Below are 72,089 nucleotides of genomic sequence, written 5' to 3'. Positions count from 1 at the left end.
AAGGGTTCCAAAAGGGTTCTTCTACAAGGGCTAAGGTTCTACCTGGAACCATTTGCTTCTGAAAAGCCCTTTCCTGAATAAAGGATTTTAAAAGGGTTCTTGGTGGAACCCTCCAAAAGGGTTCCGGGTGGAGTGTAGTTTCTGGTTTACCTATTCAAAATAATATTGTAATTAGCTGTAATTGTTCTACAACTTGTAGAAATTGTGTTCAAATTAGTCTAATTTGGTTCATATAGTTGGCCTTTTATAATTTTACTATTTTATAATAGTAAACACTTAGGAGATTAGGAGATAGTTTGACGTTGAGCTACACTCTTAGAAATAAGGGTTCCAAAAGTGTCTTTCTATAAGAAAAAAGGTTTTTTCAAGGGTTCTTGGTAACACTAATGGTTCCAATAAGAACCATTTTGATCCAGAGAACCCTTTAAAGCCCCTTCCTGAATAAAGGTTGTTAAAATGGTTCCAGGTGGAAGTGAAAAAGGGTTATTTTATGAGGACAAACTGAAGAACATTATATGGTTCTACTTAGCACTTTTCTTTCTAAGAGTGTGGATCAGATTCATGTTTCACACACGCTAAAATCTCACACTGTATTTCAGTAAGTTTTAAACGCAGTTTAATCAAGCTAAGGTCATAGTCCGACTAAGGCAATCGGACAACTTGCCAAGTCCAACGGAGGAGAAAATCAATTTATTGGCCGTGAACGTCTGACTCCACCTGGTGGAGCTGCAGTTTCGGGGTCAAAGACTGTGGAGGAAATGTTGGTGCATGCGCTGAACGCAGAGTCCAACTCCAGTTAACACTTTTATTTCTAAGAGTGTAGATCAGATTCCTGAATTTCACACATGCTTAAAATCTCACCTGCTGTATTTCAGTAAACGTTTTAAATGCGAAAGTAGAGGAAAATGAGCGGAACAACATAAAAAATAACGTGAAATGATAATGGTGTAATGTAAAAAGTATATTCATTATTTTCATTGTTCACTGACTATTTGCTGTAGCAGCGCATGGCGTCAAAGTGCTGCATGTTGATGAAGCGATGCTGCAGCAGCTCCTGCGGCGTCGTCCGCTTGGCGTCGTCCAGCTGAAGCGTTCCCTTCAACATGTCCACAAACGCCTCCTTGTCGGTCGTCTCTACAAACGCGTCTACGTAGTGATGCGAGCGCACGCACCACATCTAAAACAGGACGACAGAGCAGACAAACGTCAGGGCGGCGTCTTCATTTATCACCATCTGTCATGAAGAAATAAGCTAAAGTGAAGAATGAAAAAAAAAAAAAGTCTACATTCTCAATGTCATCCAGAGATTGTAACTTTAGCCTCCTGGTTTCCACCGGCTGAATTCCCCAATCACGGGAGACCTGTTTTGGTGACTGATCAGATACGTACTTGTTAGCAGTGACATTAAGATCTTACTAAATAACCAAACATGAATCAACAAAAATCACATGGATTAGCAGCTATGTGAGAAACAGGTGGTTTTTGGTTTACCTTGAGTTTCCAGACACTTTGAGTTGAGTCGAAATCTCTCTGGAAAAATTTGTAAGTGTTCCATCCAGCAGAGAGCATGGTGTCAGGAGGCTGACCCTGAGTCTGCACAATCAGCCTCATCTGGAAACACAACACACTTTAAAACTGCAATGTCTTACTTTTAAATATAAACATATAATGTCCGTTACATTCAAACCATTGTCAAACGAGTTCATGTTGTTCAGTCTATCAGCTCTACACGCCGTACGTCTACATGCACAGTTTAATCCAGCTAAGGTCATAGTCTGGCTAAGGCAATCGGACAACTTGCCAAGTCCGATTATACATGCGGAGGACGTGTATGTCTGACTCCGCCTCCGTCGTCTCCTTCTATGTCCGGGTCAAAGACCTGTGCAGACCGCCGAGTCCAACTCCAGTCCGACTAAGCTTATACATGCAGGAGTAATCAGACTATGAATCACATTATCCAGGTATTTTAGTCTGACTAAGACTAGCTCAATTTTAGTCAGGTGTTTACATGATGATGATGAAGAAAACCAAATTATTGTCATAGTCCGACTAAAATCTGAATTCCAACATGTCAGAGTCAACAGCACTATTGTGCTAGTAAAGTGAGACGTCTGCAAACAGGTTGGAGTGTGACTGAAAACACTCAGCAGTTTGATGAGATAAAACCCCCTCGTCCACACCTTCCCCCCCGTGCTGCTGCTGTATACACACAAATGCTCCCCACTGTCACCAAATGTTACACACACCAGCTTTAAAGTCCCGTCACCTCCATATTTACATATTACTTCAGTGAAACATGAAACCAGATTCTTTGAGTCAAACTTGTATCAGTGCGTACCATATCATACTCATTCTTGCCAGGGTAGAGATGATTGCCAAGGAACATTGTAGCCGCCAAGCAGCCCAGAGACCACATATCTATGGCCTCTGTGAACGGAAGACCCAAAATAATCTCTGGAGACCTGAGAGACGACAATGACATGAACATATAACTGTGACTGGAGTAAAGCTCCTCACAAAGACATTGAGTGAATGGATGAAGACGCAGGTTTGTTAACTCCACAAATGAGGTCATGTTTTCTGTCGGATCTGATCACAAATTCAGATCAGAATATACAGATTATGGATTTGGAGGCTAATTTAAATTTAACATGGGAAGTTCAGGTGTGACAGATTAACAGATCCAGATGAATTTTGTCATATTTATGTAAGATGGTAATAGCTATAAGCAGGTAAAGTATATACACTACTGTTCAAAAGTTTGGGGTCACTTAGAAATGTTCTTATTTATGAAGGAAACGCACTTGTTTTCAATGAATATAACATTAAATGAATCAGAAATACACTCTATACATTGTTAATGTGGTAAACGACTATTGTAGCTGCAAACGTCTGCAAATGTAATATGTACATAGGTGTATAGAGGCACATTTCAGTGTTCTAATGGTACATTGTGTTTGCTAATCATGTTAGAAGACTATTGATGATTAGAAAACCCTTGAAAACCCTTGTGCAATGATGTTAGCACAGCTGAAAACAGTTTTGCTGGTTCTTTGACGAAAGGGCAAAATTATTATTTTGAATAAAAATCATTATTTCTAATCTTGTCAATGTCTTGACTATATTTTCTATTCATTCTGTTACTCTTTTGATGAATAAAAGTCTGACTTTTAATGGAAAACACAACAAAAATTGTATAGATGACCCCAAACTTTTGAACGATAGTGTATAACGCAAAGTGACACCATTGGCAGAGATCTGCTCTTGTATATTTTTATACTCACCGGTATGGACGGGTCTGGAGTTTTGTGCCCACTTTGGTGGTGGACACTTCACAGGCAATGCCAAAGTCAATAACTTTGACCCTGTACGGCTCCCGTAGATGGTCGACCAACATCACATTTTCCAACTTGATGTCTCCGTGAATGATCCCAGCGTCCTTCAAGTGACTGAGTGCGTTAGCGAGCTGAAAGTTATGCAAATGATTGTTAAATCGATATGAAGAGGCTGCATGAAATTGATTCAGGGGTCACATGTGGCCCGTGAGCCCTAGTTTGAAACCTCTGATTTAAGAGTATGTATTTTCCCTGTTATTTATAACTTTCGGATCCGACCTCTGAACCTTTTTCCTCCATTGAAAGTGAATGGAGAGCAACAGCACAGCAGCAGGACGTACCTGCAGGACGATGGGTCGGATTTCTTTCAGCAGAAGAGGATTGAAACGTCTCTCCTTCATGAATTCATACAGAGTTTTGTCCAAGTGCTCGAACTCCAGGAAAATGTGTCTTCCGTCGGTGAAGGCCCTGTACCAGTGGATGAGGTTGCATTTGTCCGACTCGAGTGATTTGAGTTTCCTCATCATGGCCACCTCTTCGTTGGCGGGCTCCACGTCCAGGCCCTGTATCTTCATCATTTTGATGGCCACCGTCTTCATGTCGTTTATTCTCGTGCATTTCACCACTTTTCCGAACGTGCCTGAGCCCAGGAAAGACTCTATCAGGAAGACGGTGTACTCCGAGGTCAGAGGGCCTCCGTGGTCAGGTCGAGCGACGTCCCTCTCAGAACCCATCACGGATTTGTGTCCTCAAAATCTGCTTCTCAATAACGCTGACCCAGTGTGGTGTGATGTCAATTCATCTTCACTGTGAACGTAAACCACAAAGGGCTCAGAAGAACCTGCCGACAATCGCAGACAAAGTGTGTTGTGTTGGTGTTTCCATTGATGGCCACATCTTTCCAAGAGAAACTACCAAGTTGAAAGGTTATGTTCAAAGATTTAAATGTCCGTGTTGAATCATGCGCATCCTTTGATTTGAACACAGGCTGGAATGACATTAACTTTGATCTGTGCTCTACATGAGTTTCCTATGGGAGGGTTTTTTGGATTTATTTTTTCCAATTTTCTTTGCCATATTTACTCAAAACAAAAAAAAGAGACTTTGATCTGTGAGTTCATCGTGTACTTGTAGACTGGAAAAGAAGGACGGGTGTGGTTTTACATTTATAACAGGGAAGTCTCTTATTTTTATAGTAAAAGCTTAACATTAACAGTATGAACATATAGTTATTACCAAGACAGAAATTGTATAGAAATAGGTTGTAACCATAATATGACCTCCACAATAGACGTATAACCAATAAGTGAGTAATAATAAGAAAAGACTAACTTTAAATAATTCATGTTATATCCTCAGTATTGTTATTGTAATCTCTGCAGCCTTGTGTTAACCAGTGATGTTTTTAAAGATCTATTGCAACCCAATTTAAAATAGAAATCATGACGAGGGCAAAAGAATGTGTGCATTTCTGCTTATTTTAACCTGAAGTTCGTCCTTTAATTGAATGATTAGGTGTTTGCGATTATTGCTCTGCCAAATATTTACTCTTGATTTATATTAGTCAGGTTTCCTACTCTGACAAACTACTGTTTAAAATACCTATATATTCATATATGTATGTATATATATATATGTATATATAATACACACATATATATATACAGACAGGAAGCAAAATAATGTGTGTATATATAGACATATATACATATATTATGTGTATATATACATACAGTTATATACATACATTTATATATATATATATACACAAGAAAAGTTGTTTAACCAGTTTGTAAACATCAGTCTTTAAGTCATTTAAATAGTCTTGATAGAAAGTGCTTTACCAACAGGTTAATGAGTGAAACGTGAAACATGATTATACAAAAACATCAACAGCGGCTGCTTTATTTGCTTTATTTGATTATTTACATGTGCTTTTCTTGCCTGAACCTTTCAAAATATCCTGGGCCTTTTCCACACAGCAGACAGTCGAACACATCATAACAATGTCTCTGTTAAATAAAGACGAACAGTGTGATGGAACTCTGTTGTCGTTCCTTTGATTATTTAACACCTGTGCTTTTCCTGCCATGACAAAGAGAAAGTGGTGAATAATGGACTGTGAAGCACAAGAGAGTGATTATCAACTGTTTATTTAGTTTTATTTTATAAATACAGTTTGATATATACATTGTACGTCTCCCCACGTGGAAGACAACAAAAGGCATCGAGGCATTTTTTCCTAGATTTCTAAAACTCAATCACCACCAGTAAATGTCACCAACATCCACGTTCAATAAAGTTGCCTCAGGACGAGCGAGAGGCAAAACCAGGGGCAATTTAAAGTGCGTCAGTGAGACTTTTTTTTTTTTGTTTTGTTTTTTTTACTCATGTCACTGACGAGACTTACAGTAAAATCAATCAGGGAGAAGATAAGGCCATTTAATAAAAACAAAATCCAAGGTTTGCTTCAAGAGAGCATGTCAAAACATACCCACAACAACTGCCTGACCCTCTTACTAACTAACACGTTGATTTGATTTCCACAATATTGTTTCCAGTGGGAACAGATTTAATGAACCACAACCGACCACGGTCACTAAATACCCTTCAGAACCACAAATGAAAGCCCAGGGAAAAGAAAACACACACAGCTTCATCACAAACTCTACCTCCAAAAACCTCGCTGATGCACAATGTTTATGGCAGAACCCATTTTTGCATTTTAGCTATTTTAGTCCAAGTAATGTGACAGAAATAAAAGCCTTAACTTCAGTAATAAGAGTGCTTTTTTCTTCTTCTTAATGTTTCTTTACAAATGTAATGACACTATAACCACAATCCTGAGATCATCTGGAGAATAAAAGTGAAAGATAAGTGATCTCCATATTCACTCCTGATTCACTAACGACCGCCAAGCAAATATTTATTACTGAATACTTTCAAAGTGAAATAGTCCCTCAAGTTCATCTCGATGCCCTCACGTTAGCTTCAAAACCACCAAACTAAAGCACATGACGCAGAGCAGAAAGTTCAGCTGTAGGTGCACCGACAATGTTTTAGCCTTAAACTAATAATAAAAAAAATAATTATAAGTAGAATTTGTACACAGGTCTTAAGTTAGCGCACACAGAACTGTCTCTCTGCTAAATCAGAGGGATTTAAAAGACGACATAAGCTATAGCATCATTTTGGTTTCAAAGTCAACTTTACTATAATGAAGTTATTTCTACTTGGAGTAAATCCGTGTTTCATTCGTTCTTTAAATATTCAACTGAGAATCATATGAAAAAAATAACAGTTCATTATTTGTTTTCCAATCTTGAACAAAAAAATAAAACAATTGTAAGAGATAAACTCTCAAATAAGCTCAAAAAACAGCTCACATTCCTAAACAACTCAAGAACAGCTGCAACTCTCTAATCACAAAGGCCTCGGTGAAGCACAGTCATTCGTCTACAGAAGGAGCTTCTTTATATTTTGCTTGAGCTTAACCTCACTGAGACACTGATAAGTCAACTATGCTCTATCCTCACTAAAGGCCTCCAAAAAACTCACAGACGAACAGACAGAGGACTCAACTGTTAACATCTCCTTGTGTTTATATTCACCATTGTCTCAGTTCTGCTTCCAATAAAGCTTTTCAGTGTCTGACTCCAGAAACTCCATCTGGCTTTAATCTGCATGAATTCTGAGGAAAAAATTAAGTTAATCTTAGAATTCTGATTTTGACTTTAATCTCACAATTCTCACAATAAGACTTTTTTTCCCTCGGAATTCTGCCTTTCTGACTTTAATCTCAGAATTCCGACTTTGGCTTTCATTTCCAAATTCTGACTTTAATCTCAAAATTCTGATTTTGACTATAATCTCAGAATTAGATTTTAGACTTTTCTGACTTTAACCTGCACAAAGAAGCAAGTTAATCTGAATTCCGACTTTGACTTTTTTCTTTGAATTCCGACTTCAATATCGGAATTCGATTTTAGACTTTTTCTCTCAGAATTCTGACTTTAATCCTTACGGATTTGGAGGAAGAAAAAAACAAGCTAATCTCAGAATTCTGACTTTTTTCCCTCAGAAATCTTACTTTCTCACTTTAATCAGCATGAATTCTGAGAAAAAAGTAAATTAATCTTAGAATTTGTACTTTTTTCCTCTGAATTCCAACTTTCTGATTTTAATCTCAGAATTAGATTTTAGACTTTTTTTTCTCAGAATTCTGAGGAAGTAAATGCAAGTTAATATCAGAATTCTGACTTAAATCTCTAACTCATCACTGACTCCTTGTTCGGCTCACGTGATAATCAAATTTCCACAACTGTAAAATATAGCAAATAAAAAAAACAAATTTGGGCTGAGCGTGATGGGAATATTTTAAGTTAATGACTTTATATGTTTCTAATGTAAATCTTCTGTGGGAGAAATTAAATATCCAACATCAGGTTTGCCCAAATTCTTTTTTTTTTGCTACATTTGATATATGAATATGAAAAACAAAAATTTTCGTAAACAAATAATGAACTGTATTTTGCTCCTCAATTGAATATTGAAAGAACGAATGATAAACACCAGGGAAGCTAAGCTAACCTCAACAGAGAGGTTAAGCTGAAATACCTCTGCGGTGAGATTTCCTTGGAATGAAGATAACATTTTGGTTCAAACCTGGGACAATTTGGTCAAAAAGTTTTGGGGGTTTAACTAAAAGAGGTAAAAATGAAGTTGATTTGGAGCAAAGCACAATTGTCATTGGTCAGAAGACAGAAACAGGACAGCTGATATATCACTGGCACAGGCTCACATGCTCTGTGCACACATGCATTCTTTACGCCTACTGTGAGGAAGTGACATCTTCATTCGTCTAAATCGTTGAGTCATGCAGTTCAGATACGTTGGTACATGTTTGAGCTCCAGGTTTATGTGTGTGTAAACTATTCAAAATAGAAAAGGCAGTGAAACCCAATCACGTTGAAGGAATTAAGACATATCCTCTTCTTACACTGCATAGTCACTCTCTGTACAATACATTTACATATGACCATTTAAAGCACTTAAAAAACGACGCAGTTCAATGACATTATCTCATCTGAATAAATGACCGACAGACTTCACCAAAGCCCTTTGTCAACGTCAACGTCACTCACTGGGAATGTTACGCTCTGAAAATGACGCTTTCCTTATATATGTTTATAAAAAAGAGCTGAGAGATGAGAGGAATGAAAACAAATGCTCTCTTTACACCTGGCATTAAAACACAGATTTTAAGATGCTTCTAAGATCAACAACAAAAGGATGGTTTTGTCTCCACAAGTGTTTTTGACAATGTGACGACATTGAGAAGGAAAAGTACTTCCTTCAGCGACAATTCAGGTTTTGCGAGTAGTTTTATGAGGTATTGACACAATAAGTACACCAGTGTTTCCGTGAACACTCCACTCCCTCTTTATGGATAACATGTTTGCGTTTAAGCCACAACACAAAAGCCTTGTCTACTAATACATCTATGATACTATATCTACGGAAGAATATTAGGTCCACATGACTTTTTCCCCCTCATAATTCTCACTTTAATCTCAGAATTCGTGCAGATTAAGGTCAGAAAAACACAAGTTACTATCAGAGTTCGGACTTTTTTCCCCTCATAATTCTGACTTTAATAAGCATGAATTCTGAGAATAAAAGTAAGTTAATCTCAGAAGCATGACTAATCTCAGAATTCATGCTAATTTAAGTCAGAATTCTGAGGGGGAAAAAACAAGTTTATCTCAAAATTCTGACTTTAATCTCAGAATCAATTTTAGACTTAAATCAGCATGAATTCTGAGAGAAAAAAGGAAGTTAAATTGACTTTAATCTCAGAATTCAATTTTAGACTAATTTTAGATTAATCAGCATGAATTCTGAGAAGAAAACAAGTTAATCTCAGAATTCTGACTATAATCAGCATGAATTCTGAGGAAAAAAAGCAAGTTAATCTCAGAATCCTAACTTTCTGACTTTAGACTCTCAGAAATCTGACTTTAATCTTAAGGATTGTATTGTTTACATGTGGTCCTCATAGTGCATTGGCTGCTTTATTTTGACGTTAGACACCATTTCCTGCTGCAAACTGAAATGTGTCAGTAGCTCATACAAGTAGCTGGTGTTAGGATTATTAGAGTTTGTACATTTTCCTGTGCATTTCTGTGGTCAAGCATCATCTGATCGTACTTCAATCCCCTGTTTTACTGCCTGGTGTAAAGTAAGAGTAAATGTTACATACATACAGATGGCACATAACTTTGGAGTATCTGTGTCTGACTCACTGATACACAAATCCCAGAATGATGCACAAGAGGTGCTGCAAAATAAAAGAAAGCAAAAACAAAAACAAAAGTAAGACACAAGGGCTGCATTTCCAGTGTGTAAGGCAACCAGACGACAACAAACGCAAATGTCTCTTTTCCTCAAAACTTTCCCTCTCTGGGCCTCATCTGTGAAGTGAACAGAATAACCCAGAATGATTCAGCACAACAATGTGACATGTTGTTGTTGTTGTTTTTTCCAGTTTCTAACGCTGACAACAGTTACAGTCATCACTGTGTAACCCGCTGACTTGTTTAAAGAGCAGAAATAGCCAAATTACATCAAACAAATTCAACTGAAAACACTTGCTCGGAATCATCCGACAGCAACATTAGCATTTATTTATTTATTAATAAATTTAAAAAGTGGTGTTTGTTTGCTTGTTCTTTCATATGCTGGTGACTGATTTGGCTTGTAAATAACTGTAGTCATTGTCCTCGCTGTGACTCTGCATTTCTGCTCGTCACTGGAGTCAACAGTGGGTGCTGGTTAATACTGAAGAAAACAAAACAACCCCCCAAAAAAAACAGTCAACAACTGTAACAATAATCTACCACTTTGTTCATGAGCTATCAACATTGGTAAAGCATCCTATTCTGTATCGACCCTGACCTACGACGCAATATGGCCTCAATCCAAGTTTTATTTATTACTCCACAATAAATAGATGAAAAAATATATGATCCCGAGAATATAAAGCAGTTCTAAATACGTGCTTCATCATCCACGTTTCCAATGAACAGTTCGTGAATCTAAAAGAGAGAAGAATTCAAGTATTCTTTCGTGGGTACGTTTCAATTTCCTGGCAAGAAGGGGAAATATTTGACCTCACCTTAGACTGTGATCTCTAATGATGTTTCCAACCAAGCCTTTGTAAATCACCTTAAGGAAAAGTGATGAGTGGTGTTAAACACACTGGGGAGATGAAGATATATATTGCAGTTTTTTAAAGAATGATCTCCATGAGTGAGTGATGAATGTTTCATTCAACAAAGCCCTCCTCTTAAGAAGCAGATGTGCAAGACTTAAAGCTATGGCGTCAGAAACTGTTAGTTTTCCTTCAAATGGACGAGGCCGTTTAAGTTAGGCAAAAAAATAAGGAGGGGGGGGGGGGTGTGAGAAGCCTGGACAGAGCCATTATCTTCTGAGGTAGGGTCCAATCAGAACACAGCGTTACTTGACTTTTTGAGTCCACTTCAGGTCGTCCGCTCTGGGCTTCTCTCCCGTCACACTCTGGATGAGATCCTCCAGGTTCCTCCAGAAGCCAAGCTTCTCCAGCGGATAGTTCAACCAACCTGCAGAGACAAATGTCATTGAGATAAAAGCCTCGCCAAAAAATCTCATCTTTGCCTGCAGTTACAATCTGTGACTTGAGGTTGTTCCAGACAAAAGATGCCAAACATCAAACTAATATCAGGATTTATTTGATCCTGACATATTTGGTTCTGACATCATATTGAGAGAGAGATAGTTCAAAGACAGTGACGCTGCCCTGGCCTTGTGACTAAAGATGATAAAGATTTGTGACACTCTTTACATGTACAGTTTAACAGAGCTAAGGACATAATCAGACTAAGACAGGCAAGAGTAGATGCAGGGGAGAAAATCGATTTATTGGCCGTTTATATCCGACTCCACCTCCGTAGGTAGCACTGTATAAGCTAGTGCGTCATTAATCAGCTTCCTGTGGTTCCGAAGACTCCAGTCCGACTAAGCGCATACATGCAGGACTAATCGGACTATGAATCTCATGATCCAGGCATGTTAGTCCGACTACGACTAGCTCAACTCCAGTCCGACTCCAGTCCGACTAAGCGCATACATGCAGGACTAATCAGACTATGAATCTCATTATCCAAGCATGTTAGTCCGACTAAGACTAGCTCAATTTACTAGCGTGTTTACATTAAGACATTAAGAAAACCAAATGATTGTATTTAGTATGATTAAAAAAGTACTTTTAATATGCTTGAAAAGTGTCAGAAACTTAAAATGACCACAGTTTGACTGTGTGTCAGCAGAATAAGCCAAAGACTTGTGTCGTAACCTATGACTCATAAGCGTCAGCATCATTCAGTCTGTTTGCGTCAGGCTTGTACGATTATGTGTATGAAGAGTGTTGAAATCTCAAAAAGACGAACCTGTAGTGATGCAGAAGTACGTCTCATGTGGGGAGACGTGGTGGATGCGATGGTGCTTACGAGGAAGGATGACGTGACAGTCCTGCAGCAGCACAACCCAAGCGGGAAGGCCGAAATACGTGTGCGACCACTTGTGGATCTGGTTGGTGAGCGTCACAAAGATGGCGAGTGCAAACAAAAAGCAGTACCAGGGGTAGACGTGGTAAATCTCCACTGCAGTTTAAAAAGGAAGAAAGATACAAAGTGGAAGGGAAACGTAGATCAGAGGACAGAGTTTTCACGTAGCAGAAAATGTCACTTTGTTGTGATATAAAAACACACCAGGACTGAGGGTGAGGAAGTTGAAGGCCATGTTTGCTAGAGGGACGATGGTCAGCATGCAGTTGTCCCCGTTGGTCTCGATGAAGTCGTGGCGGGTAATGGCCGTGGGGTCGATGTGGTGCTCTCTGAACGGTCGTATGAAAGCCTGCAGGTCAGGTCACATCAGGTCAGAACAAAAATGGATTCTAGCTTTATAAAAACAAACAAAAAAAGGACTAACTGAATGCATGCTTCACCTTTCCAAAGATGGGTAGATCCACTGATCCCCACGTATCAGCGGCCCAGTGAACGAGTCCTGATGCAAAGTCTGCTGTGAGTATTCCTGCGACTAAAAAAAAGGAGTCAGAGGAGGAGTTAATATATGTCATGTGTGTGGATATTTCAGATTTATTTTTTTGTCAAACTTACCAGTGCCCAATGGGATGTGCCACAAATGGCCCACGTTGAAATTGGCAAGGAGGTGAATGAAATTGAAGGCCATGAGAGAGAAGCACAAGACGACACTAATCCATTCCTGGCATCGTTTACCTTCAAGAAAAAAACAACAGGAGAAACACATCCAAGTCCTTAGTCCACAGCATGTTATGTAAATGAAAATAAAATGTCTAAGGGTTAGTGAACCACTGATTAATAATCAGATGCACCTTTATGACAGTGACACAGCATTATTACACATTTCCCTGGACTTTGCTAGTTGTAAAACGCCGTCGAGGAGCTGGGTCAAAGACGCCCGTGTGCATCTTTACAGAGTCTGATCAGTGCAGAGTCTGTATGATACACAACTTATGCAGTTATTTATGCAGCAGTGTACACACCGTGTGACATCATACCACATATATAACTTTCCACAAAAGAAGACATATTGCAACAGAGTAAACAAACAGCATCAATGGAGGACGTCCAACATTTCATGTTTCTTTCTTTTTTGCATTACATAAGCGAAGACTCTTTGTGGGAAACGTTTACTGGGTTCCATTGTGGTACAATTCTGTTTGGATTCTGTAAAGCCCCGGGTCAGACCTGGTCCAGACCTGGTCCAGCTCCACACATACCATACTGTACCATTACTGTGGAATCACAAAGGGGAAGGGTACTGAGAAGTTTGGACCGGTTATTTTGGTACTGATCCTAATGGAAACGCAAAAAAAACCCATATATCATTAACAAGAACTCTGAATGTTTTCCCTTTTGTTTTACATTTAATTAAGTATCTTTTTGACAAAATACGAGAAAAATAACTGCAATTTCAATAATATTATCCCTAAATTTACCATTTACACATCGCACAGGTAGTTTAGTATAGTATTTCAACAACAAACTAATCCTGCGGGCCGGATCAGACCCTCTGGCGGGCCGGTTCTGGCCCACGGGCCGTATGTTTGACACCCCTGGTTTAATGGAAATCAAAAAAGGAGAATGTGGTCGTGATTTGTACCCGAGCGCACGTAAACACAAATACCTACCAGCAAACAACTGTTCGTGCAAGTCAGAGTACTGGACTGGACTGACAGTTACAGTACTGGACTGAACAGAACTTTATCACTTGGTGAAAAACAAGGATAAATAGATGAGACACGTCATGCAGACCCATGCCTCTGTTCAAGGGGGGGCTTTTATTTGTCTGTGCCCAAAAGGCCAAATATCTCATGCTACGCCCATGCTCATAAAGTTCTGCAGAGTTGGTGAATCCAGTATTTGTGTAATGGGCGGAAAGGCCTGTCACCCTTCAATGGTCATCTCTAAAGGACAGTATTGTGGAGGGTTCTGTGAGACAACCACGGTATAAAAGCATTTTTATTTATAGGTGACAGAGTTATGGATTCAACAAGGGTCATAAAAGGTCACAGTGCACTAACACGAGAGCGTGGACAAAACGGACAAAAAAAAACAACCAAACAATTCCACATAATTCATGTTGTGTAACAACAACAATAACACTGAGCAGACCAGAGCTGTCGCTGTCTGTTCCGGGTCACATGATTCTGCCATTTCACCATAAACCGGCGATTTTTATTTGTATGTTGTGGTTTAACAAGTGCTTTTGTTTCGGTCTTGTTACTTGGTAACTACATATAGACTGTGGTTATATGATATCACTCACGTCCACTTGAGAGACCAGCGCATTGGACGCAGCTGCTGATAGATCCACTCACCTGGCGAGTACAGAGTGGCCAGTTCCCGGGCCCCGGCGTGTTGTGGACCCCATCTCGCCGTCCCTCGACCCGGTCCCTGCGGCTCCGGGCTCTGGTTTTCCTCTACGCAGCCGTTGTCGTTAACCGTTCTCGCCATTTCTCCCCGTCAGAGCCTCCACTCTCAGGCAGGAACCATCGGAGTCATCGACTTCCTCAGCCCACGGTCAACGTAGAGACGTGAGCCAATCACGAGCAACTCGGTGAGCGCCACAGCCAATCGGCGGAAGGAAGACTGTTTTGGACAACGCGGACGCGACCAATAGCGGCTCGCAGCGGAAAGACCGCATTTCCCGGCCCCACCCATCGTGTCAGCTCTATCTACCTTCACCAGCAGAGGGCGGTGTCGGATCATTGATAAACACCGGAACAGGTGTCACAGTGATATATCTCCCCCGTTTGAATGTGCTTCAACTAGCTTCAACTATGGAGAAAAAGAGGCAAAAACTGACATCATATATTGAGGTGAGTTGTTAATATGTATTAGAAGCTGTTGCTGGACAGTTAAGGAGTGTATGGAACTGAAAACTATTCAAATATGTCACGCATTTTGAGACTATTTTCTTCAATTAGTTAATTGGGCCAACAAAAATGTGCGAAATCCGTTTTAATTGCATTGTTTTGTCCTCACACACCAACTATTTTCTGTTCCTCGACGTCTTCTTTTGTTACAGGTAATAGTAACATTATATGTAATGTTTTAGCAATGCTAAAGTGACTCTATCACGTTATTGGAACACACCCACAACACACAGAAGAAGCAGTTACTACAGGTTAAAGTGTCAAGTTATTCAGCGTGACCTCAGACCTGCTCTTTCACTGAAACCTGGAGTTAAACCTGTTTGTCGTGTCGAGAAATATCTGCTGTGGAGAAAAAAAAAGTCTATTACACCAGGTTTATTCAAGACATTCCTGAGAGTTAGACACGTGTTCATCTGAGTTAAACTCGTTGCTAAAGTATAAGACCAACTTTCAGCCACATCATTCCAAACACCAGTGATCACAGAATTAAACATAAAAACAACAGAACTGGTTTTGGACAATACTTTGAGAATCAAAAACTCAAACTAGTTAACCACTTAAAAAAAATGAAAAAATAATAATACTACAGTAATTAGCTGATTAATCGTTTGCAGCCCTAATAATAACTAATAGCCGCCACCACTGAGGCGAATCTAAGTTCGTTAGAAATGAAAGCAGCCTGGATAATCTATGGATTATGACAAAATGGTCCCCTGGTATAATAGGTCTACAGTTACTGGTAAAGAACAAAAGAGGCAGATTAGAAGAAAAACAAGACAACATTGTTTTTGTGCTTTTGTGTTGGTACTCCGTGTACTCGTGTGTAGCTGTTTAGCATTGGAAAACAAGAAATACCACAAGACTGAAATAGTGAAATGTGTTTTTTAATTTTTTAATTTGTTGATATCTTGTGTCTCATGTCGTCATTTTATGTCTCATGCTCACTTTTTTTCCTCTTTGTATCTCTTATATCTCCTTTTTTTTTTACTTTACTAGTATTGTTTAACTCTGACTTGCACGAAACAAATATTATCGCTAACAGTAGAGGTGGCACATGCCTTTGTCTATGGTCCATAATCCTGGACCTGTGTCCATTTGGCATTTGATAATCCATCCAAGGCTCTGCTTAATTCATTGTGTTCAAGGGGTTTACTGCCACAGTCTAAGATGACTGTGGCTTTCCTCCAGAAGTAAAGTATGCAAGTTTTATCAGGGGGGGAAACATTACAGGGAATTTAAGTGCATTTTCCTTGTGAAATGAAGTTTATATTGTGATATTTATTCCTTTTAATTAAGTAAATGATCTGAGTACTGTGTCTGAACTACCAATCAGGCATAGCAAACAACTAACCACCAGGGGGCTCAAAAGTTCCACAATCATATGGGCTATAATTTAATTTCTTTTTTTAATATAGAGGTATTTGTTTCCTTTGTAGACCTTTTATGATTTAAGAAACACTGGTGTTTTCATTTCTCTAGGGCCTGTGACCATAACAATGCCAAACTGTGTGTACATTCCATCTATGGAGTGATAATTTTTTTTGATGACAGTAACAGTAATTAGCTATTCATCCAAACCGAAAAGAGAGAAGAAAAAAAAAAAAAGAAAGTCAAAATTCCCAGTAAAGCCACAAAATCTAATTAGTCACAAAATAGAATGTAACCTCAGATCGGGCATATGCTGTGGATTCCACGTGGGAAAAGGGAAGAGTGTATGTTTCTGGGAAAGGCAAGCAGTGTTTTTGAGGACAGACGCAAACTGAAACAGTATTTCTGGCCTAAGACCAAGGAAACACTTTTTGAGGAGATACACACAAACTAAATATTTACACTGACGCCGTTGTCGTCAATGCGTAGATCCTTTCAGCTCCCTCATAGATCTGTGCCCCAATCACACACCTGTATGTGACAAGAACTGAGATTTAAGTGTGCTATTGGACATTAGATCCTCTTAAACTCATTTACTGTATATATATATAAATATATGATGCCTGGATGACATCAGAGGGAGGTAACTGTGTCAGATGGCTTGTATTTATTTATTTATTTATTTATTTATTTATTATGATGATGGCAAAAATCACAACATGTATGAAAATTGATTCTCTTGACAACACCAAGCTAGGACAGACTTGACCAAAAACACCCACTCTGACCCTTAACACAGAATTGGAGAACATGCATCATCGAGTACAATTCAACCACAACACAACGCAGACAGACTGGTTTAAACTAGTCTCTGTGTGCGTGTGTGTGTGCGTGTGTGAGTGCATGTGTGTTTGTGTGAATGCTGGGGGGAACTGCAGTGAGTGTGGATATGTGTCCAGACCAGGGGTTCTTCCGTGAGCATCACTGCTTTCAGATTTTTACACACACACACACACACACATGATGGTAAACAGGCTGCCACTGAGTGGTATTTTTCCATTATAGTCGAGTTGATGATTTGTGACTGTAGAGGGCGTGGATGGACGCGTTGTCAACAAATATACTGGTGAAAAGTGTTCAGCAGTTCGTTGTGCGGTTGCTCCGAGTTAAGGGGCTGTGGTCGGTTTGTGTTTTCATTTGGAGTTTTTCTGTTTATTATGAATCAGTAGAAGCCAAAGAGACGCGTTCACATCAGTCTGTTAAAGAAACTCTGGATTTGCCACAACCACCTGTATCAATATCTTCCAATAAATTATGTTTAAGCTAGTGTTTGTCATAGTGTGTTGGGGCTCCTGCATCTTGACATTTGCAGATGTTGTGTGTCAAAAAAACATTAGAAATACTTTTTTAGAGAGTTTCAGTTTTGTTATTAGATTCTGGGATGTGGTTTGTAAAGAAGAGACAGAAAGAAGGCGCAGATCTTCAGGCTGTTCCCTTTTTTGTTTGGTTAATGACTGTGTGAAATTGATCTGTGTAAATATTATGGACGAGCTGATATGATCAGTATCAGTATTGGTCCGATATCAGCACTGTTCAAAATCACTGGATCCGATGTCGGGGGGGAAAAAAAAGAAAAACGCAAACTCTGACGTGTTTCAAAACCTTGTGCCGCATGAACGTCATGTGACCAGAATATGAGTGAGGGGTACACGCGGCTGCCGCTCTGCGTCGATCATGTCAGCTGTGTGGGTTTATTTTAAAACAGGAGGAAGTTAGAGAAAGGAGAAAAAAAAGCGTGACAGCAGAGTGTCATTTTTGTTTGTGAGAGAATGTAAATGAAAAGCAGCAACAGTGTTTTCACTGAGTCATGTTGTGGGCTGTTTGCTTATTTGTAACACAGTCGGAGCATTATGCTTTTGAAATGACTGGCATAAATACATAAGCCCAGATGTGTTATTAAAGGTGCAGTGTGTAAGAGTCAGTAATCCTGAGACAGTAGATTGTAACGTATGCAGGACTCCACTCACGTGCACTTTCTCATGTGCATCAGGGAACAACAGTGGCCTTCACATACTGGAAAACTTGTTGTTCTACTTCATTTAAAAAAAAAGAAAACTTCCGCCTCAAAATGTGAAACTGTAGAAACATGGCTGCACAAGAAGACAGCCTCCGTTAATCAAGGCTCTTGCCTATAGTATATATAAAAGCTTTATTATAAACTTGAAAACCAAACATTTTTTTTGTTTTAGTGCAAGTATAAGCTTAAAGGAACTGGTAGAAAGTTCAGTTTTTTGTCAAAAACCCTCATAAATGTGACACACTTGGCTTTTGGAAAAGCCAAGTCTGGTTGGATTTCAAAATGGAGCAATCCAACCAGAAAGTATTCACATTATGAAGCTGAAAAATATATATTAGGCAACATTACAAATACTAGCTGCTGTAAAACATCAAGAACAAACAACAAGCAAACAACAACAAAAATAACACAAAAGTCCTCATTCATTATTGCTAGCTGCGGTATTCAGGCGACCGGCTACTGTAAATCTCTTCGAACCAGACGAGGGAGCTGTAGCGTCGTTCTCTTCTTCTTCTACGGCATCTTGTGTGTCTGTGTCCAGACTTGTACCGCCACCCGATGGTGAAGTGGGTTACTACAGGAGCCTGACGCGCTAGTACACCAGGGTCCGAGATACGTAATGCGACGCAGGCGGCATGTGCGCGGTATACCATGGTCATTAGGCATCGGCCATAAAGGCTGTCGCCTAGGGTGCAACCACAAAGGTAAAATATACATATAATTGTGTATTTATTTGCTATTATTATTACTATTACTTTATATAGTTATAGTTAAAGGTGACGTAAGTAGTTTATAGTGCCATCTAGAGGAGAGGCTGAAATTTACAACTATTATACAGCGACGAGACAATGCAGGAGCACATAATATGTATAAAAAAGTGGATTTTGGGTCATATAAACCCATAAATACTACACAGTGTCCCTTTAAGACATTAAAGAAAATAGAATCCCAAAACTTGCGTAGGGCACCAAAATTCCTAGGACCGGCCCTGGGTGTCAGACACACAGCCATCCAAGTAAACACTTTTTCTTTATCTTTATTATTTATACCAAAAGAAGTGAATTAATACCATTGATATTTGTCCAAATGTAGAGGAAGTGTCCGCTCAGCCTCAGGTTGTTCGGTTTGCTCACGTCACACACCTGCCCAGCTAAGCCCCGCCCCTCCCATGTCATAAAAACCTCCCGAGTCTCGAGGACCTGTCAATTCCACCAAAACGAGCGCGCACACTCTCTCAGAGTTTCACCACACACACACACACACACACACACACAGTTCAGTCTCAGGCGGACACAGAGCTCTAAGGGGGGGATTTAAACTCGCGACCCGCTCGACAACGCACAAGAGTCAGTGAAGTCCGAGCCACCGCGAGCGTCTCCTCAGCGCTCCATGCTCCAACGATCCGGCGGGTGTTAAGATCCATGGAAGTGGCCGGATTCTACGACGAGGGCAGCTTTGCTTTCCAAAGTCACAGAGACAACGCGATCAGTCCCGCCGTCAGCTCTTACTGGAGACTCGGCGACTCGATGACGGAGGTGGGCATTGAAGAGCCGGAGAGAGCGATAGACTTCAGTGTTTACCTGGACACGGCTCTGCACTGTCCGCAGCTGACGCACCAGCAGCAGCAGCAGCTCCAGCAGCAGCAGCAGCAGCAGCAGCAGCAGGGGAGCGTTTACTCTGATTTCTTGGCGGAGAACAAGATCAAGAGAGTTCCAGCTTTGCAAAACTACAAGAGCTACTCGCTGCTCAACGAGCTGGAGGCGAGTCAGTGCGACAACCTGCGGGACCCGAGGGAGCCTTACTCTCTGGGCTACACCGAGCTGCAGGAGACGCGTGTGGACAGTGTCCTCAGTCCGGAACTCGTCGGGAGTCGCTACCGATCCGCTGCTGCTGCTGCTGCTGCTGCTGCTGCTGAGAGAGACGACATCCAGGAAGACGCAAAGATGGAGAACGGGTCGTCCGGCTTTGACATGAGGTCGTACCTTCACTACCAGTCCACCAGCGGCAGTCTGGGGAACATTTCCAGCGCGTCCTCGACCTGCTCCAGCCCGCCCGGCACACCTGCCCCGGCAGGTAAGAGCAGGTCGCCGTCGCACGGCGGCAAAATGTCCAGCGGGAAGGCGAAGAAGCGGCTGGACAAGGACAGTGAAGAGTACCGTCTGCGGCGGGAGAGGAACAACCAAGCCGTGAGGAAGAGCAGGGACAAAGCCAAGCTGCGCAACTTGGAGACGCAACACAAAGTGTTGGAACTGGCGGCGGAGAACGACCGTTTACAGAAGCGCGTGGAGCAACTGTCCAGAGAGTTGGCCACTCTGCGCAACCTGCTCTCTGCAACCGGACAGTGTTAGAACGAGCTGCTGCAGCTCAGCGTCACATCTCCGGGCTCCGCACGTCTGATCACTGATGGACTTTATCTCCGGAGATGATCCACTGAGCGAGTGTGTGTTGTTGTTGTTGTTTTGGGTTTTTTTTTTTTTTTAAAGAAAAAACAGAAAACGGTACGCTTCACAGGTGAAGACTGCGGCTGACCACCGGTTTACAAAGGACACTTTGAATGGGACTTACGAAGTGGGTGCATGGATTGCGCAATCATTCTCGATTCTTCACATGTCACCTGCGCTTTATTCTCAGATGTCATCTTTATTTTTTTTTTTGGTGTTTGCAGTATTTCTGTGCAGGTTTTTACATACGTGCGAGTGAATTAGTACTTTTGTGTGTGTGTGTGTGCGCGTGTGTGCGTGTGTGTTCACAGCAGTGGTTGTCAAGGGAAGAGTTGTGCTGCAGTGAAATGATGCAACTCTTTGTAATAGTATTGGCAATGAATGAAATAATTCTAATTATTTAATATTAAAAGGTGAAATGCTTTAATTGTACTTGATATTTTATTGAATTAAACAGATTTATACTTTGTCTTAACAATTTCTTTGGCCATTTTCATCCTTTTTCGTGTGTGTTCTGGAGGGTGGAGGCTGAGGCGGATGGCTGCAGTGCTGGCTTTAAATATTCACATGATGATAGTCGCCATGTATGTCAATTACAACGTCATACAGATGAGGACTCGCTTGACAATAAGGCAACATTTCAACCTTTTCTAATTCACGCCTACATACTAAAACACGGACAAGAGGCTCCAAAATTGAAGGAATTTGATGTTTTCCTTTTGGGGAAAAGCGTGACATGTACGAATCCATTTACCACAGATAAGAAGAGTCCAGACAAAACACCAATACACTCATATTTAATCACACTGTGCAGCACCATTAATCCTAATTTGCGTCAGTGGTTTAACAAGCACAGCTCTTAATAATCAAACAATCTGCGGTTTTTTTCCATTGCTGTTGAATATAGCAGAAAAGATGAGGCAATTCCTTCATTTCTCAAAGACAGACTCTGACACACTGTTACTGTGTAACTCGGCAACAGCCATTTTTGTTCCTCGTGTTTACTTAGCGATTGGACACAAAAGTCATCAGATCCTGAAATTCATCCAACCGATTTATGCTGAAATGATACTGCTGAGAGCAGCAAACACACCAAAAAAAGAAAGAAGGGGGGAAAGAAAGGGGGAGAGAAAAATGACCCACAGCACGTAGCACAGAAATGTTAGTTTTATCTTTAGCACATGGCTCTGTCAATAGTCTGCTGGGTCCACTGGCCCGGTGAGGGGTTCAAGGTCGCGTGGAAATTAATCAGCAACTAACCTCCTCACACCACTTCAGGTCACGCTTCCACAGCCAAGAACTGACTGGGAGACGGCGCGAGCGAGATATGATTAATCCTAAGCAAACCTCCTTTAAAACCCCCCTCAAGTGAATAAACACTCAGCAGAAAATGTTGGTAGTTTAAAAAGAAAGAAATGGGAGTGACAAAAAAGAAGGTTACAGCAGACACAATGGATAAGTTGACAGTCGGTTTTGCTGTGGAATTTACCAAGCCCTCGCACCGTGTTCTCACTGTGTGCACAACGTTAAACATATCTGCCACGGACAAGCAAAGCCCAGACAGAGGAGATAAAGAAAAGGAGCACACAGGGATTTGTATAGGTGATCCATAACTGTGTAGGGAGTGTGTGTGTGTGTGTGTGTGTCTGGGGGGGGGATGTTTTTCCAAGTCTCAGTCTGCGAGTTAACAGAGGACGTATTGACTTATTCAGCATGTATATGTTGTTGTTGTGTGGAGTAAAGTATGGAAACTGTGTTGTTTTTGGTGGGTTAGGCAGGGAGAGATGATATTTTGAATACAGTGGGATATTTCAACACACACACACACACACACACACACACACTCTGTGATGAACACTGGAGCTCGTAGCGGTTGTGCAACATCCTCCCTTTCCAACACATAACCACTTGAAGAATGTTACACCCACTGTTAAATAAGACATTGTTATCCAGCGTGTACAAGAAACAATGGCTGTGAGTAGCAGTTGTGGCCTGGTTTTATAGGTCTCGCTAGGACACGCAACAATAATCATTTGTTGGGGGGGGGGGGAGGTAAACAAATATGGGATCCAATCACAGCCAATAATCTTACAATAATCCAGAAATCCAACACTCTTCCCACACACACAGGCCCCTCGTCTTTGCTGCTTCATGTTTTTGGCGCAGATTCAGTGAGAAACATTCTAAGCATTCTTTCATCGATGACCCCCACGTTTCCCATATGAGCTCCTCTGTCTTTTCCCTGCTCCTGGCTCAGATGCTGACAGGAGACAGGGAAATTCCCACACAGGGCGACCTCTTTTCTTGAAAGTTTAGCCCGGCCCCTTCTTCATGCACTTTACCGTCAATGGGCAGTGTCTGTCCGTAAACTCCTAATTGCATCATGGCCCCTCCTCAGGCCAAGTGGCCTCCTAAAAAAACTCCTCTGATAAAGCAACACACACACACACACACACACACCTGTCATTTGGATGTGCACTGTGTACCAGCTGTTGTGAAATGGAAGACTTTTCTCTTTTTTTTACATCCGACTCATGTACTTTTTACGCCCATTATCAGTCGTTTGTTCCGTAAAAAAGCATGCAGAGTGAAAAGGTTACATGCTGGAAACACAGCAGCCTCGACACTTTTACTCATTTAATCTGGCTCGAGCTGCAAACAACAATCATTTTTTAAATGATTTATTAATAAATGATACTCTGTCATCCCCAAATGTCTTGTTTTGTCCACAAACCAAAGAGTTTATTGTCACAGGAGGAGCAGAAACACCAAACACGTCAAAATAGTTTGCAATTAATGAAATAGTCATTTACTCACCACTGAATCGCCGCAGGCAACACTTGTGGCCTCGGTCCAGGTTTTTTGTTTTTTTTTGCCTCAACAGCTTCTCCGCTGACACAAAACACGGCGTTTGTTGCCGTTTCACGTCGGCAAAGTGAATCGTGTTGAAATGGAAAATACAACGAACATGGCTTTTTAAAACCAGCAACAGTTTTTATTGCAAAAGTATTAACATACGAGGAATTTGTGTTGGTTTTCTGGTGCATAACAAACACGGTGACAAGGAGACAAAGGCAGGTTAAATATGTAAAGACAATTATTGGACAAGAATGAGAGGACGGAGGCGCTTATTATTTAAGCGCAGTAGACAAGTGTGCAGCACATGAATGTCAGGTCAGGAGGGGGGAAAGGTGACCATTCAGTAGGATTAGGGTTTAAATTATATCACAATATTTAATTAAGATAAAAATATTAGTGACGATATTTCAAAGAAATTTTCATTGGCACGACAAAATAAAAACCTATTTATGATGCAAAATGAATCAAAATATAACTCATCATAACTTGACATTGTAATTTGACCCACATGTAAGACAGATGTGCAGCAGCAGTTGTGACGCGTGTGAAGAGTCGACTGAAGTCATTTGTACCTTTTTTTGTGTGTATTTTGACAATTGCGCAACTAAATAAATATCTGTAATAGCTGCAGTTTCTGGCTCCTCAGCCATGAGTCACATCAGTAAACTGAATATGATTTGACTTCTGGACTGTTGGACAATGATGAACCAACAACACAAACTGGGTTCAAGACGAGAACATGTATGTACCTGTAGAGGTGCACAATGGACAATGTTACCTCACAAGTACAAGAAATGTACCTTTTGACTATCAAAGGATGGAAAGTGAATGACATTTTTCAAAAATCCTTTTAAAATGTAAAAACAGGAAAATGTTCCATAGAAAAGTTATGTACATTGTGCACATTCTGTGTGTATGTTTGCAACTTTTATCACATTAATTAGCTCTGTATTCGTGCATAAAAATTGTTAAAATCAAATCATTTTGTCTCTTAAAAGTACATAAGTACATAATATCACATACCAGTGAGTTGTATTGAAAGTGGTTCAGGTACAAAAATAGACTTTCAGTAACAAAAACATTCTTTAAAAAAGGAACACGTTTGTACCATTGTATGTTCTCATCTGTCTATTTTTGAGTGAGATGACATTTGAACATGTTATTTTTTTGTCACTTTTCAGGATTATGTATCGATAAATAATTGACATGTAACAGGTTACACACTTAGAAATAAGGGTTCCAAAAGGGTTCTTCTACAAGGGCTGAGGTTCTACCTGGAGTCATTTGCTTCTGAAAAACCCTTTCCCGAAAGAAAGGGTTTTTCAAGGGTTCTTGGTAACACAGAGAGCCCTTTAAAAGCTCTTTATTAAAGGGTTCTTGGTGGAACCCTCCAAAAGGGTTCTCCTATGAGGACTAGCTGAAGAACCTTATATGGTTCTACTTAGCACTTTTATTTCCGAGAGTGTACCATCTGTCACGTTGAACTCCCAGAGCCAAACATTAATCAACTTTAAAATGGTGTTATTTACAGGGTCTCTACTCTATGAAACTCACCTATTGTCATATCAAAAATGCAAAGTTTGTCGTCATTAAAAAAAAAACAACAGATAATTTAACGACAAATTGATAATGATGATCAATTTGTACATTTTATTTGTATTATTAGTGGACTGCAAGTAGATATGCAATCACAGTTATGGAAGCTAATGAGAAATCAACACATCAGACATAAACAATTATTGTTGTTGTTGTGATAATGACCACGTCATCTTTTTACATTACACTAGATTTTTTTCCAGGCATCTAAACAGAAAAGGCTGTGAATGTTATGAAAAGCCTTGTGTTTGTCAGTCACTCATAACATCTCTACTTCCCCACATGTCATATCTGAGGATCCTGAATCTCATTGACTCTTACTAAATATAAAATAACTTTCAAAAAGAGGTCAAATTCATGCTTTCATTTTCTTAAAAAAGGCCTAAGTGGCTTCTTAAAATGGCCGACTGATGTTGTTCTGTGCAAAATGGGGACGATTCCCACCACACACACACATGATGTGATGGTCTAACAAGTGTTTTCAATGAGTTGATGAGTCAAAAATAAACAGCATCCATGTTGATGGCAGTCAGAGAACATGTGGAGTATGGTGCAACATTTTGGGAAAGGTGTGTTTTGAAAAACAAATGGGGCTTAGTGGCTAAGGCAGTACATCATAGACCACACATACGTAGCATGTATATTTATATTTGTAGAATCAATTTGCTGTCGTTTTGGTTTGTATGTAAAACATTAAGTACACAATCAGCTGATTAAAAATGTTACCGACCGACTCCGCCCTCGTTTAGTCTCATGCTGTTTGTTGTTCTGCATCCACCAGACCACAGTGCAGACATGGAGTACCTCACAGTTCTATTCTGGGCCCTGTTCTGTTTTCTATTTATATGTCCTTTTTTTGAATATTATATGTCTTAAATTTGTTTCGCTGACTGAAAGGATGTCACACCTCAAACTAGATATTCTTTTCGGAGGTATTCATTACTAAAAATGTGTCAGTGACGAGCCACTGATAGCAGACAGGAGCTAACTGCAATTCTGGCCTGAATGTTGTTGATCTGTTGTTGTCGTTTCTTCTTCCATGGATCCATGTTTGAAGTAACCAGAGCTAAAGTTCATTTTCATTTTGCCCAAAAATGCTCTCTTATTTGCCTTCTAAGTAAATTGCGGACCTTAAAGTACAACGTTTTTGTACAAAGAAAGAAAAGAAAACACGGAATTTACCATATTCAACATTTTTCTTCTTAAGTTTCAGTACACGAGGATATTACTACAGCCATTCGGCCTCAAATATCTGTGTACGCAAACTTAAAGCCTGTAAATAAAACGGTAATGAATAAACGGCGTGCCTAAGTAACAGTGTGATTTTTTTGCTTGTTTAATTACAGTTTCTTCTCTAAGTGAAAGGGAGCTCCGGACATCCGGACCATGGGTTGTAACGGGAAGCCAGGGCGCCTGAGCTACGGTAAATGCATCAGAACATGATCTGTCTTGAAGTTAACCAAGATTTCGACATCTTTGTTCACTTCTGCTATTTTGATGTCGATGACTGTGAAAACACTAAACTGACGAGCAGAAGTGACTTGCGGTCACTACACAGCAAGAACCACTGCCCAGGTCTTGTGTAACATCAGGTCCTCCTTGCAAAATGGACATTGGTTTATTAGAGTAACATCTGAGTGTGAGAAAGAGTTTATTTCAGTGCAATTGCAATATGTGTGTTAAAACCTTACGTTGACCTCTTCTTTTTACCAAATTCTGGAATCTTACACGGAAACGTAAATGTTAACCGTGAATATTAAACTTGTTTAGTGCAATTGTGGCAGTTTAAAATATGACTTTGAGTAAAGTTCTCTCATTTTAACCTCTTAAATTGTAATATTTTGTGATCTCATGCATTAGTTATAATGTGTTTAATGCAAAAATGCCGTATAATCACTAGTTGCAGATTCACAATTGTGAGGATTTTAGCCATGTAGATGTTTTTGACATCTCCTTAGACTTTAGTCAGGTTTCCATGAGGGTTTTTTGCTATTCTCTGACATTATACACCCTTTTACTCTAATTTAAAGAACTGTGAAAGAAGTCCTGAATTGAACTTGTGTTATACACAATGTATTATTTTATTGTTATAACAGTTACATGGGATTTCCTGTTAAGTTTGGTCAAATTCACATAAATTAAATTTAAAATACTACTTGTAGTTTAAGGTTAAATTAACTTCAATGATTTATTTTCTACCAGTGAACAAAATCCGATATTTTAATTTTACTTTACCGATTAATCTTGAATTCCATGCAGGCGTGACTCATTTTCACTAGGCAGTGTTACAGCACACGTAAGCATATATCACTCCTCACCCACAGCCTTGTGCTCCTGACATCACTAATATTGATATAAATATTAAAACCAGTTGAGCATCTGTTACAATTCGTGCTGTTTCTACATTTTACATGTCTGTATTTTATACACCTCTTTTTGTAAATGTGATGTGTCGTCTGTGCGTCCTGGTTGAGGAATCCCACAGTTTTTCTTCATGTGATGTCTAAGGATAGAAGGTTTCTCTTAAAGATAAAGATAAAAGCTTCCTGATGCAAAAAGGTCTGTAAAAAAGTATGTGTGTGTGTCATAAAAACCCAACAAATACCATTTTAAAAATGTATGATGACAGGTGAACAACTGTCTCTGAATCAAATATAATATGAGATATTAGCCTGAAATGCAAAATGTGAATAACATTTGGCACAATAATAGGTTGGATGCAGTTGGTGGGTGTTCAGTTAGGTAGAAAATATAGCCAACAGACTAAAGACACACATGAACATAACATCAATAATAATAAATAATCCTCATGAGACTAACAACGTAACTAATGTTATGTTAAACTTGCAGAGCCTTATGTCCAACATTGTAACCTTTCAAAACCCAAAAGTATGAAATAAACGTACAAAGATAGTTTTTTAAACACACAAATCAGTTTCAGTTACTTATTGGGGGGTTTTAACTCCATTTTTTTTATAAATTTAAGTTAACAAAAATCTTTCGTTAACTATAATAACCTTGACTAGCATACATATATTCTGGCGTACATTCTCTCAAACAGTCATTCAACAGAATAGAAATGGTAGAATTTAAAAGTATAGATGTACACAAAATACTGTGTCACCTATGAAAAAGAAAAGTACATTTGCTGTGTAAAAGAACTGTAAAGCCCATTGAGGCACATTGTGTTTGTGATGGTGGGCGATATATACATCAAATTGACTTGAGTCATCAGATATGAGCCAACATGATCTAACGCTGATAAAGTTTGATTATTGTGTTTCGTTCTTCACTGACTGTGGCTGTAGAACAAGGAAGGAGATACTTAAGTGAGCTCTCGAGGTCCTTTATGATCCACCCATATAGAAAGTTCTGCCCGTGGCACTGTTCCTCAAAGCTGCCTCTCAAAACTTTCCTAGATTACCAGAACTGTGACATGCTGGCTGATGAAGTGAACATCCTGTTTTATTTCAACAACCGGGCACTGAAAATTGTGAATATAATGGAAGTGAAATTTAAACTATACTGAAGGTTTTGAAGAAATGATCCTTCTTATTGCACAGATGACGTCACAGTATGAGGTGGACAGTTACAGTAAACTGCACGTTTTCATTCTTTCATTCAGCCCATGGTCGTGAGGCAACAGTGCACATGAGAAGATGATTAAATAGGCCTGTTGGACAGGTAGTTGTTCCTTATTTTTGATTGTCAAGTCAGTGCAAAACCATGACAGAAACATTGCACATTAGTTCACTCATGAAGATTGCGCAATTTGTATGAGAGGAAAATAAATAAAGATAATCCTCCTGCTGCTGTCAGCTCCTCAATCTGTCTGTGATTCATTACTATACAACAGAAAATGGGCACTTTTAATTGGTCGGTAGGTAGTTAGATAGAAGAAAGGTAGGAAGAAGATGGTAGGTAGGTAGGGAGGGGATAGTAGGTAGGTAGGGAGGAGATAGGTAGGTATGAAGGAGATGGTAGGTAGGAGATGGAAGGTAGGTGGGAAGGATGGAAGGAGATGGTAGGTAGGTAGGTAGGTAGCAGATAGGTAGGGAGGGAGGAGATAGGTAGGTATGAAGGAGATGGTAGGTAGGAGATGGAAGGTAGGTGGGAAGGATGGAAGGAGATGGTAGGTAGGTAGGTAGGTAGCAGATAGGTAGGGAGGGAGGAGATAGGTAGGTATGAAGGAGATGGTAGGTAGGAGATGGAAGGTAGGTGGGAAGGATGGAAGGAGATGGTAGGTAGGTAGGTAGGTAGGTAGGTAGGTAGGTAGGTAGGTAGGTAGGTAGGTAGGTAGGTAGGTAGGTAGGTAGCAGATAGGTAGGTAGGTAGGGAGGGAGGAGATAGGTAGGTATGAAGGAGATGGTAGGTAGGTAGGAATGAGTTGGAAGGTAGATGGGAAGGATGGATGGAAGGAGATAGTAGGTAGGAAGGAGATAGAAGGAAGGAAGGAGATAGAAGGTAGGATGGAAGGAAGGAAGGAGATGGTAGGTAGGAAGGACGAAAGGAGGTGGTAGGTAGGAAGGAAGTAGCTAGAAGGTAGGTAGGAGATAAAAGAAAGGTAGGAAGGAGATGGTAGGTAGGGAGGAGATAGGTAGGTATGAAGGAGATGGTAGGTAGGAGATGGAAGGTAGGAATGAGATAGAAGGTAGATGGGATTGAAGGAGATAGTAGGTAGAAAGGAGATAGAAGGAAGGATGGAAGGAAGGAAGGAAGGAGATGGTAGGTAGGAAGGAAGAAAGGAGGTGGTAGGTAGGTAGGAAGGAAGTAGCTAGAAGGTAGGTAGGAAGTAGATAGTAGGTAGGAAGGAGATAGAAGGTAGGGTAGGTAGGTAGGAAAGAGATAGAAGGTAGGTAGGTACGAGATGGTTGGTAGGTAGGGGTGGGAAGGATGGAAGGAGATGGTAGGTAGGTAGGAAAGGGATAGAAGGTAGGTGGGAAGGATGGAAGGAAGGAGATAGTAGGTAGGTAGGAAGGAGATGGTAGGTAGGTAGGAAGAAAGGAGGTGGTAGGTAGGAAGCACATAGAAGATAGGTAGGTCAGTCAGTCAGTCGGTCAGTAGGGTTAGGCTTAGAAGAAAGGTTGGTAGAAAGGAGATGGTAGTTAGTAGGAGATAGAAGGTAAGTAGGAAGGAAGGAAGGAGATAGAAATAGACCAACACTCGTTTTGGGATATGAAATCCCAAATACTTGTGATGTACCTTGGAAATATTGATAATGTTGTAATGAAGGAAGATCAATACTTGACTAAAGTTTTACTCGCAGCAAGCAAGAAAGCCGTCACAAGAAACTGGCTCAATGTGAACACTTCAAATCAGGAACAGTGGTTGGGAATTGTCCAAGAAATCTTTGTTATGGAAAAATGTACGTACCTGTTGAGACTCAAAGAGAACGTATAAGTTATGAAAGAAATAAACCACCACTCACTGTCAGGTTTATGCCACAGCTGCCCAAAATTATTTTTTTATGCTTCTGTAATGGTTATTACACCAGAATGTAGAAGCTTTTTAGCTGATAAGGTAATGGAAAATGGTCATTTTCAATGGTAAAATATAAATATTATTGTTATCCATGAATTTTTTAATTTGCAGTTATACAAAAATTTTTTTAATAATAATATTATAATATAATAATAATAATAATTTAAAGTGAAGTATAAATGGTTGTTTTGTTTTAGAAGACGTTGTGTACAGTAACTTCTCAACTGTACTCTTGTGAAATCATAGATGTCAGACACGTAACAATATTAATGATGTGTGAGGCTTTGACATGCACAGATTACGCAACAGGAAGTGAGGTGTGTTGACGGCAGTAGTAGGCTTGACAATATCCACCACCACCTACAATAGCTCAACTCAACATGTTTTTATACCTTTAACCCAATTACCAAGTGTTGTTGTTGTTGTTAGAACCACAAAAATCACTGGCGAGCTCACAAACGCACATGCAAAGGTTTTGTCACTTTTTCCTGCAGTTGCTATGATGAAAACATCAACATGAACCCAAAAGTACATCAGTGACATCTGCGGTGAGGCAGGCCGGTCAACCAGCTTTGTTTACATGTGTCGCTGACGACGTCAAGCTCTCGGGGAGAGGAAGTTTGCGGCAGCTTTGAAGCGCACCAAGGAGGAAACACCATCTCCAATCTCGAAATATTTACGCTATGACCTAAATGTTACCTAGCCTGTGACAGTGGAGGTAGAATATATCACATCAGTGTGTTTGTCTGACAGTTGGTCCTGAACAGCAGGGGGGGGGGGCTGGGGGGGGGGGAGACAGGAAGAGGAACAGGAACTGCTCACGAGTGAATGTCTTAACAGACGTAACCAGAGACCAAAGATTGAGAGGTTGCAGTTTAATGAGACCAACAACACAGTGTTTTTCCATTTTCCGTTCAAAACAAACAATCAAGACGCTTAGGAAAAACACACAATATACATACTTATATTTATATGTGTATATGTGTGTATATATACTTATATTTATATATATATATATATATACACATGTGTATACGTATATATATATATATGTATGTGTATGTATATATATATATATGTGTATATACACTAATATATATGTGTGTGTATATACATACATATATATGTATAGATATGTACATATGAAGTTAAAATATTTAGTCTAAACAACATAATTAAAGGTGCCATATGTAAGAATGTGGCCAAAAACGGTTACTACATTAAAATTCAAAATACCGAGGTCTTTTAGGTTTCGTTTTCTGACGTAACTGTCAACCCGTTGTTGCTCGGCAGCTGAGACTCTACTGACTGCAATGATTGGTAGATGGCGGTAGGTGGCGCCACATGCCAAAACATGATTTCAAAACATAAACATGATTTGCAGTCTGCAAAATATTTTTTTTAATGCAAATATTTTGTCTGTACTGTTGTTGTTGGTGAGTTCAGTTTGTTATATGAACATTATTCCTGAGTCTCTGTGACATATTAGGAGGATTTTATCATTTATTACATAATGCACCTGGTTGAGGAGCCTTATGTGGATAGAACCTCATCCTAAGGCTTATGTATTTAGTAGGGTTATTATATTTGCATGATTTTAAATTTGAATTGAAATCGATTCAGATGGATGTGATGCTTCGAGGAGGAAAACTATGTTTTGTTTTCATCGTTTGAAACGAGGCCCCCAACGAGACGCTGCTTGTCGAGGTCACAAGCCAAAAGATCTTGATATCGCTGGTTCCATCTCGACTGAGTCGGTGTTTCCATAGTTTGGAAAGTTTGAGACTTTAGAAGAAAAAGCAGTTGCTACAGCTTAGCATAAAGTATATATGTATGTATACACTTGTACTTTATGTACATATAGACTTCCTCTCTGTGTGTGTGTGTGTGTGTGTGTGTGTGTGTGTGTGTGTGTGTGTGTGTGTGTGTGTGTGTGTGTGTGTGTGTGTGTGTGTGTGTGTGTGTGTGTGTGTGTGTGTGTGTGTGTGTGTGTGTGTGTGTGTGTGTGTGTGTGTGTGTTTCTGGCTTAAACATTGACTTTGTCAGGTCCTAATGAGGCAGAACCTCATTTCTGAGGAACTGGTTAAGATTAGAGTTAAGACTTCGCTTAGTTTATCCAAATGAGTGGAAGTGGGAGTGCAGCGACTGGCAGCACAAACCTCTGTGTGTGTGTGTGTGAGTTTTACACAATACGATTTTAATGGAGTGATGTAATGTATTGGAGTAACGATATAAAGAAGGATCATGGAAATACTCCCGTGGAGTGTTAAGTACTACAGAGGTGTAGTGTAGGGTTACATTCCAGCGGCGCTCGATACTGAAAGCTGTCAAAGTCTGACTCACTCCCACGACTTGCTGGAGTTTTTGAAATCATAAAGACATGAGGAGACATGGTTCACCTGACAGCGTGCTAAGTCTTCTGAGTGTGAAACTTCCAGTGTATTGCGTTGGTGTTTACGGTGACTCAGTCTTTGCAGAGTCATGCTTGGGTTAGACTTGACTCCCCTTGCCTTTAGGAATTTCCTGATCCTCGCTCGGCTCGGCTGTGAAAAAAAAAGGATCTGTGTGCTACGAACGAGAATTACAGTCAAAGATACGTCGTCCTCCTCCTCCTCCTCTTTACCCCCCCCTCACTGTCACAGCTGGCCAGCCTTTGGGAAGTTCCAGGTTAATAACTAAACTCAGGACACATGTTGGAAGAGTCAGCAGAGCAGATATCTCATGTTAGTCCATATGTGAGTGTGGACTCTGTGCACCAACAAGTCACTGCGACGTACTTTCATACACGTTTCATTTCCTCAAGTTACTTTTTTTATGCTGAACCGGAATTTCTCACCAAATTATTATGATTTTTTTCAAAAAGGGCCTGGTAGAAAACAAATGTCATTTATTGATTGATTGATTGATCATAAGGAAACGAGGGGGTGATCTTCACCACCAGCTGTGAGTCATGAGTCTCAGACTGTGGCTTTAAATGACTTCCGGTCCCTGGTCACACCTTGATTGTTTTCCTAACGCAGCTTGTTCTAACTTGCTGGCTCGACGTCAGCAGAGCACGTTGGGAGTGCTATTACTCACCGTTGAAGTTGCATTCCTCTACATGCAGCACGTACCAGCGCCTGCCGCCTCTGATTTCCCAAACAGGAAGTTCAAGCCAAGTTTCTTGCCAAATCATCTGCGCTGCACCCCGAAAGGGAGCCAAGACTCGAGCAATACATGTGTCTTCAGACATGTTCTTCCCTCCTTTAGAGTAACTGTGAGGTCCTGTGCACTAATAAGAATAATACTAATAATGATCATAATGATAATCAAACCCAGGGACTTTGGGGCTGAGTTTAGTGGAACAGTTTGTGCTTTAGCCTCTTGAGTGTTTGTGTTAAAAATAAACTGGGTGTGTGTGTGTTTTTTGGAACACTAATGATGTTATAATCAGGAGTTTTTCATGAAGACTGTACAGAAAAAAGAAACGCGTGTCTACATGTGTCACAAACTCAGAATAAAATAGGCAACAGCAGTTAACGCAGTAGCCGCCGCTGCCACTAATCCCTTAAAACCTGTCTGTCTGTCTGTCTGTCTGTCTGTCTGTCTGCGTAAAAGAGGAAATGTCATGACTCCACACAACTGACAGGTAAACGGTGTGTTACAATAGAGAGGACAGGAAAGAGTGGGCGGCAACAGAAAAGGCAAAGCTCCATGTTCAGAGTGAAGCAATAGTGAGAGAGACAGAGACCCAGAGATTGACAGCTCCACAGTGCCACCTGCTGTTGGTTTGAAAACACACCAGAACTCGTCTCAGATGTAAAACAGTTGTCTCTCTGTGACCCAGAGGTCGTTTAAGTTTGAGAGTCCTGCTGTAAAACACACATGAGTGGATTGAAGGTTATTTTGACATGTAATACTTGTGATAACCAGTGTTTTATATGTTTATGTCAGACCTGAATAGAAGTGTCTGCATTTTACTGATCTCAATTCCCTGATTGACTTTTGTCTATTTTCTATTGAATCAAATACATATTTCCATTGACTCTCATGTTTCCCACATAAATCCTCCATTTAAAAACACTCTGGATTGTAAGATTTAACCTCATAATTTAATCATCATGTTTCAGAGTCTGCCGTCCAAATTAGTGTAAAAACCAAGTGTTTGAAATGGAATTCTAAGCTACATTAACACGAATAGACACATATTTAGTTTCAAGACATGAATTTATTTCTGTTCATTATATAATTCATTATTCCGTCGACTAGTAGCTGAGTCTCTGAGCCTTTAAATGTGGTGCTGTTTACATTAGAGCAGAAACAATTAATCGATTACTAAATGAATCGTCAACTATATTGATCATCGATGAATCGGTTTGAAGCTTTTTTCATGATTAAAACAAGATTTCTGATTGTTTTAGCTTCTTAAATGTCAATCTTCATTGAACATTTTCTGACATTTTGTGGACCTAACGATTAATCGAGAAAATAATCGACAGATTAAGATGGAGCGAGTAATAATAAGGCGACTCTAATTATTGTTTTTTTTCGTTTTTTTTGTTCAATTTTCAAAATTCTTCAGCTCCAATCTGATTACATACCATGGTATACACTAGTCTACAAACGAAAATGATTCAGATTTAATGATTTTTTTTTGTTGTGTAGAGCAACGAAACGAAGAAAATATTCATATTTAAGAAGCTGAAACAATCAGAAATCTTGTTTTAATCACGAAAAAAGCTAAACTAATTGATTAATTGATTAATCGATTATCAAAATAGTTGACGGTTAATTTAGTAATCAATTACTTGTTTCAGCTCTAGTGTATACAGAAGAACAGCTCATGTACCTCTGGTGTTACACGTACCACAGTTTAAGAACCATGGCTCTACATTATTCTGTATAAATATGTTTATGATTAATCAAAAAGGTTTTCAGCTTTTCTGTTCATTTCTGACCCACAATAGGTTTAATAACATAATAACATGGCAATTGATCAGGACCACGACTTAACTCTGTTCCACAAACCACACAAAAATACAATCGTATACTTGTTTTTTATTTAAAAAGGAAAAGAACAAATGTAAATAAAAAAATACATGTTTTTTGAGCTCAGCATAAGTATAGAAAAAACAGGAGAACCTGGTGCAATGGCTTGCACAGGTGCTGAGATATAATCCCTCACTAAATCAGAAAAATAACAGAAGAAAACTCAGCACACTGAAACCTGATTTGGAGAAAAAAACATTTTTTATATATATATATACGTATATATGTATATATATATATCTCGAGTAAGGGTGTGTCCTTTTGACAGGACGTTCATACATTCTAAAAGGAAGGTATACAGCTGTCAGACTCAAGCACTGCACTTAGTCGAGTCACAAAGGTAAACTGAAGGCTAGCAGCTTAACTAATCTCTTCTTAGGACAAACCTGTTGATTCACAAATGCATCATGCTAGAGAAAAAAACAACACAACTCAAATGAAACAAATCACTGTGAGCTCAGAGCTGCTCCATGATGCAACACATTATTACTACAGTGTACTGTTTTCATCCCTGTGCTGGTGTTTGAGTTTTTTTTTTTTTTGGTTTGTTCAAAGTCCTTGGTTACCTGTCAAACTGCGTTTGTTTGAGTAAAGGGTGACACATTATTCACTATTTGTATTGCTGGCGAAAAAGAAGTTGGGTGTTGGCTACTTTTTTACGACTCGACGCACATTTGATTACTTTACAACATGCATCAGCTGCTCTCAGGTTATGGTACACATTCTTTTGGCGTTTAAAAAAAAAGGAAAAAAAAAAGCCTCCATACTATTTTTTTTTTTTTTTTTTGTGACTGAAAAGTTGTTCTCCCAAACAAAACAGAACGGCAGGTGTTTCCTTTAAAAAAATACATCTATTATCCAGTGTCAATTTAAGAATGCCAAGGTCACATATCGCCTGTTACGGCACTATTCTTTGTTGTTGTTTTTCATGAAGTCTTTTGGTTTCACTGTTGAAGCTCCCGGGGAGAGAAAACACACAGAGAAGCAGATAATTCAATCTTCACATCTCACATTTGACATACTCTACACTACTGTTATAAAGTTTGGGGTCACTTATCACTTATGTCCCTTTTCATCAATGAATATAACATTAAATGAATCAGAAATACACTCCACATATTGTTAATGTGGTAAACGACTATTCTAGCTGCAAACGTCTGGTTTTTAATGTAATATGTACATAGGTGTATAGAGGCACATTTACACTGTTCTAATGGTACATTGTGTTTGCTAATGGTGTTAGAAGACTATTGATGATTAGAAAACCCTTGTGCAATGATGTTAGCACAGCTGAAAACAGTTTTGCTGGTTATTTGATGAAAGGGCAAAATTATTATTATTTTGAATAAAAATCATTATTTCTAATCATGTAAATGTCTTGACTATATTTTCTATTCATTTTTCAACTCTTTTGATGAATAAAAGTCTGACTTTTAATGGAAAACAAAAAAAACTGTATAGGTGAGCCCAAACTTTTTAACGGTAGTGTAAATGTTACATTAATATTTCTCACCGAGTAGGTTTTAACTCAAGCATCAGTAAAACATTTATACGATAACTAACAATTGCACTAATATATGCACACAAACATACACGCGCACGCGCACACACACACACACTGTATGGGCTCGACCAGCATGCCTCCTGTTAGCCCGACACGAGCCACAAGTGATGACAGATAACATTTCAGTGCCCACCCCAGCATGCATCTCCTATCTAGTGGACACAGTATGGTTTCCCTCTTACGTTCATTCACTTCAGCTTACTGTTGGGTTTAATATTGACACAAAACAAACAAACAAAAACATTTAAAAAAAAAAATGTCATTAACTGGCATATTTTCAGGCAGGCTGGTCAAAGATCTGGATCTATGATTTCTGATCCGTTTGTGTAAGCAGAGGAAAAGAAAAACGTGAAATCGTAACGGACACATTCGCAAAAGGATGAAATGGAAGAACTCATAAGTAACGTTTTGGTGAATGAGAGACGAGGTGTGTGTACAAATGGGCGGCGAATCGTCCTGGTTCATGGAACAGAGAGCTAAAACAAGCGCGTTTCCTCTACTGACTGCGATATGTGTTGTTATTATATTTGAGTCTGTGTTTAAGTCAGTTCACGCGTTATAAACGTGTGACACCTGGAAAAACTGAGGCCCTGAGAGCATCTAAGATGACACGCTTGACACGATGTTTGGGGCGGGGTTGATGGTGAGGAGTGGCGGCAGTTTGTCCCAGCCGGCCACGCCCCCTCGCACTGAATTTGAAAAAAAATAAAAATAATTATGAAAACGAGTGAACCTGAATCTGCTGGAGTCCAGATAATCCACTCGCTCGCAGAGTAAACACCGGCGTCAAAGCAGGCTGATTGGCCAGTGAAGTTCACTTAGCAACATCAATGGAGAGACGGGGGGGAAACACAAAGGAGGAGGAGGAGGAGGAGGAGGAGGAGGAGGAGGAGGAGGAGGAGGAGGAGGAGGAGGCATCAGTGGAAATAGACTCGATAGCAGGCGTAAGCACTGAGAGCCAGCACTGTGCACAGGCACACATTGGCTAAGACAGGGGACCACGTCCCTGGAACAGGAGAGCTTTCCTTTGGCTGCTCTGCTGCTTTGGTGGACTCCTGTTCACTGGCCTCATGATGCTGCTGCTGCTGCTGCTGCTGCTGCTGCTGCTGCTGCTGCTGCTGCTGCTGCTGCTGCTGGGATTTGGTTGGCGCTTCAGCGGTTAGATCTTGGTTAACCATGTGGCCATCTGGCTCATCGACTTCATTGAGGGGAGGCTGGGGGGCAGCAACGTTCCTCTTTCGCAGCTCGGGCTCTTGTGAGGACCTGAATAAGTGGAGAATGTGAGTGAGAACACAGTACAGCTTAGTGTTGAGGCTGAATCCCAATTCCACTCCTTCCCCCTTCCCTTTTGTCAGAGTTCTTCTTGGCCCTCAATACAGAGTTGAGGGTGCTAAGGGTAAGAACGTTCCCGAAAGAAAGAAGGGGTGGAATTGGGATTCAGCCATGTTGACATTTGACATTACCTACTGCCTCCCTCTGGTCAAACATTGGCTATTTTAGTCCAGTCTTGTCACTCTTTCATTTCTCATTCCCTTTCCACCCAGTGCGAGGCTGAGACTCCTCCCCCTTTTTTTAAACGCTGGAGCTGCTGCTCCTTGAAGCACGGTGTGAGCACCTCCTACATTATACTTCTGCAACTGCGTAATGCGTTATCCAACTGCGTAACCACGGAGACCCCTCGAGCCCTCATACTTCTCCGTCGTGGTGCCGGATACGCACTGCAATTTCCTGCCCGATCAGTAGGGGCCACTACGTAAGGTTGTTGTTGTGCTTCTGGCTAGTGAGCAATGGCGTCCGCGAGAGAAAGACTGTTGTTGTTGCAGCTGAATAACATTGAAACACAGATACTTTTAATACAAAAATAGAGACGTGAAAGAATGAGGAGACGTGTTCAGAGGTGGTATGTACGTCCACTAAATGTACCGAGACTGATTGCAGGCGAATTTAACAGTCCTTTTGGACCGCTGAGGGACATGGACAAAGAAACCCACTTCAGGTACTTCCGAATGTCGGCTGGCAAATTGGATGAACTTCTACGCCGTGTGCTACCTCAATCAATCATCAGAGCACCCACCACATGCCCGTTGATGCCGCCCAGAGACAGGCTGAGGACCAATCACAGCCTTTGCCGTCTCCCTTGACGGAGTGACGGACTCTTAAAAAATATTTTGGCTCTCCGGCGAGGTAGAGGGGTCTTCGTAACTGTAGAGCACTTTACGCAGGAGTATAAATTGGGCTTTAGACCGTTGCAACTCGGTGTCAGATTTCAAACCAGTCTCAGTCTACTTTTTGATTTTTCAAAATCAGGTCTTGGGCGCAGTTAGCTGCATAAGCATTAGCATTGTAAATACCCCAAACTCCAGATCTCCATGTGTTCAGTGATCTCCTCGAACTCTGGGAAAAAGGATGGCTCCACTTTGCCGTTGTAAGGATCTCTGGGAGGAGGAAGAGGAGGCGGAGGTGTGAACTCTGGAGGATCGTCTTCCTCGTTTGACAGCTCCTTCCATGACTCCTTTAGGAAGAAAAAAAAAAAACACAAAATCCCTTTTCAGAAACGCTTGATTAAATAAAGACCATGAAGATGAAGAACAAAGAGTAGAATAGAGGAGAAGGACTTGCCTGCAGAGAAGTATCTCCTTTGATGTACTTGGCACCTTCAATGACAGCAAGGTAGGAGAAGCGAAGTTGATCTGCTGTCTGAATCAGACCCATTCGATGGCGCCGCATCTCCAGCAGCACATCGCGAATACGGACCGTCAACGGGTCCTTACGCATCGACATCTACAGTTCACAGGGAAAGCAGCAAATGAGTCTAAATCTTAGGTTTGGTCTACTTCTAAATGTCAACCTAGAGCTCCTTGTAAGGATGATCGAACCAGATCACTCTCTATAGATAAGTGTGAGCTAATTTCCTATACAAAAATTGGTGCAAAAGATAAAAGTCTGACAACGTCATGATTTCTCAACAGCAGAGGTTTGTACAAACCAACAAGAGGCACGTATCCACAAGACAAAAGGTCCCAGAGCGGCCGATGCCGGCACTGCAGTGCACCACCACTGGTCCCTGATCTGAGTTGAGGCACCCAGACTCTCGGACCTTGAACAGGAAGTTAAGGAAGGAGGCGGGAGACTCCGGTACACCAAAGTCAGGCCAGGTGGTGTAGTGAAACTGTAGAATCTCACGAGTCTCTTGAGTCTGCAGAGGAAGATCCAAGTCACAAACATAACATAACTTTGAAAACTTCCCACTTGATTTTTTTTACCAATTCATGCTACGGACATCGACCTTGGAATCTTTGTAATGATCAGACTGAACGGACGGAATGATTCCAACAAGAAAAACCTGATCTAAGGCACCAAACTCTCACTCCGAATGTGCTTCATTCTACTGACAGACTTGCAAAACTAAATATGTGCTTAAAAAGACTACAGCCCTACAGTCTGAGACCATGTCAGCTTGAGTGATGAGCCATTGTTTTAAGCTTGCTGACTCAAAGTAGTTGTATGACATTGTTGGCAGTCTTTCTATAGCTTAATGGCCCGTTGTGGTCCACCATGGTCTCATTTGTCCCACCAAGTTCCCCCCAGCTCCCAGCAATGCAACAGAATGTTGATGTACTCACAGACAGATTTTCCAACTCCAGCTGACGGACTGTGTAGTAAGACTTGACGTCTTCTGAGACGAGGGTGAGCTTGAAATTGGTATCTTCAAAGATGGCATCTCTCTCTTCTCTGTGTGGCCAGTATTGGGCACATTTGACCTAAAAACCAAATGAAGGGTTACGTTAACAAAGTGTAACAGAGAGGGAGAAGCAGTGTGGTTAAAATGTTGGGACTGTGAGGAAACACAAAAACACTACTTACCGATCCTTTCTCTATGACTCGGTTCAGCATCAACACACCGCGGCTCCGCTGCTCCCACACCATCTCCCAGAAATGACCACATGTGTGTGGAAGGGGTCCCTGAAAAAAGCATAATTTTAACAGTAATTGTCAGGGCATTTGACAATCTATCTATAAATGCAACAAAAGTCCGTCTGTTCAACAAATTGGGACGAGAGAGATATTGATACACACTGAATTGGTACGGCACTAGTTCTTAAAGACAAGTACACTGAATAATGTATGCTGCCTTAATATCCAAGGCCCCAAACGCATCACTATGTAAAGCTGTGTAAAAAATACTAATGACCACCACAGTTGCAATTTCCACTAATGACAGATGAGATGACGAAAGCTGATGAATACGTAGTATCTAACATTTGAACTCAAACCCACTGAACATTAACAGTACAAAACACTTAAAAAGGACCAGTGTGATATTCAGGGAAACTGAATTAGTGTTGGGCTCGTTAACGGGATAGCTGCGGTTAACGGTGTCAACTTCAACACACTTTAACGCATGGCGCGTTTCCATGACGACTGACCGGAAAAAGACGTGCATGGTTACGTGACTCTGGATTGTTAAAATGAGTCTCTAAAGTAACGCTTAACTTTAAAAACAGAGGCACACATACGCAGTACACAGGTACGCTGGTTATTTGTAGCGCTGCTCTTTTTCGTTTCATAAACAGACCGCTGCAGTTCGACTGTAGGCATGCTAACGGTGCTAAAGGAGCTAATGCGACTAACGGTGCTAACTGGTAAACAGTGCCTGGACTCTGGTGTCGAGGCACGTAAACATGACGTCACGTGCATCTTTTTCCGGTCAGTTGTCATGGAAACGCGTCGTCCGATAACGTGCGTTAACCTGCCCAGTTAAAGTGCCCAGCACTAAATTGATTACAATACCGATTAGTACGTTTACAAAAAATAGTTTTAAAATAAAGAATTTCTGCTGTAGGATTACATTAAGCATTTTATTTTTACTTTATACATGGACCGTGCTTTATGGGGGCCACCATCTTGTACCACCATGTTATTACAACAGGCCTTTTTCCTTTTGTAGGCACAAAACACAAGCAAGCAGAGGAGTCCTCAGTTGTTACAATCTGTAGGATTTATTTTCTTTGACTTGATACTTTAATTACCCGTCTATACCTTTTTTTGGCAAACATTCATAAACACCACCAACCAAGAAAAGAGTCCAGAAATAAATCTTCCATTCATCAAGATTAACTGTGGTGTTGATCTAACCGTGTGATCCCTTTGGATTATGCCGTTTATAGTGCTGCTGATCAAAATAGTGTTTATATTAAATGGGAGGATTATCTCCACACTTACCTGAGTGAGAATGTAGTTCCTCTGCGCCTCTTCTACTGAGATAAGGCTGGCATTAATGTAATCATTCGTACCCAGCTGCAGAGATATTCTGCTGTGGTCAACTGAGGAGAAGAAGAAGAAAAAGAATCATGTAAATACTGCATGTGTGTGTGTGTGTGTTTGTCATTTGCCACAACCCCCAGGGATTATCAGTGCACTTCTCAGATCCACAAACAGCTGCTGAGAACAAATGGCGTCGTCTGTCTGTCATAACACAGGTGTTAGTTTTCAGCTTCAACGCTGAGGTGTCAATGTTTTTTTGATATCTACTCAAAGAACATCCGAGTTAAAAGTAAAGAGGGTGTGACTCATTTTCACGTCAAGTTAATTTAAAGTTAGGTGACATTTACAGTAACTATTTGCAGCCTTATCTCTACAATTTGCATTTCTCATTTAGTGTAAGAAAGAGGAAACCACAGAGTTAGAGAAAAGCAACTTGTTGACAGATAATTCACTTCAGACTCTTAGCTACATTATTTAGCATCAAAGAAACATAAGCAGTTGAAGCCAGGATGACTGAAGAGGGGCCAACATACAGAATGTACATTTAGTAATACAATTCCTTTTTAACAACACATTTCATAATGATTACTTTTAGATTTCAAAGTTTTTGACATAGTAGTTAAAATCTGCATTTTCTACCAGTTTCTTGCATTAAAATACTTATGAATGAGTAATCCAAATGTTTCTTTTTAATAGATTTTTAAATAAAGATAAAACAAATGATAGATCAAAAGGATGATTATTAGCCTTTTTCCAATTTGTGGTTGTGGTTTTGCCAATTTGTGGTTTCTGGGTTTTCCCCAAATACTACAACTTCCTATCACCACATTAAAATCATACAAATTGGTGATAGATTAAAGCTGCCATCAGCAATATCCACCACAAATTTCTCCTTCCTGGAATACACGAAATGTTCCTTATATCAGATTTACATGGAGACCCACATCACTGACCTCCCACTCAGCATCAGTGATGGCTGTCAGAATTGATAGCATGTATTTTAATTTAAGTATTCCACTGAAAGCAGGTTTAAATTGAGACTTTCAGGGGGTCCATACACAAGTCTATGGGAATCTGAAAATGTTTTTTGTCCACACAGAACGGGCATTTTGGAAGCTATAAAACACTTTATCCTCCAACTTGTATGTTTCTTTGTGTATACAACCAATACATTACGATGACGTCATAACCCCACCTCTGTAAACTAACCCTTAACCTGCTTTTACGCACATAGGCTTTCCCTACACTTTCCCTGGTGTAGGGAACGTTCTGTTAGGTGTGGATTAGGCCTCACTTGCCCTTACATGTGAATATGACCTGTCCAGTGAATATATATGGATATCACATTCTATCCAGATTGTTTTTAACAAGTTTGTACATGAAAACATGAAATGAAAAGCATTTGGATTTGGTTTGTGATGTTTTCCTTTGAATAATAGTCACTATAGTCAATCTGGTGACTCAAAAGAAATCATAACACAGCCAGTGTGAACATTTAGCTTTAACTGCATGTGCTATCGCCACAATGGCAACTTCAGTAACTACACAGCAATACCAAAAGTTATGAACTGGAAATGAGATCCTTCTTTTTTTTTTTTTTCACGTCAGTCTGACCTCAGAGGAGCAATGTTCTTCTTTCTGTCTATTGTGTAACACTAACACTGCGTCATTGGACATGATTATTACAATACCTGACCTGAGATCAGACATTTGTGAAGCCTACAGCCATGGAAAAGCCAGTAAAGAATAAGTCAACATTGGCTGTTTGGGAAAAAAAACAAAAAACGTATACTGTCATACACTAAGAAGAAAAAATTAAAATGTTTAGAACTGTTTAGTATGTGAGTGAGTGCACGGAGGCAGAGGAAGGGCAACTTACATGGACTAACATCTCTGTAACGATTCCGAGTCTTGTTTTCGGGTAATTTGGCAACTTTGCAGGGGAGTTCACAAGACTGATGACGAATCTCCTGTAACAGAACAAACATAAATAGCATTACATAAACATTAAGTCACACTACAGTTCTAATGCGACATGAAAAGTGCAGGCAGTGAAAAATCAGCTTCTTCGTATGACACGTATGAGTATTTGTCGTCCTACAAGAATAAGTTTGTATGACAATTAAGACAAATTGGTAAAATATGTAAGTACGTCAGGTTGATTCTGGTGAATTTCCATCATCAGAATAACCATTAATGAAGAAAAACGTGTTACTTTGAAATGCTGACCTCGCTGACATACAGTCTTAGTGATTTATTTTGAAGTGGCACAAGACATTCCAGGACCTAATAATGTATGACATTCTTATTATTATTATTATTATTATTAATAATTATAATAATAAATGTCCACTGTAAAGCTGATGTTGTTGTGACATTACAACACTTAGTTACTTTCTTTGTAAAGCATGTTGTGTTTTCTTAAAACATAAACATTGTTGTTAATGTGATTTTTTCTTCATCAAGTCAAATGTTGTGGTAACTTATGTCGTGTTTTCGAGCATTTGATACGATTATAGCACTTTATACACTTGGCAACTAACATGATTTTGTAAAAAGTTGTAACGCAAGTTGTGTGGGGTTGTTTTACACTGTTATTACCGTGTTTTATAACATGAAACATGGCAACATGATCAGTTAATTGCGACACTTTCCAAAAAAGTTTTTCTGAAAACCTTACAGATATGAACCAAACGTTGGTACCGTGCGCAAAGAAGACTCTGCTCATTTACATTCACACATGTAGAAAAACAATAGCTTCAAAGCCCATTCTAGTCATAAATAATCACAATGATATCGCGAATCGCAATGATTTTAGTCACGATAATCGCAACATGTTCGTGTGGTTCCATGCCTGCAGTGGTCAGTAAAGGGGCTTTAGTCTTAGGTTGGGACCCAGACAGACTCATCAATCATCGGACTGCTGTGAACAGGCGAAACCCGGGCTACACTACAGCAAGTCCGGCTCACTGACTAACTGGAGGGTGGTTGGTGGTGGTGGTCGTGTTGGTGCTCAGGCTCTCTGGGGCCTGTAAAGGTGACAGCTCCGCCGACGGACGGTCTATGTCCGCCTTCATTTACCGACACCTCCTACCTGGTAAACGCTGTTCCAGCTCCCGTTCTCATCGATTTCCCGAAACTCGGCTTCCATTGCTGACAGTCCAGCCGCCTCCTCCTCTTCCTCCTCCTCCGTCTCTTCTCCCTCGTCGTCTTCTCGGCGCGAACCCCCGCAGCTCCCCGGCGGTCAGACAGACTGTAGTCTACCAGAGTCCCCCCGGTTCCACACAACTGTTCCGCCACTCTTCGGTAATTTCTCCGCACGGCTGCGTCGATCACGTCTGTGGCCTGTTCTTCTGAGCGGAAACACGCCGCTGGCTCCGCCCACTCCGACGAGTTGCCGTCCTTGAATGTTAAAAGAAAATGTACAAAAACAAGCTCATGAGCTATTTTTCTTCATATTTATGTGTTTTAAGTGTTAATAACATCCCACTGTTGCCTTGTCTTGGTATAAAACACCATTACAGCTCCTTTTTAGACCCGGAAATGTGACTTATTACAGGCACTCGGCAGTCAGGAAGACTTTCTTTTTTTTTTCTTTTTTTTTTAAATAATCTTTATTGAACGTGTACAAAAATACAACGGACACTTACTAAAGCCCAATTTATACTCCTGCGTAAAGTGCTCTGCGTAGCTACGCAGAGTCCTCTGCGTCGACGCAGAACCTGTCGTAGAGCCTCTGCGTCGTCTCCGGGTGCACGGAATATTTTTTAAGTGTCCGTCACTCCGTCAAGGGACTACGGAGACGGCAAGAGCTGCGATTGGTCCTCAGGACAGGCCGAGCTAAGCTGCTCTGTGCCGGCTCTCAGTGCGCTCCGGGCGTCCTGACAGAGGCGGAGCTGATCCCCGCCGATAACGCCGCTGCCGAACTATAAATACGTCATATCTTAACACACACAGCACATGTTTAGACTCTAAATGGCCAATTTCTCGCCTCAAATTATCTTAAAACTGCGTTCCGTGACACAGAAAAGTGAGAAACGGCCACTTTTTCAACAACAACAGTCTTTCTCTCTCTTTCTTTCTCGGACGCCATTGCTCACTGTAGCCAGAAGCACAACAACCTTGCGCAGCGACCCCTACTGATCGGGCGGGAAATTGCAGCGAGTGTCCGTCACCACGACGCAGAAGTATAAATGCTCGAGGCGTCTCCGTGGTGACGCAGACGGATAACGCATACGCAGTCGGAGAAGTATAATGTGGCCTTAATACAGAAATACAGAACGAGGCGGCATATATATATGTATATGTATATGTATATATATATATATATATACATATATATATATATATATATATATATATATATGTGTATATATATACATATATGTATATATATACATATATATATATATATATATATATGTATATATATGTATATACATATATATATATATATGTATATATATACATATATATGTATATATATGTATATGTATATATATGTACATATTTATATATATATACATATATATATATATATGTACATATATATATATATATGTATATATATGTATGTATATATATATGTACATATATATATATGTATATATATGTACATATAAATATATATATATATATATACATATATATAAAGAATAAAGTGATAGAATAATTTGAAGGGCAGCTCTCAGTGTACGGCCTGCTGGAAATTTTTTTTAAATATTATTATAAAATCTTTTCATCTCAATTCAGTCAAACATTCCACTGAATTGAGCTTCAGTGATACTCGTTATAATCCACAGGCAAAGTTCAGCTGTTACTTATTCCAACACAAAATGTATCTGTAAAAATATCCACAGGAAAATAAAAATAAATATGGCTCATAATGTTGTTTTCTTATGAGCATGAGTTTAAAAATGATCAGTATGACCCTCTATTTCTGCCTTTTATCTCTTTTATCCCTTAATTTTAACTTACACTTCAAATTTTGACTTTTCTATGGAATAATCTTGACTGGCAAAGTTTATCATTTTGTTTTGTTTGTTTTTTTCAAACTAATCTTGCAGGCCCATAAGTAATAAGTAACACCACAAGATGGCAGTAATACCACATCTCGGTTGCGCCCTGCTGATGGAGCTTGAGGAAGAAGAAGAGGAAGCAGAAGAAGGTCAAGAAGTAACTTTTAAGTCAATATGACATTTACTGTACTTAAGAATCAAAAGTATTTTTCTTGAGCCATGATAGCTCAGTGGTAGGGAGAGTTGTCTTTCAACCGAAAGGTTGTGGGTTCAATTCTAATTTCTACATTTTCTATATGTGTCCTTGAAAAAGACATGTAACCCCATGTTGCAGCATGTGAATGTGTGAAGCAGCTCATAAAGACTAGAAAAGCTTTATTAAATACAGACCATAATACCGACTCTTCTTCTGATTTTATTTGGCAGAAACAAGGAGCAAAGATAGTTAGAGGAAATGTAGTGGAGTAAAAGTACACAATTTATTTAACAAATGTAGTGGAGTAAAGATTTCTATAAGTATTTATACTTTTAAAACAGTAATATTTGTAGGAAATACTGATCCCAGACTCATGTGTTCATCATAGTACACAGGCATATTATGCCCCCCCCCCGCCCCCCCGTCGCGCCGCATCTGGTTGATATCAGAACTGAAAACGCACATGGAGCGCGCACGGCACGCACAGGAGTTGCGCGCACGCACAGGCACGTAATGGTGTGTTTATCAGTGTAGTCAGTGCAGCCGATGTGATCCGCTGCAGTGCAGTGCACGAATTAGCTAACCTAAAGTCGTATGAGGACTAACATGAAGGAGTAAAACCGTAGACGTATGTATGTGTCTTCGAGGAGGCCGCGCGCTCAGCGACCTAACAGTGGTCGTCATGGATTAGCTGTAGATCAGTGGGTTTGTTTCTGACTGACAGCGAGAACTGGTGCCACTGACATTAGCTTAGCAGACACAGCAACTTTAGCCTAGACGTTTTTGACTCACTGCAGCGACAGGTATACTGTAAACTCACCATAAGTGTTCCTGTGTGTGTCGCTTTGTGTGTCGTCTCTCTGTGACCACCAGCCCACTTTCTATGGCTCTGTTTTCTTAGTTGTCTTTGTTGTTGTTATTGTTGTTGTTGTGTAGCATTAGCGTTAGCCCTCAGCTGTTGTTGGCTCCTGCTAGCTAATGTGTAGTTATAGTTCATGCCTCCCAGTGGTGGAAAAAGTATTCAAATCTTTCAACGGTAAGTTCCACTAGCAATACTCACGTAAGAATAGAAAACGCTGCTTTAAAAGCTCATGTTCTTGCTAAAGGCCTGATATTGAAGTGTCAACAGTGCAAAAATGAGGTTTTAGGTCTCTTAAAATGTATTTATATGCAAATCATAGGGGCGGGGAATCACAGTGTACCTGAGAGTAAGAGACTGTTTACTTCAGGGGTCTCAAACTGGCGGCCCCCCCCAATCGATTACATGGGGCCCCCCATTAAGAGTGTGTAGCTGAGGCACAGCTGCCTGCTAGGTGACAGAATATAATATGTTTGCTAGCAATGTTTATTAAAACGGTAATAATAAGACATTTGGTCATAATTATCCCATTATTAAATGTATCATATACAACATTCAATTACATATATAAATAACACACTTGTTAGAGCCTGAGCCACGAATGACAGTGACCGAAACGACTCCTGGTATTAATTTTAATTACAGTTGTCCACACTATTATTAATTAAATTTAAAATAAATATCTGTTTTTTATATTAACACATTCATTTTGCATCATAAATAGTATTATTAAGTAACTGTGTGATATCATGATGTAATATTGGGAACACTTTTTTTCCCACTGTTTGTTCTCTAGGTCGGCCCCCTCTTGACCACAATAGATGTGCATTGGCCCCCAGGTCATTTGAGTTTGAGACCCCTGGTTTACTTACCTCATTTATTCATAAAAATGTTGATATGTGTGCCAGTGTATCAATTCTATGCCTGGATTGCGCCTTGAAGGACGATGATATATCACCAAATTGATATTTTGACCCTCCCCTAGTGTATCCTATGCTTGGTGGCAATTCAATACAATGTGATATTTATACACACAATGAATCACTAAGTGTATTTCTTTGTAAAAATGCGGTGGAAGTTTCCCAAGAGCCCAGTACTTAAACATTGCTCAGTCAAAACAAGTGGTAATTATTTAAGTTAATCAAAACACATTTTGAAGATTAATTTTTATGTAAAGCTTTTGTCGTTGGTGATGTTCTTTTTCTGCTTCCCTTTGGTCTTCGTGAGCAGAAATGATGTATGTTCTCTTCTGAAGCTTTTTTGTTGGCATTTTTTTGTGTTTTCAATTACACTTCAATGTGTTTGTAAGTGCAATGTTGCTGTTGCCTCTGTCTGTCTTGACCGGAAACACATTACTTCCTGTGTGCGGCCTAGGAATGTTGCCTGGCAACATGAGATCTAATTGCCAGTATACAGAGAAACATGTGGAGCGTGCACATTTTCATCATTGTGTGAACGTATTCGATCATGGTTTGAATCTAACAGACATTTGTTTATATTTAAATGATGGAAAGTAATTTGTAAGGAAATATCAAACATTTTTGATGGATTGTGCCTCTTTGCCAATCTAACCAGTCTTACATTGCATTAAACATTATTGGTTAATGGCCCTCTGAATAAAGTTATGACAAGACGGTCTCAAATTTAAAGCTGAAGTAGGCAGGATGGAGAAATAGTTGTGTGTATTATTGGCAGGTTATCAAAATACTTGCGTTCTTGATCACTGCTCCCTCTTTTGAGCTCCTCATCACTTGATTCATACACAATAAGGCAATCTATCACCTCTGAAATTCTCTGCTAATAATCACGTGTGTTATTGCTCTTTCTTTGCTGCATAGGAAGCATTTCTCAGTGCTGCATTACCAGAAAGGACCCCCATGCAGAGTAGGTGTGGTGGAAAAGACAATAGGGGCACTCAACACATTCTTATTCTTATAGTTGCACTGTTGTTCTCATGTTCTGGGTTCCCACTGGTCCTTGAAATCCTTGAAAATGAGAGAAAGAAGCTTAGTTGATATTTCGGTAAATGTCTGTCTTATTTGTTATGGCGCCACCTACTGTTTCATGGACCCTGCATTGTATGATGTACGTAGACTAGGCCAATGCAATGTCGAGTCGTAATTGCTGAGATTGCATGTAGAACTATGAGTGAGTGGCGTGAAGCAAGAGAGAGCAAAATGATGTGATGCCTGGGAAATACAAATTCCAAGATCTCTGGCTCACCAAAGAAAATGACAAAGACTGACTTACCCAAGAAGGACCATCACATGGTCAGATGTAGTGTGTTGCAAATCAATAAAAGAGGACACAATGGGAGAAGTGGCTCTTACAACCTCCCATCTTAAGCTGTGTTATCACATACAGGAAATTGGTCCTGGAAAGTCCTTGAAAAGTAATTGAATTCGATTTCAACCAATGTGTGGGAACCCTGCCTGTTATTATAGTGTAAAAAATATGCTCCCCCACTGATTGCAATGGGTTTTGTTTGTGTATTTCAGATTCCTTGAGTAGTTTGAGATCCTTGAGGGATTCTCAAGGCGTCATGGCACCCAAAGACATCATGACCAACTCCCATGCGAAATCCATCCTCAATGCAATGAACTCCCTTCGCAAGAGCAACACACTCTGCGACATCACCCTGAGGGTGGAGAGCACAGATTTTCCAGCTCACCGAATTGTCTTGGCTGCCTGCAGTGACTACTTCTGTGCCATGTTCACTAGTGAGGTAACTCTTTAAGTCTTTATTTGTTGTGTAAATATAGCAGGTTATTTTTGCCGTGCTTCACTTAAAGGTGCATTATGTAATCAACTGGCCATAAAATCCTCCTAATATGTCACAGAGACTCAGGAATAATGTTCATATAACAAACTGAAGTCACCAACAACAACAGTACAGACAAAATATTTGCATAAAAAAAATATTTTGCATACTGCAAATCATGTTTATGTTTTGAAATCATGTTTTGGCATGTGGCGCCACCTACCGCCGTCTACCAATCATTGCAGACAGTAGAGTCTCAGCTTCCGAGCAACCATGGGTTGCCAGTTACGTCAGAAAAACGAAACCTAAAAGACCTCTGTATTTTGAATTTGAATGTAGTAACTGTTTTTGGCCACATTCTTACATATGGCACCTTTAATAAAACAAGAGAATACTTTTTTGTATTCTTATATAATTTTCTTGTCCTCTTTGGCCTTTCTCTTGAGTTTTTAAGACCCAGCTAAATACTTAATTCTTTAAGGTAAATCCTTAATGGCATGTTCCCTGTCGTTGTGGTGCTGTAGCTTGCAGAGAAGGGGAAATCTTTTGTGGACATTCAGGGGCTCACTGCATCGACGATGGAGATCCTGTTGGACTTTGTCTACACAGAGACAGTCCTGGTTACAGTGGAGAATGTACAAGAGCTTCTCCCAGCAGCGTGTCTGCTGCAGCTGAAAGGTGGGCGTGAGAGAAGCAGCTGTACCTTTTAATTTGAAAGTGTGCACATAAGGATGTCTTTTTCTGGCTTTGAGTGACACGCGTATATGTACTGTCGATAACACTGGATATTTGTCTTTTCTCAGGGGTAAAAAGAGCATGTTGTGATTTTTTGGAGAGTCAGCTCGATCCCTCCAACTGTCTGGGTATTCGCGACTTTGCCGAAACTCACAATTGCCTTGACCTGATGCAGGCGGCTGAGCTTTTTTCCCAAAAGCATTTCTCTGAGGTGGTCCAGCACGAGGAGTTCATGCTGCTCAGCCAGACAGAAGTGGAGAAACTCATCAAGTGTGATGAAATCCAGGTAGGAAAACTCCCATGTCATGAGCTTCTTTTTTTTTAATATTATGAAGTGCTTAGCGGAGGGTGATCTGGTGTCATTGAATTCTGGTAAAAGTAAACTTATCTGAAGCCACTCACAGTTATTTGCCGACTCTACTCTGTATGATCGGCTGACTCTGATAAGTCATCTAACCAATCAGAAGCAGAGTGGTTCACTCGTGTGCGTGGCTTATCACACAGACACAGAGAGGCGGTGGCAGTTGTTTTTACATAAATATTGTGAATTGAGCTCCATTTTCAGTTTCTCCACTGTCTTTCAAACACCCGAGTGTGGAAAAAGTGTGAATAGCGAGTAACAACCTGCTGTTTCCTCAGTCGCTGTGTTGCCCTGCAGTTCCACTCACGTGTGTGAAGTTTTACCTTCATGCTCAGGAAATTCCTATTCACAACTAAACACAGTTATTATCTAACAATGATTTATAGATTGTCAATGTTTTTTCCTGTTTTTTTAAAACCAAGTCTAAGATGTAAACCATATTCGCACATAAATTGCCCTCTGTAAACTCTTGTCTTCACGTCATTTTACAGACTTTTACAATTAAAATATTATAGAAATATTATACAAAATCAACTTTTTAATAATTTTATTACTTATATTAAAAAAGATGACTCATTCATGTTTTTGGGTCCGCCTCAGTCTAAGTACAGGAGATAAAACACACAATGTTGACTTCCGCGCTCATTGTTACGTCACAATGAGACATTCCTGGAATTGTTGTCTCTTGGCGCTCCGCTTTGTCCCTAAAAAACACGAGAGTGCTGACGAGGGCAATAGTATCCGGAAGAGCGTAAGTCCACAGCGTGTTCTATTCTTGGCTCCACAGTGCAGCACAGAGTTCTACACAAACTTCCAGCCTCAGAGGATTTACGTGTCCAGTAGATACATTTTATATATGACGGTAATGTACCGGCGAGAGTTGGAAAATTATGACTTTTCCAAATGCTAACTGCTGTTAGCTGCCTGAGCTTCAGAGACGCTGGCGTAGTATCCATTTGCATTTAAAGAGACAGGCGCTCAAAAACGAGTGTTCTGAGCAGGGCTGTTTTGGCAGAGTGATTGAACTGCTGTGGTGCTCCATCCTTAAAGTATTTTGACCAAAGAATGTTCATTAGGACACCAGGGAACAAGGTTAACTTGGACAAATAGGGTATAATAAGTCTACTTTAATATATAGGGGCTCAGCTACAGTGGTTGCATCGCTAATGAATATTGCACAACATCTGCAACAGGAGCCGTGAGCCAACTGTTAAATCATTCTGTGGATTTATGTCTTAAACACAGCTGTAATTCCTCTCACTGTGCCTGCTGTCTGTACGAAGGTGGACTCTGAGGAGCCCGTATTTGAAGCGGTGTTAAACTGGGTCAAACACAACAGAAAAGAGCGAGAGTCGTATCTGCCAGACTTACTCGAGTTCGTCCGAATGCCGCTGCTGACTCCGCGCTACATCACAGATGTCATCGATGCCGAGGTGAGCCAACAGGGTTTTTGTGTAATTGCACTTCTAATAAAAGAATACCTGTTGACATCTTTATTACACTTAACATCATAATTAAGTATGTTTTGGCACGTTTTAGCCCCTCATTCGATGCAGCTTGCCTTGCCGGGACCTCGTCGATGAGGCCAAGAAATTCCACTTGAGACCGGAGCTGAGGAGTGAAATGCAGGGCCCACGCACACAAGCCAGACTAGGTGGGATCTTCTTTTTTTTTTATTCAGCTCAGTGAAAACACTCAAAGGTGTTAGGGTTTGTACAGTAGACCAGTGCAAGTATGTGTATCAATTGTAAAAAAAAAAAAAACTAATGCATTTAAATGTACACTACCGTTCAAAAGTTTGGGGTCACCTATACATACCTATATTTTTTTGTGTTTTCCATTAAAAGTTGCACTTTTATTCATCAGAAGAGTTGCAAAATGAATACAAAATATAGTCAAGACATTGATAAGATGAGAAATAATGATTTTTATTCAAAATAATTGTGTTGCTTTTGTCAAAGAACCAGCAAAACTGTTTTCAGCTGTGCTAACATCATTGCACAAGGGTTTTCTAATCATCAATAGTCTTCTAACACCATTAGCAAACACAATGTACCATTAGAACATTGTAAATGTGCCTCTATACACCTATGTACATATTCCATTAAAAACCAGACGTTTGCAGCTAGAATAGTCGTTTACCACATTAACAATGTATAGAGTGCATTTATGATTCATTTAATGTTATATTCATTGAAAAAAAAGTGATTTTCCTTCAAAGATAAGGACATTTCTAAGTGACCCCAAACTTTTGAACGGTAGTGTAGATATGCAGTTCTTTAAATATCTTTGTAATCCACTCCTTTTCTTGATGTGAAAACTGACTTATGTCTTCTTTTTTTCCCAGGTGCCAAAGAAGTCCTGCTGGTTATTGGAGGGTTTGGCAGCCAACAATCACCGATAGACGTAGTTGAGAAATACGATCCAAAAACGCAAGAATGGAGCTTCCTCCCTGTAAGTATCAGAAACCTGAGAACTTCGTCTTACATCACTGAATTTGATGAACACGGATAAATGTGTCTTGAGCAGAACATTGCGCGGAAAAGGCGTTACGTTGCCACGGTGTCTCTCCACGACCGGGTCTATGTGATCGGAGGCTACGACGGTCGGTCGAGGCTCAGTTCCGTGGAGTGTCTGGACTACACGGCGGACGAGGACGGCGTTTGGTACACGGTCGCCACCATGAATGTGCGGCGTGGCCTCGCAGGGGCCACAACACTGGGAGGTGAGGGAGATTTTTTGGTTTTTTTTTTTCATGCCATTACTTTTTCCTTTCCTGGGTGAATGTCACTGTAACTGTACAAATGTGTTTTCTCGGTCTGCACAGACATGATTTATGTTGCTGGAGGATTCGATGGCAGCAGGCGTCACACCAGCATGGAACGATATGACCCAAACATCGATCAGTGGAGCATGCTGGGAGATATGCAGACGGCTAGAGAAGGAGCTGGCCTGGTGGTGGCCAGTGGACTTATATACTGTCTAGGTATGGATTATAGTTTTTAATTTTTTATCAGTAGATTATTGCCATAACTGATCTATTCATGTTAGTTAATAGTTTTAAACTTGAAGACATTCAGTTTTACTTCACAGTTCAACATTAAAATGATTCTTTTAGTTCAATATCAATGTTTCACATTTGATTAATTAATTAATTAATTAATTAATTAATTGATATCCAAATAGTTTCTACTTATATTTTGTATCTTTATCTAATGGATTGCATAGACCCAAATAAAAAAAAAAAGTCACACTCAAATTTACATTTTATTTCTCTGAAAAGCTTATGCAACATCGCATGTAATTAAGTTCACAGTTGTAATCCTTTTTTCACCAAAATCTTCTATTTGTGCTGGCCAGTTTTTTCAGCAGATCCCAAAAGTCTTAGTGGAGCTAAGGTCTGGACTGAAAAAAAAAAAAATGACTCTGGTCCCTGAACCATTCTTTCACAATCTGAACCCTGAATCTTGGCGTTTGTCGGATTATGTCCTAAAAACCTGGTCATTCGGTGTATTTATAGTCGGCTGTTCTCAGTGTTTTTGGGCACGTTGTTGCGTGTAGATCAGACCAAACCGAAGCAACCGCAAATCACAACACTGCCCCCACAGGCATGTGTGGTAGGCACCAAGCTAAATATTAGAGTGTGTGACCTTTTTCTTAGCCTGGCAGTGTGAGAAGACCAAACGAGTCCTACTATTCCCTGTAATACTGTGGCTACATCAACATTACTCTAATTTTCTTTTCTTTTTTCTTCCTTTAAAAAAAAAAAAGCATGAATTCTGGTCCAGACATGTCTGCTGTTTACACTGGACTGAAATTCCAGCTGTATCCAATTGAGTTAAAAATATCAGGCTAGCGTTTAAGTCTGAACGTGCCAAAATGGAGACCTCAGCTCCAGTTCCTTGTCTCAATTCCACAGTTAGCATCAATTATTTGTTCATACCTTGGTTATTTATCCTCCACATGAGTGTCACTGGGAGCTGGAGCTAATCCCAGCTGACACAGGGTGAAAGACAGGCAGGGAACATCCTGGATATTTTGCCTGTCCATCGCACACAAACATCAACACACAGAGTGGGACAAACAAACATTCACTCTCGCATTCGCACCTCAGGGCAATTTATGTGTCTCTGCACGTTCACACGGGGAGAACATGCCAACTACCCTCAGGGCCTCAGTCATCCCGGGTCACGAACCTGGGTCTTCTTGCTGTAAGGCAACAGCCACAAGCCAATACACCGCTGTGTGGCCCTCAATCGAGTTATGATCTTTATTAAAGGGGACATATTATGCCAAATCAACTTTTTAAACATTTTAATACTTATATTTGGGACTCTGGAGGCCCTATGAGTAGGCAAAGTGTGAAAAAAGATGACTCAGTCATGTTTTTGTGGTCCTCCTCAGCAGGCTTTTAGCTAGGATTTTTTTTTTCCCCCAAAAAAATAAAAAATTGCTGGTCTTGCAGTTTTTAAAAATTTGAGGTAAAAATGGGGCATTCTGAGGCTTTTTGAAGGAAGATAATGGTGACTCATGAAGTAAGGGCAAGTAACTCAAATGGAAAAAAACTGAAAAACTGAAATCAATTATTGTGCCAATTTTGTAACATTTATTTTATTTTATTTATTTTTTTTTTAAATCTAATTTTTGTCGTTATGGCTGGGACTGTGTGTACTGACATCACTAAAGTCAATGTCAGTACATTTCCTGCATTGTTCGCCACTGTAAGCGGACCCTACGTATCCAACGCAGAATGGATAATTTATCTATGCGCAGTTTTATCCCCACATCCATATATGACACATAAATAATGATTTTTATGACGAGGATCGAGTACTGTCGTGATGAAATACAGGGTAAGCTGTTGACAGACTCTAAGAGCGCACTTTTCATTGTTTTTACTCTGTGGTCTCATTCTGTCTTTAGAAGACGCTTTAGCGCTGTAATTAAGGGAATAACAGATGCATCAGATGAGCTGATCTCTTTAGTTAGTAAGTGAAGAAGCAACTGCAGTTTAAGCAGTTATTCAATCTTTATAACTGACCTAATATTTCCTCCCAGGTGGATACGACGGACTGAATATCTTGAATTCAGTTGAGCGGTATGACCCACACACTGGCCACTGGACAAGTGTGACTCCCATGGCCACCAAGAGGTCAGGTAAGTGAGACAAGAGACAGACAAGTGATAAAAGACGACAATGTGCATGTCTCTGTTTATCTGAGACTTTTGTTCTGTCTGCAGGAGCTGGTGTGGCTTTACTCAATGACCACATCTACGTGGTGGGAGGCTTTGATGGCGTTTCCCACCTCGATTCTGTCGAGGTCTACAACATCAGAACAGACTATTGGACCACTGTCGCCAGTATGACCACTCCTCGATGTTACGTGGGAGCGACCGTTCTTCGAGGACGTCTCTACGCCATCGCAGGGTAAAAGATTTAGGGCCAATTCCAATTCCTATCTTAACCCTCAAGCTCAACCCTTAATCTTAACTGGCCTCAAAACCAAGTGTTGAGGGTTATTTTGTCACTTAGAAATGGGACACCCCTTAAATGCAGATACGTCTTTAGACTGTAGGGGGCAGAATAATGTGAAAGCTGTGTCCAGTCTGTCAACTCCAAAGAAGAAGAAGAACACATTTACGTCAGGATTATTTATTTATTATTTTTGATTTCAGTCAAGTTATTAGGTTGTCAGTTAGTTATAAGATGATACTCATACAAATATTCAGCTGACAGTTACCACACACCACGACTTATTGAAAAGTAAACCACACCGGCCGACTATTGACAAAAGATCGTAAAATAAAAATAAATTTTACGCAACAATGACGCCAGTAATCCATAATTTGGGCCTAAACTAAGATAATACAATGGTTTTCATCATTTTTATATCTCTATTAACAAAGAAAATACTCAAATTGTATCGCACTCGCTTCGTTGCTTTCGACGTCCTTTTTTCTTATGTGAAAACACGCAATGCATTCTGGGTAGCCCTTGCTCCCAAGGGTGGTCTCGGAAAATCTCAATATTGAGGGCGATACAGCCCTTAAACTTGACCCTCAACTTAATTTTTCTGAGAATCGGGACAGCACTTGCACTAGAGGGAGAACATTTATGAGATTGAGGACTAAGATTGAGGGTTAAGCGAGGAATTGGAATTCACCCAAAGAGTCCTGATGCCAGTCAACTGTTGCGCTGAAATTTAAAACGATTGCGAGCAACTTTCCCACAATCTTAAATGTTAAAATCCATAAATTGTTGTGCAATGTGTTTTGGCAGCTGACAACTCGTATGTCTGTTGCTCAAACTGGATGTTTTAGATTAGGTTTCCCACCTGAATGTGAAGCAACACGCCCTCACCAACACAGGTGTTTTTGTTTTTATTGCAGATTTTTTTTTTCTTTTGTACAAATAATCATTAACGTGTCGCATCATGTTTCATCAAGCAGTAAAATTGCCAGGCTCGACGGGATCAAATAAAGCAGATTTACTGTGGTGCTTTGCAGTCAAGTAATAAGCATAAAGAAACAACAGTATAATTATATACCACTAACATTTATATTCATGACATATATAGTCATTGTATCTGATAAGTTACTGCTTTGTAAGATGTTGGAGAGAAACTAAAGATACTGCCCATAAATGAGTGAGTGTATAATGATTTCGTAGCCTTAGTATAAGCCTTAAGCGTGTACTTTTGGCAAGGCCTTGCTTTATGTTGGCCATCTTCCACCACCTGTTGGCGCTTTGCCACTATACCGTCGTAGCAAGGCACGGCTTGACTCTACATGGTTTGGTTCGTTGTCCATTATTATAGTTAATAATTTTCAATAACTCCTCAATGTGGGCGGAGTCGTCACACCACAGCTCCACAAAACTGTGTAGTGACTCATTAGAATCAGTTAATTAAAAAGATTAGTCGGGAGCACTGAACTAAAATACAGCTGTTTCTCGGCTCACGATTGCTGGCTTTCAACAGTGCTATCGCTAAATACACCAGACTCAGTTCAGTTTTTAATGTTTTAATGTTTTTTTTTTTAAAGTAGACATATTATACCCTATTTCTCCAAGTGAACCTAGTTCCCTGGTGTCCTAATGAACATGTCTGTGACATGCTTTGGTCAAAATACATTAATTTGGATGAAGCACCACAGCAGTTCAACCACCAAAACAGCCCTGTTCAGAACGCTCGCCTTTGAGTGTCTGTCTCTTTAAATGCAAATGAGACACAGGAAACTATGTCATTGTCACTGAGGCTCCGGGAGCTAACATCAGTTAGCATTTGGAAAAGCCATCGTATGCCGACTCTAGCCGGCACATTGCCGTCATATATGCAGGGTATCCGCGGGGTCTTAAATCCAATCATTTGAATTTAATTAAATAATTTAATGTTTTTTTTAATTAATTAAAATCTCATAAAAGGTCTTAAATACAATTTTGAAAGGTCTTAACAATCTATTAACGTTACATTTATTTAAAACATGCATAAACTTCAGTCTCGCTTTGAAATGTTTCTATTTTTGAGGATGCGATAACAAAACTACAACACGGAACTAAAGTAGGTCATCTGTGAGAGAATTTATCCAGCAGCACTAGCTAGTGTGCTGTGCGCGCGCCGCCGTGTGTTACAGCTTAGCTTAGCTTAGCATAGCAGCGGAGAAAACTTGATGAAAGCCCACAGCTAAGCCGAATTGCAAGTTCAACGATTTGTGGCTACAGTTTTCCTTCATGTCTTTTGTACTTTTTTGCCAGTATGGATTTGAAATGGTTCTTGAATTGTTTTCATTTTGGTGTTAAAAACGTCTTAAAAAGTCTTAAATTTGACTTGTTGAAACCTGCAGAGACCCTGTATATAAAATGTAAATCCTCTGAGTCTGGAAGTTTTTTAGGGTCAAAGCGGAGCTCCACGAGACAACAATATTTAGACTGAGGCGGAAAAACATGACTGAGTCGTCTTTTTTTTACACTAACCCTAACCCTGCATACTCATAGGGCCTCCAGAGACCCAAATATAAGTATTTAAATGATTAAAAAGTTGATTTTGCATGATATGTATATCTACAGTTCGGAATTGTGCGGTTTGATTCTTGTGTCGGACGTCGTGCTCATGGCTCTTCCAGTGTCTTCTAACTTCTCACCATGTTTAAGATCCCTTTGTGAAATGGCGTCGGTTGTTAAAGTCTCTCACGTCCTCTGTCATCATCTCCCTTAGATACGACGGGAACTCTCTGCTCAGCAGTATCGAATGTTACGACCCGGTCATCGACTCCTGGGAGGTCGTCACGTCGATGGCGACGCAGCGGTGCGACGCAGGCGTCTGTGTTCTACGAGAGAAGTGATCTTTTTTCCGCAAAAAAAGAAAAACCCCCGCGAGATGGAAAAGCAGACAGGAGGACACATGCAGCTAAGACTTTGTAACCTGAGCCACAAAGGGAAGGTGTTTTGTTCGCCGGAATACGGCGCGCGTGCAGCAGTTTGGGCGTCCGCCTCGTCTGGACGGTTGTCGTCTCTGCAGTTGGGACCGTACGACAGAGAGAAGGTCGACTTCAGCGGGAAAAGAGGCTTCCGCGAGCCCATCATCACCACTTGCATGACTCTCATTCGGTGGTACATGTTGCTGTCTTTACCTGTGAGATTATTTTTTTTTTAGTTTGTTTTCAAAGTGCAATATATTTTTACTCATGATCAGAAAACATTGGAGCACAGTTCAGACTCCAGTTGCTGCTATATGCCTTATGACTCTGGCGGACATCCATGTTGCCTCCCATCTGACTTTGACGCGTGTTCACAGTACATCGTCTCGACTCATTTGACATTTGCGAGGTCATTCATGGGTCAATAATCCAACCACTCTTTTTTGTACAGTGCTTTTAGATTCCAATCACTTTATAACACAGAGTTTATTTCTTATTGTCGCACACAGAATATACAGTATATTTAGAGATTAATATTGTTTTTGAGAACGACTGAATTATACCAGTTGACTTTATTTTGTCCTGTTTTTTTTGTTTTTTTTTGCAGAATTGAAGAATCACAGAATGAGAAGCATGTGATTTGTTTTTGTTTTGTTTTGTTTTTCCTCAGCTTATCATTTCAGCATGTTCACGAAAAGACACGAGCATCACTTTTTCCTGGAAAGTGAATAAATCCTGAACAGTGACGATTGTTATTTTTCTCTGTGGTTCATTTGAGACACAGAGCAAAAAAAAAAAAAAACCCTCGCTGTATGACTTCATCATCTATATTAGCATCATGCGAAAAAGCTGAATTTCCGTGCATGCCACCAAAATTTACTGGTTTCATTCACCAAAGTCCCACTATGTCTTTTTTTAATAAAGGTGAACATTTTGTCATATTCAGATTTGTTTTTTGTCTAAGGATGAAAACATCTGCTGACCTTTGTTTTGTCTGTTCTCTTTGCTCCAATCTGATCTCAACAGTTATTATTATTTACCATTTGATCCCACAGCTTGTTGGTGCCTCCCTGACACTGTGAGGTGATAAACCTGAGAGGCAGCAACAACTGTCAAACAAAAAGGAGGTTTTAAGGAGGAGGAGTTGACTTCAGTTGCAGAAAAACCATCACCTTTTTTCTTTTTTTTCATCCCTCCTCCCCCCATCGATCGACACCTTCCTCAGTCAAATCCAGCTTCACTGTGAGACGACGACGACGCAGCAGTGACTGAACCCGTGTGCAGGTATAAAAGCAGCAGCAGCAGCAGGGACAGACGGAGCAGAGCTGTGTTGACACTTGACTTTGTTTCCTGGATCTGTTCTCTATCATCTGCATCAGCAACATGGTAAGAAAATGTACATTTCTTATTGATTGTGTTAATATGAGCATCTTTGTCTTTGCATGTTTTTTTCTTCATGAGATTGATGAGGGGAGAGGAGCTCAAACCATTGTCATTACTGTCATATTACATCTTAAAGATCCTATTGTTTATAATCCTTTGTTTGTTTGTTTAAAGTATAATTCATATTCTAGACTTTAATCCACTCATGTATAACAGATGTCACTCAGTGGCTAAAAATCATCTTGAGGGGGAAATTCATGTTTTCCTTTCAGGTAGAACAAAAGCTGAAATTCTCAACGTGTTCAAACACGTTTGTTGGAAACACTTGGAAGAAGCAACAGTGAAGTGAAATAATCCGCTCCTGTTTTTGTTTACGCTCGGCAATTAAAAAAAAGTGTGATGGACAATGGAGTGAGTGTATCACCAGACGTGTTTGCACTCCTATAAATAAAGTAGATTAAAGGGAAACTTGAGTAAAAGTATCTTTACCAGAAAATGACTTTGGTACAAGTTGAGGTCACTTTTTATAATATTACTAAAAGTCTATCAAGTGAAAGTCGGTATATGACATTTACTGTACTTAAGTATCAAGTCATTTTGGCTCAGTGGTAGGCTAGGTTGTCTTTCAATTGGAAGGTTGTGGGTTCAACTCCTGTCTCTGCTAGTCTACATGTGTCCTTGAGCAAGACAATTAACCCCATTTTGAAGAGTGTGAATGAGTGAATGGTAAAACTGTACACTCTTAGAAATAAGAGTCCAAAGTAGAACCATATAAGGTTCTTTGGCTTGTCCTCATAGGAGAACCCTTTTTGGCTCCAGGTAGAACCTTTATAAAAAGGTTCTACCTGGAGCCAAAAACCCTTTTGGAGGCTTCCACCAAAAACCCTTGTAGAAGAACCCTTTTGGAACCCTTATTTCTAAGAGCGTGGCATAAAGCAGCTCATCAAGACTAGAAAAGCTCTGTATAAATACAGACCATAACTCTTCTTCTTCTGGTTTTATTTGGTAGTAACGAGTAACAAAAATAGTAAACGTAATAGTGGAGTAAAAGTTGCTAGAAATATAAATAAAGTACAAGGTAATAATAGTTTTGGATTTTTTTGACTCTTTGTTTTTAATATTAGTTTGTTTCAATTCATATTTAAAACGGGTTTGCTAGTTCTTATCAGTTTTATTTATTTTTTGTCTAAATCATTGGTTCTCAAAGTGCGGCCCGGGGGCCAATGTCGGCCCGCAGAGACATTTCTGGCGTCCCCGCAATGAATTACAGTTTATAGTTTTAATCCAGGAGCGACTAAGCTTGTTAAATGTTTATTGGACATTACTGGATACAGACCAATAAGTGTAAACTGTAGAACTGCAACCTGGTCATTAAAATGATTACAAATGGGATTTATTTCTGGGTTTTTTTCCTTTTTTTTTTTCTTTAGCGACCCTCAGTCCAACGTTGGGTTCCTAAATTGACCCTCAGGTATCAAAACTTTGAGAACCCCTGATCTAAATGCTTAGTTTTATTTTTTTATTTTTTTATTAGTTTTAGTTTTTTGTAATATGGAGTATTTGTGGCTCAAATACAACCTTATAAAATTGCCGGTAGAGAAAAAATAAATACACTAAAAATAGATACACTACTACCCAAATGGATTATGTATGAAATTCAGTAAATATGAATCAAATTTTAATATTATTTTTGCTTAGTCTAAAACTTCACTGTAAATTTCAGATGCTCCTCTTTTGTCTTTTCATTTATTTCATATTTATTTTCCTTCTGGTTTTTTTGTGAGAAAATGGGTTATAATTTTCCAATAATGTGGGAGAAAATGAGAGTGAATGGTTGTTTGTCTCTATATGTGGACCATGAAGTGTCAAAGGTGAACCTCACAGTTCCCCCCCGCGACCCTCCAGTGCAGGATAAAGCGGTAGATAATGGATGGATGGAGGGATGTTGAAGAAAAGGTGACTTTGCAGCTCTGGTAGTGATCATGACTTTTGTTGTCCTTGTGCACAGAGAGAGTGCATCTCCATCCACGTGGGTCAGGCAGGAGTGCAGACGGGAAACGCCTGCTGGGAGCTCTTCTGCCTGGAGCACGGCATCGCTCCTGACGGCACGTTCCCGGACGGTCACGCTCAACCAAACTCACGTGAAGAGCCGCTCAGCACTTTCTTCAGCACTGGGAGTCGAGGGCGTCACAGTCCACGAGCTTTATATGTGGATCTGGAGCCCACGGTGGTGGGTGAGTGTACTACACCTGGACACCTGTGTTTGTTTGTCTTTCACTGCTCTGCTTATCTCTTATGTCTTTTATTAGTGTTCCAGTCCAGTTTGAGTGTGACGTGATTTCCTCTCCATCAGTCACAGTTAAATGTTAAAGGGAAACAAGCGTCTGTATCTAAGCAACGAGTGCAGCCGTGACTCCTTTATTCAATGCAGCTAACATTTACAGAGGTGTTTTATACAAACAGTAATCTAATCTGAATGAGGGTTTAATTGATTTTAGCAGGTGAACACCTTTGATTTCTTTATATAGAAACATTAATATAGTTTCAATGAAGGAGTTAAATACATTAAATGTATTGATTTAAGTGTCCTTCATGCTTTTATTTTGTAAGGCAAAATAAAAGTTCAGATAAAACAGTTTATTGTTTTTATTGCATTTAAGTTCATGACAGAAGTTATAAGATTATTTTTACAGTGAGCAATAAGGATTAGGTACCTTGCTCACGGGTACCCTGGCCTTTGCCCTGGCAGGGATTTGAACCGGCAACAATTCCCCTCCGCTCATCCAGGAGTTGTCAAAATAAAAAAGCATTGATTTTATGAAAATAAATTCAAATTTGTCTTGTACATTATCACATTTTCTGTTTCATGTTTTTGTTCTATTATTAATTAATAATTACAATAATGATGATTTGTCTAAAAAACCTTATATTTACATATTTACTAGTTATATACTTTCTTATATTGTGCTTTATAAAGCTGCACCATTATCATTTTATGTGGCCCGTGAGTGATTAATTGGTCTTAAAAATCTCTTAAAATAGGTCTATGCTGCTTTAAGGCGTGCGTCGACTACTATAAACTACATTTCCCATAATGCACGGCGATTGCATTACCTGCAAAGTGACGGCATCCCGCCACTAGATCGCAGTGTATCGTAATATGCGTCACGTGACGAGTGAAATAGAGATTGAGAGTGTGATCGCAGCAGAATGTGTTCACTAAAGCCACAAACAGAAAACAATGCAGCAGTAAAAGCTAGTTTTATTGTGGCTGAAGAAATCACTCGATACAGACTTTTTTGTCAAGAAACAGCATCGTGGACCGGGTTACATCTATAATGCATCATATTTGTAACTTGAATAAGTCATAAATACAGAAAGTAAAGGTTACTACAGAGTAGTTACCTTTATTATACATTATATTTGGTTACATTTATTATGTATGACAGTTGCATCTGGCCCTTTGAGGGGAACCATTATGCTGATGTGGCCCTCAGAGAAAATGAGTTTGACACCTTTGTAATAAGTGTAATAATAAATAAGGTATTCACGCATGTTGTGTTTGCATGTTGATGTAAATATGGTCTGGTTTCTGAGTTTTTCTTGCTCTCACTAACACTCTAAACATCTTTTGTTTCAGATGAAGTGAGGGTCGGCAGATACAAAGATCTCTTCCATCCCGAGCAGCTGATCTCTGGAAAAGAGGATGCGGCCAACAACTACGCCCGCGGTCATTACACCGTGGGCAAAGACATCATCGACGACGTCATGGAGCGCATCGGGAAAATGGTCTGTGATGAAAGTTGAATAAAAGAAACAATAAAACAGCAATTAAAAACAACAGGGACACAAAGAACATATCATTCTCATTCTAAATTAAAAGCCCAGTCGTAAAATTTTAACATTTTAAAAAATGTGATCATCTGATGATGCTTAATAACATTTATGAATTTGGTACGTGACGTTCGTGACGTTCATGTCAAAGTTATCTGTTTTATATATATATATATAGAAAGATGCTCGCAAAATAGAATATGTACGTAAAAAAAAGATACATCCAAATGTAGCAGTACGACAATAAAATGATGCATTAAATAATCCACATATTATTATTTTCATACCATCGAAATTGAAACCCCGCCTCCGCCTCGCTGAACGCACGCACACTCCCGCAGCAGGGGATGTTAATCTTGTCGGGGTTAACTAACTTGGTACGACCCCTGAATGTGCCACTAACCAGTGTGATTGACAGCTAGACTCACTCAATCCCTGCCTGCTTGTGGCTGACATCTGTGATTTTCTAACTAACTAACACGGCGCCGGGCAAAATCGCAAATGTTGAGGCTTCACAACAGGAGTTTGTTTTGCGAACGTCTTTCCTTTCACCCCAACCGGGCGAGGCAGATGGCTGCACATCTAGAGTCTTGAGTCTAGAGAGGAGTTTTTATCTCTCCATTGTCCGTGTTTATCTGCTCTGCATGATGCCGTCTATGTACAGCGTTGTGATTTGGCGCTTTACAAATTGAATTGAAACGTTTCTCTTGCTTTTTTATAGCATGTCGTCCTGTCATTTCTCGTCCCTCTCATCAGACGGACCAGTGCTCTGGCCTGCAGGGTTTCCTCGTCTTCCACAGCTTTGGCGGTGGCACCGGCTCTGGCTTCACCTCGCTGCTGATGGAGCGTCTGTCAGTCGACTACGGCAAGAAATCCAAGTTGGAGTTTGCCGTGTACCCAGCTCCTCACGTGTCCACGGCTGTGGTGGAGCCCTACAACGCCGTCCTCACCACCCACACCACCTTAGAACACTCCGACTGCGCCTTCATGGTGGACAACGAGGCCATCTACGACATATGTCGCCGCAACATGGAAATCGAGAGTCCGGGTTACGTCAACCTCAACCGCTTGGTCGGTCAGATCGTCTCCTCCATCACCGCCTCGCTCCGTTTCGAAGGCTCCCTCAACGTGGACCTGATGGAGTTCCAGACGAACCTGGTGCCGTTTCCGCGCATCCACTTCCCGCTGGTCACGTACTCGCCCATCATCTCGGCAGAGAAGGCCCACCACGAGCAGCTGACCGTGTCCGAGATCACCAGCGCCTGCTTCGAGCCGAGCAACCAAATGGTCAAGTGCGACCCGCGCTGCGGCAAGTACATGGCGTGCTGCATGCTGTACCGCGGCGACGTCGTCCCCAAGGACGTGAACAGCGCCATCGCCAGCGTGAAAACCAGACGCTCCGTTCAGTTTGTCGACTGGTGTCCCACCGGTTTCAAGGTGAGTGGAGACGACGACGACAGCGCGAGGACGAGACGCGTCGTCCACTTCCTGATCGTTTCCCTTTGCGTCGACAGGTAGGGATCAATTTCCAGCCCCCGACTGCCGTCCCTGGTGGAGACCTGGCCAAAGTCCAGAGAGCCGTGTGTATGCTGAGCAACACCACCGCCATCGCAGAGGCCTGGTCTCGCCTGGACCACAAGTTCGACCTCATGTACGCGAAGCGCGCCTTCGTTCACTGGTACGTGGGTGAAGGGATGGAGGAGGGGGAGTTTGCAGAGGCCAGAGAGGACCTGGCCTGTCTGGAGAAGGATTACATGGAACTGGGTCAAACAAGTGACGACTCTGAGAATGACGACGACGACGAATACTGAGCTCTGGTGATTTTTTTTTTTTTTTAATCCACGTACTGTCAATATTATAGGTTAGAATGATCTGCTATAGGATGTTTATAAAATGCCTCTCGTCCCGTTTCCCCTCCTGTTCTATGTCTGTCTGTCTGCATGAGTGGGTGTGTTTGTGGGTGTGTCTGCTTATCTTTTCCCCTGCAGGCTGGCCTGAGAAACCCTGTTACCTGGTTTCCCCTCCACCTGCTCACCTGCAGCAGATTACTCAGATAACCACTCACTCACTCCTGTATCAGCTCGTCCAGGTAACACTCAGTCTTCATGTTCACCTTCTCAGCTTCTCATCACAGCCACGTTAACTTAGTTTGCTCTTCATTTTTCTCCCAGGATCTTCTGCCCTTGTTGTCCCTGATGCTCCGGCCAGCCTGACTCCTTTCTGATTTCTTGTTTTACTCAGCTTTGCTGTCAGTTTTTTGTTGTTTCTGGGCTGACTTCTTCTTTTTCACTTTTTGGAATTAAAGATGTGTTAACTTAAAGGGACACTGTGTAGTATTTATGGGTTTATATGACCCAAAATCCACTTTTTTATACATATTATGTGCTCCTGCATTGTCTAGTCGCTGTATAATAGTTTTTGTTTCATTTTCGTAGTGTTTCAAAAAGTCATGTAAAATAACATGGTCGCGGGCCGCGGTTGCATAGCCACTGTTAGCAGAGAGACGCCATGTTTCTACGGGAGCCTGTAAGGACAAACGCGAGAGAACAAATCAAGCGTCTCTTTACTTGTAGCTGAAGTCCCGCCTCCTCTCTCTCCGATTCGTCTGCTACGGCCGTGGTAGCTCCGCCCTCTCCCTCACCTCACGAACCTCATCTGCTGACACAGAGTAAGACGACGAGGACGACATTTGACCCTCTGAGGATACCGTAGCGCTCAGGGAAGGGAGGGGGTGAGCAGAGGAGCAGTTCTTTGTTGTAAATTTCAGCCTCTCCTCTAGATGGCACTATAAACTACTTACTTCACCTTTAACTTTGGAAAAATTTTTCGTGTCTGCATTTGGGGTTCTGCTGGTATACATGTCACAAACTTTGTCATCAACGTTCAGTCTACACGTGCCGCCCAGATTTCGGAATGGCGATCGCGTTGGGTGTGTGTGTGGACAGCGCGTACGTACGTGAACTGAATTTCCGCCCAACAGACAAAGTAGTCGTCAAGGATAGTCATCCGAGCCTTGACCTAGCATCGTAGCATCGTTCTCTTCTTCTTTTTTTTTTGGTAGAAATGCGTCATATTCCCTGCATCCAGATTTATATCGCCACCCGATGGTGAAGTGGGATACTACAGGACCCTGACACCAGGGCACCACGGCATGTATATCGGGGGCCTTAGCACCTAGCGCTAGCTTAACATGGTCAAAAATGGGACCGTACCTATGTTCCCCGGGTCCTTTGTTCCCCGCTTTGTATGTGACCGGGGAACATAGGACCCTTTTTCAAAAAAAGGCTCCTATGTTCCCCGGTCACATACAAAGTGGACCTTTTTTGGGAAAAACGGGGAACATGATGATGGTCAAAAATGATGGTCTTAATTAGTGCCTTGTTTTTATATACACTACATCTTAGCTTTAGGAGAAGAATACAAGCATTTTCAGATTCTGTTTAATTTGCACTGTGAACATTCTCCTGTGTGAAAACAGTGAGAGACTCTGCTGTGCTGTGGTCACGTGACACCACATAACCACCGTGTCACTTCACATTTCCTGTGTGTGTGCGTCTTCAGTCTTAAACTAATGTGCACGCAATACGACAAAATTATCCTTTCCATAAAAATAATGAGGTCAAATCTTCCGAAACATAAACTGACCCTTTGTGGGGTTTTGTTTGTGATTTAATATTTGTTCCCTCGTTGTTCTGAGTCGTCTCCAGAGTGACTTTATTAAGGATTGAAGTCCTTTAAGTGACTTTTAACGACTGAAGTGTTTGACTGGGTGTGAATGATGTGTGATAGAAAAAGCATGACTTATGACTGAGTGTGTGTGAAAGGGTGAATGTCAAAGATATGGTTTGAGACCCTTAGAGGTGATCGTCACATGTCCCCATTTTTTGTTGGGTTTTTTTGCATCATAAATGTGTTTTGTGAACGTCAAAATTGTTGCGTGTCAAAATGCTTTTACTTTGAAATGTGAAGTATGATGAATATGTTCTTTTTTTACTCAAACTCAAATTTACTTTCTTCACTTCACTTTTTCACCAAACGAGAAGACCTAAATACAATTTTAAATGAATAAAATGTGTTTAAAACCTTTTTATAGCCCCATTTGAGGCGGCTCACTGGGCTTCTTCACTCCAATCCAATCCAACTTTATTTATAAAGCACTTTAAAAACAACTGCTGAAACAAAGTGCTGTACATTAGATATAAATAAATAAAACATAATGTACAAACATGTGACCTAATAGACCTAGGAACAAACAATAAAATATAGAAAATACACTATATATATATATATATATATATATATACTAGAATTTTACATCTTAATCAAAAAATAATAATGTGCTTAAAGGTGCATTATGTAATAAATCATAAAATCCTAATATGTCACAGAGACTCAGGAATAATGTTCATATAACAAACTGAACTCACAGACAAAATATTTGTATTAAAAAAAATATTTTGCAGACTGCAAATCATGTTTATGTTTTGAAATCATGTTTTGGCATGTGGCGCCACCTACCGCCGTCTACCAACCATTACAGTCAGGAGAGTCTCAGCTGCCGAGCAACCACGGGTTGCCAGTTACGTCAAAATACGAAACCTAAAAGACCTCGATATTTTTAATTTGAATGTAGTAACTGTAACTTTTTTTTGTAAAACTAAATTTGAAAAGTCATGCATATTTTAGTTAAAAATATTAGGATTAAAAAATAATTTTCAGGTTACAGAGATTCTAAATATTGGTGTTTTCAACATTACAGAAACATAAAAAAAAGCTTTGTGAAGCTCTGTGTTTCAGTCTATTCTCCTCCTCACATGATGATGATGATGATGATGATGATGATGATGATGATGATGGTGATGATGATGATGATGGTGAGGTCAGGACTTTGAGGGTCCTCACACCATCTGTTGCAGCAGGACTCAGGCTTTTGTCTCTGTAGTTCTTTGTGGATGTTTGTTTGGGGGTCATTGTCTCCTCCTCCTGCTCCTCCTGCTCCTCCTCTTCCTCCTCCTCCTCCTCCTCATGTGTAGGTATTGATTAATAACTTGTTTGTTTTCCTCCTCAGACAAACTTGAAGGAGGCTCTGACCGAGGCTCTGATCGAGGCTCACAGATGAGCAGCTGTCAGGAAACAACCAATCAAAGTGCGAACACTTGGATATTTAAACAACGAGTCCCGGTGGTGGAGCCGTGAAAGTGTCACCTGAACGTATTCATCCGCGCAAACATAGAATAAACAGAACATGATGTGTGTGCGTGTGCGTGTGTGTGTGTGTGTGTGTGTGTGGGGGGGGGGGGCAAATGTTCCGTGGTCTAATTCGCTTTTAGATGCAGTTTATTGTTCCGTTAGTGAAGAAGTAAAGTCAAGTTTTGAGAGCGTGTGTTTATTCGTAGTCATCATCGACATAATCACATATAGATCCGCTTCACTGCGGCTTAAAACGAGGAAATAATTCAGTGGCGGAGGAGGAACCTGAATAATAATAATAATGGTATTAACACGATATCTAAATACTACATGATACATATTACATTCATTGGTAAAGTACAAACAGTAGCTACTACATGTAAAAAACAAACAGCCCATTTCAGAATAATTATATATTATAATACTTTATTAATCACTTAATGGATATTTGCAGTGTTTCAGCAGCAAAGATGGGAAAAATAAATACGAAGTGATAAAATATATATTATAAAAAATAGAATAATGAATGCAATGTAAAAAAAACACAATTATGCAGTCGGTTTCATTGCAAACAGAGCAATCTAACTAAAACTAAAGTATATAAAGACAGTATATAAGTGTGGTGTATACATGTTCATATATACTCAGTGTAAACAGTGCACAAGATCACTTATAAGGAATTGTACTTTTGTTCTTAGTACATTTTTATTTTATGGCTTGACTTTCTTTCCTTTGATCAGTAGTCTTATCATAATCCAATAATACATCATATTTTGTGGATGATTATTATTATTATTATTATTAT

The 72,089-nt window shown here is 40.2% G+C and overlaps 5 protein-coding genes across 7 annotated transcripts; 3 read left to right on the top strand and 2 right to left on the bottom strand.

Annotated features, from left to right (window-relative positions):
- Positions 1-10,853: 10,853 nt before the first annotated feature.
- On the bottom strand, positions 10,854-14,431 carry peds1 (plasmanylethanolamine desaturase 1; the record flags this gene model as incomplete). The annotated part of the gene is made up of 6 exons (XM_083895229.1): positions 10,854-10,975; positions 11,822-12,034; positions 12,143-12,287; positions 12,379-12,470; positions 12,551-12,670; positions 14,296-14,431. The coding sequence occupies 6 exons, from the start codon at positions 14,429-14,431 to the stop codon at positions 10,854-10,856; spliced, it is 828 nt and encodes a 275-aa protein (XP_083751355.1).
- A 5,090-nt stretch (positions 14,432-19,521) lies between these two features.
- cebpb (CCAAT enhancer binding protein beta) lies at positions 19,522-20,897 on the top strand. The gene has a single exon (XM_083895109.1). The coding sequence runs from the start codon at positions 19,720-19,722 to the stop codon at positions 20,644-20,646; it is 927 nt and encodes a 308-aa protein (XP_083751235.1). The 5' UTR covers positions 19,522-19,719; the 3' UTR covers positions 20,647-20,897.
- A 17,287-nt stretch (positions 20,898-38,184) lies between these two features.
- Positions 38,185-45,710, bottom strand: ptpn1 (protein tyrosine phosphatase non-receptor type 1; the record flags this gene model as incomplete). Its single annotated transcript, XM_083895587.1, has 9 exons — positions 45,627-45,710; positions 44,412-44,502; positions 42,491-42,591; positions 41,132-41,230; positions 40,891-41,028; positions 40,254-40,463; positions 39,887-40,048; positions 39,619-39,779; positions 38,185-38,530 (listed from the first exon to the last, which is right to left on the bottom strand). Exons 1-9 carry the CDS (start codon positions 45,681-45,683, stop codon positions 38,185-38,187), a joined length of 1,365 nt encoding a protein of 454 aa, XP_083751713.1. The 5' UTR covers positions 45,684-45,710.
- Positions 45,711-48,307: 2,597 nt separating this feature from the next.
- On the top strand, positions 48,308-61,772 carry klhl12 (kelch-like family member 12). 2 transcript variants are annotated; one of them, XM_083894582.1, is made up of 12 exons: positions 48,308-48,782; positions 51,104-51,330; positions 51,891-52,044; positions 52,170-52,387; positions 53,746-53,895; positions 54,002-54,116; positions 54,810-54,916; positions 54,992-55,187; positions 55,290-55,448; positions 57,521-57,619; positions 57,704-57,890; positions 60,676-61,772. In XM_083894582.1, the coding sequence occupies exons 1-12, from the start codon at positions 48,725-48,727 to the stop codon at positions 60,800-60,802; spliced, it is 1,797 nt and encodes a 598-aa protein (XP_083750708.1). In that variant the 5' UTR covers positions 48,308-48,724; the 3' UTR covers positions 60,803-61,772. The 2 variants fall into 2 exon arrangements, with proteins under 2 accessions (XP_083750708.1, XP_083750707.1); XM_083894581.1 differs by lacking the exon at positions 48,308-48,782 and adding an exon at positions 49,809-50,997.
- A 355-nt stretch (positions 61,773-62,127) lies between these two features.
- tuba5 (tubulin alpha 5) lies at positions 62,128-68,370 on the top strand. Of its 2 annotated transcripts, XM_083894931.1 has the most exons (7): positions 62,128-62,263; positions 64,269-64,494; positions 65,901-66,049; positions 66,851-67,531; positions 67,609-67,911; positions 68,083-68,183; positions 68,266-68,370. In XM_083894931.1, exons 1-5 carry the CDS (start codon positions 62,261-62,263, stop codon positions 67,903-67,905), a joined length of 1,356 nt encoding a protein of 451 aa, XP_083751057.1. In that variant the 5' UTR covers positions 62,128-62,260; the 3' UTR covers positions 67,906-67,911; positions 68,083-68,183; positions 68,266-68,370. The 2 variants fall into 2 exon arrangements, with proteins under 2 accessions (XP_083751057.1, XP_083751056.1); XM_083894930.1 differs by having other exon boundaries at positions 67,609-68,183.
- Positions 68,371-72,089: the final 3,719 nt, after the last annotated feature.

This window comes from Microchirus variegatus (genome assembly GCF_963457635.1).
Source record: "Microchirus variegatus genome assembly, chromosome: 9".
In the NCBI taxonomy this organism is placed as follows: Eukaryota; Metazoa; Chordata; class Actinopteri; order Pleuronectiformes; family Soleidae; genus Microchirus; species Microchirus variegatus.
Note: the sequence above shows the minus strand (reverse complement) of the source record. Positions and strands in the feature narration are given on the sequence as shown.

Coding starts and splice junctions, on each gene's coding strand:
- cebpb (XM_083895109.1), top strand. CDS start 19,720: ATGGAAGTGGCCGGATTCTACGACGAGGGCAGCTTTGCTTTCCAAAGT.
- klhl12 (XM_083894581.1), top strand. CDS start 50,916: ATGGGAGAAGTGGCTCTTACAACCTCCCATCTTAAGCTGTGTTATCAC. Junction 52,045..52,169: donor GTGTCTGCTGCAGCTGAAAG/GTGGGCGTGAGA, acceptor GTCTTTTCTCAG/GGGTAAAAAGAGCATGTTGT. Junction 57,620..57,703: donor CATGGCCACCAAGAGGTCAG/GTAAGTGAGACA, acceptor TTCTGTCTGCAG/GAGCTGGTGTGGCTTTACTC.
- tuba5 (XM_083894931.1), top strand. Junction 64,495..65,900: donor TCTGGAGCCCACGGTGGTGG/GTGAGTGTACTA, acceptor CTTTTGTTTCAG/ATGAAGTGAGGGTCGGCAGA. Junction 67,532..67,608: donor GGTGTCCCACCGGTTTCAAG/GTGAGTGGAGAC, acceptor TTGCGTCGACAG/GTAGGGATCAATTTCCAGCC.